At 46.0% G+C, this 72,089-nt stretch overlaps 1 protein-coding gene across 2 annotated transcripts; it reads right to left on the minus strand.

Annotated features, from left to right (window-relative positions):
• Window positions 1–24,592: 24,592 nt before the first annotated feature.
• RPL38 (ribosomal protein L38) lies at window positions 24,593–38,599 on the minus strand. Of its 2 annotated transcripts, none has more exons than XM_078654260.1 (5): window positions 38,535–38,599; window positions 38,289–38,316; window positions 37,206–37,266; window positions 24,874–24,996; window positions 24,593–24,669 (listed from the first exon to the last, which is right to left on the minus strand). In XM_078654260.1, exons 1-5 carry the CDS (start codon window positions 38,573–38,575, stop codon window positions 24,644–24,646), a joined length of 279 nt encoding a protein of 92 aa, XP_078510386.1. In that variant the 5' UTR covers window positions 38,576–38,599; the 3' UTR covers window positions 24,593–24,643. The 2 variants fall into 2 exon arrangements, with proteins under 2 accessions (XP_078510386.1, XP_078510387.1); XM_078654261.1 differs by having other exon boundaries at window positions 38,530–38,569.
• Window positions 38,600–72,089: the final 33,490 nt, after the last annotated feature.

Genomic DNA, 72,089 nt, shown 5'->3' on the forward strand with positions numbered 1-72,089 from the left:
AGCCCTTTAGGAGGCCATCCTTGCAATCCCACCACTGTTACACCCTCGCACCTGTGAATCTCTTCTCTCTGAGGACTGTGCATATTCTGTGTAATATCTTTTTTTGGACAAGCTTGCCTGTGATGACACAGACTGTGCCCAAAGTCACCCCAAGGGCACCTTGTTGGTACAACAGGGAGGGAGCTCAGGTGCCCAGGCCCTGTCAACCATTGTGCAAGTCTGAAAGCATCTGTTCACTTTGATTTTCCCTGACCTTCCTTGCTCACTCCTCTGACTGTAAGACCCACTCTTCTCTGACATGCCCAGCCTCATTCTAAAGCCATGGTGTTAAAACACTTTGACCCATGTTTCCCTCTGCTTTTCTTTCTCCCATCAATCAATCAGGGGTTTGTAAAGCACGCTACTCAAACGTGAGGGTCTCAAGGTGCTGGGGAGGGGGGGCGGGATAGGGGAAAGCAGCTCCAGATCAGTCGAAGAGCCAGGTCTTGAGGTCCTTCCTGAACGTGTGCAGGGTCGGGGGCGTCTGATATTCACAGGGAGCTTGTTCCAGGTCCTGGCTGCGATGTAGGAGAAAGCTCTCCCGCCGGTTCTATTTCTACAGATGCGGGGGACCGCTGCCAGGGCGAGGTCGGCAGAGCGGAGGTTCCTCTTGGGTACGTGGAAGGATACTCTCTCGTTGAGGTGTTTGGGTCCGATGTTGTTGAGGGACTTGTAGGCGTTTGTTGAGGAGTTTGCAGGTGACCCGCTTCTTGATGGGGAGCCAGTGGAGGTCTCATAGGTGTTGGGTCATGTGCTCGTGACGTGGTGTCCCGAGGAAGAGTCTGGCTGCGGCATTCTGAATGGTTTGGAGTTTGTGTAGAAGATAACTGTTGATTCCGGCGTAGAGGGCGTTGCCGTAGTCTGCTGGTTATGAGTGTGTGGGTGACGGTTCTTCTGAAGTCAGGGGGGGAGGGATCCATTTGTAGGTCTTGTAGGTCTTACGGAGGATGCGAAGGTAGTTGAAACTAGTGGAAGCAACGGCGATGATCTAGCGGTTCATGGAGAGGGAGTACTCAAAGATGATGCTGAGGTTCCGAGCGTGGTCAGTAGGGGTGGGTGGTTCCCGAGGGCGGAGGGCCACCAGGTGTTGTCCCAGGCGGAGGTGCAGGGGTCCAAGTATGAGGATTATGCATTCTGCCATTCTTTCTCACTTGCGGCATTCTGAATGGTTTGGAGTTTGTGTAGAAGATAACTGTTGATTCCGGCGTAGAGGGAGTTGCCGTAGTCAAGTCTGCTGGTTATGAGTGCGTGTGTGACGGTTCTTCTGAAGTCGGGGGGGGGGGAGGGATCCATTTGTAGGTCTTACGGAGGATGCGAAGGCAGTTGAAACTAGTGGAAGCAACGGGGGTGATCTAGCGTTTCATGGAGAGGGAGGACTCAAAGATGATGCTGATGTTCCGAGCGTGGTCAGAAGGGGTGGGTGGGTTCCCGAGGGCGAAGGGCCACCAGGTGTTGTCCCAGGCAGAGGTGCAGGGGTCCGAGGATGAGGATTATGCATTCTGCCATTCTTTCTCGCTTGCTGTTTGCCTTCCCTTTTCCTATGGACTCAGCCTTCCATTCTCCCTACCCATTTACAGCATGGATAAGTAGTTATTCTAAGAAGCAACATTCAAAGGTATGTCACTGACATACCACATATTAACACTACACAATTCTGCAACAAACTATTCCAAAACAATGAATCTCTCCTTACACTTCTGCCAACCCTATCAACTGTCGCCCCACACAAATTGCCCTTCTTATCTCTCCCTCACACTGCCACTACCCACTCATCTCGCAATCTCACTGCCCCTCTCATTCCTCCCTCACACTCCATATCTCCTCTCTATATTTCCTGCTCACACTTACTAAGCACAGCTTCTTACCTGTGCCTTTTAAAGGTTCCATCCCTCAAACCCATGATTTCTTACTCTTCTTAGGATGTCTTCTGCGTACACAGGTCCTCCCTCTTTATGCGTCTGTAGCCTGCTCTCCCCTTCTTTCTCTCTCCCAATCTTTCTGCTCCTGTCTTGAGTTTATTCACCACTTCCGGCACAAACTACCTATCCCTCTCTATCGCCCTTTCTATCTATTCTGTGCGGCTCTCACCCCTATCTATTCACCATGCCACATAATTCCACTACATAAATACACTCCACACCACACAATTTCACCCTACTTAATTCCACAACTAACAGTTCTAATATAACACATAATTCCACTCCACACCACATACACTCCAATCCAAAAACACGTAGGCCAGCTCACACATACTAAGCACAGTTTCTTTCCGTGCTTTTTCAGGGTTTCCGTCCCTCAAACCCACACTTTCCTCTTATTCTTAGGGTGTCTTCTGTATACACAGGTACTCACTCTTTACATGTCTGTGGCCTGCTCTCCCCTTCTTGCTCTCTCACAATCTTTCTGCTCCTCTTTTTCAAATGTATTCACTACTTCCTGCACAAACTACCTATCCCACTCTATCTTTCTATCTATTCTGTAAAGCTCTCAACCCCATCTATTCCGCCAAATGATCCACTACACTAATACAGTACTCACAATTCCACCGGACACAATTTCACAACTAACAATTCCAATACAACCCACATAATTCCACTCTACACTACATACATCCACAACACTCCAAACCAAAACACATAGGTAAAAGGTATTGTCATTTACAACACCAATACCTCTAACTCTCCCAAATGCGAGACCTATTGCATTGCACGTTTTTTTTGTTTTCGTTGCTTGGATGTCAAAACACTGTTGTTTTCATTGACAAACACTGAATCAGCATCACTGCCGATCGCAAAAGGACAGCCTACTAAACCTAGGTGAAGGTGCGAGGACACCAATGTGGACCAACAAAGTTTCAGGCCGGATTCCCCACCCCTATATCCGCCTAATATGATTTAACTCCTGTAGAATGGGGATTAACTACGCAGACCTGGTTATTTCGGATGAAGTTCTCACTTCCGTTGCGGGGGTTAACGCTCCCCGGTGTGCGGGCGCCGGTAGGGACGGTATTTCCGTGCCTCACGCTTGCCGACGCCGTAGGAGGGGTAGATAGCTGGTTGGGGGCTCCGTGATCATGGGCCAGCCTGCACTTGCAAGGCCGTATTTAACGATTTAACTCGCCAGATTCGCCAACTGGTAAAAATCAATTATGCTGTGCCCTGGAAAATCCGGGTGTGTTATCACCGGACCGGACCTGACGTGATGTATCGGGGAGGACCGGGAGGTGTCCGTCACACAAAACGATACTGCTTCTCCAGACTCGTAATCAGGGGAAGAGAGATGACAATATTTATTAGTAGGTTAAAGCATTAGTAGATTTACTGTTAGCATACTGTGGTTTAAGTTTTTTTTTTTTTTTTTTTTTTTTAAGATGAAATTGTTATTCTAACCAGCGTAAGCATTAACACAATTTACTCAAGCACAGCAGTTACATTGGGTAATTGACAGGCTCAACTTCATGAAAGTTTTCTCACTTTAAAGTGGATTCAATAAACATTACATGATATAACATCTCTTCTACAGTCATCTTAAAAATTAACCTATGCCACTTTCATATTTAAAACAGATAGTTCTGTTTATTTACGCGTTGAACTTGGCAAGATAGTTTATTTGCCATACAGTTGCACAGTTGGTACCCTTGCTTTATTTTTATTTTGAAGTTTTCTAAAGCGACCGCAACCCTTACGTGCAACAATTTAAGACAACGTCGGCTGTTGTAAAACTTAAACAAGTAACACAAACATGGCGTGCGTTATAAGGGGGCTTTAACCTAAACAGGCGAGTCTTTACCTGACAACAGAAAGGCTCGGGCCAGCCTCAGGTCCCTTAGAAGCTCTACATGATAGTAGCAACTCCTGAAAATGCTTTTTTTTGCATGTGATGTTCGAAACCGAGGGCATTCAAGGTAGATTGGATCCTTACTCTGGAGCCTCATTTGCCACCGGAGAGTTTAAGTAGAAAAGAGGGTGTGCTAAAATATAGGGCCTTGTAGGTGGGACAGTCCAATTTGTACTTTGAACCTGCCTAAATAGGAAGCCAATGTAAAGCAGGGATGATGTGGAAAGCATACTCATTTATTATTCGGATACTGGTCTTGCGGTGGCTACAACACATTTAAATATTCAATTTTTTCTGGCCTAAATTGTTGAAAGAATTGATACCTCTAAATTTTCATGAAGAAGGTAGCTTCAAACAGTTTTTATTCAATCCTTCATCAATCTGAAGACTGATCCTTTTGTAGTATTTTGTGGAGTTATAGTGGTGATGTACTAATTTTCAGAATTAGGGGGCAGTCTGTATTATTACTACATTAAAGTCATAGGGCTTTTGAACAACTATTGGGTTAATGAGTAGAGTCAGCAGTATTTAATTTGTAAAAACGTAAGTGCCAGGGCCTTTCTCAGGAGGCCACTGCAGCCGGCACAACCAATTCCCCCTATTAGCTCTGCCAATGGAAGTATCAACACAACCACCAACCATCGTACTTCTACAAGTGTGACAATGCAGACTATTTTAGACCATCCAAAGCTATAATAATGCCATGAGTGGCAGGTATTATTTTTTTTATGCATATTGACTTGTTAAACACTGCTGCTGGGCTATCTCAAAATTAGACAGTGCTACCGTGTGGTGGACTGTCACTAGAACCAGTGCCAATAAAGTGCTGGTGCCAAGTACCAGAAACCACTTGCTCAAATTAAGCACTGCGGTTGAGGCCTTCAAGGCCTGCAGATGGACAGTGTGAAGTGAATGGGGAACACAGGAGATTGAAGAGCATTAAACACATGGAAACAGCACGAGGCACTTGGTACATGTAGACAGCGGGAGTAGCTAGGGCCTCATGGGGGCAGTGTGTGAGGTGGCTTTGTGTGAAAGGTTTGAGGCACGTGGGTGCATAGTGCAAAGCTTTGAGAGCATGTGAGCCATGGAGAGAGCTTGATGAGGAAATCTTATGCCCCCAATGCTAAAGTTCTCTATAAAGCGGCGCTATTAGCTTCCACGAGAACACGGGTAACGCGATGAAAGAGTACTTTCCCCATCATATGGAGACAGCTGCTAACTCTTCTAGAGACCTGTCTAAAATGATAAATTCTTTCATCTCCCCTGAAGCAGCTAATACTGCCATCATCCCTTCAGCCGAATTCTCAGTCTTCTTTGACTAGAAGATTCTGAATCCTTATGCTATCTCCCCAGAAGCATCTAATTTGGACAAAACTTCCAATCCAGTTGATGTTGGAAACACCCCTCCCCCGCACCACTCCACCCCCAAGCCGTCCATCTCAGAATCTGTTCCTATGTCTGAAGAAGTCTCCCTAATTGAGCTAAAAAAGTGTAAGACAGGCTCTCCTGATGACGCCTGCTCTCCACACATTTTTAGGCTGATGGCTTAGCACTTTAACAGTTTCGCACTTTAACCTTTATCTTAATAAAACCTGGAATGCTGCACTGTTGCCCGATGGTTTTCATATGCATTAGAAACTGGCATCTCTACTGCCACTCCTTAAAAGCCAAACGCAGACCCGGGTGTCTTGAGTAATTATAGGCCCATTTCACTTCTCCCGGTCCCCACTAAATTTCTGGTCAACCACACCAGTCTACTTTGTGGAAACTACTTTCATTCTTCAATCGGGCTTCGCACAGGATATAGGTGACGGAGTTTGTTAGGGAGAATCCTGCTAATAGCACACTTGTCACGGTGCTGCTTCTTGACCTCTGGGTGGCATTCAACACAATGTCCCATTCCATCTTGTAGAACAGACTCAGTTACCTAGGCATTTAGTGTGAGGCCCTATCGTGGGTCAAAGCCTTCCTGGAGGGCAGATTCAAATGTGTGTACCTACACTCTTTTTCTTCATCACCCAAACTACTGTTTTGTGGAGTACCCTGGATCAGCACTGAGCCAGCTCTTGCTCAACCTCTACATTTTCCCCTTGGCGGATCTGATCGAAACATAAGGTAGTGTTGTATGCATTTGACACTCAGTTTTTTTTCCTTTCAAGATAACTGGGAGGCAGCCTTTTACAATTTCAAAGAGTGCCTCAAAGAAGTTGTGACCTGGATGGAGGAAAACGGTACGAAACTATATTCTGGTAAAATGGAGGGTTTGCTTTTCAATCAAAAAGGGCTGCAGCTGTCCACCCTCTAGTGACCTGTTGAACTTAATCCCCCCTCAACACCCAACTACTTCTGCTAGAAACCACAGCATATTTGAATCTACACTCTCCTTTACCACTCTAATCAAACAAATTTGGTCAGTTTGCTTCCTGAAAATAAAAACCTTAAGGAAGTTCCTACATTCGGCTCCCAAAGAGACCAGCAAAACGGTAGTCCACTTGCTGGTATTTGCGCTGCACGCAGTCTCTACCTTGGCTCACCTGCAAACTTGATGTGCAGACTACAGATAATCCAGACTGCAGCAACCAGATTTATATGGAGAGTTCCTTGCTGCCAACGTCTCTCTCCTCCAATATCTCTTTCCCCATCCAAGGCAGAAGCACTAGCTTCCGGTGGCATAGTGCATTAAATTTAGAGCACTGGCTCTGGGCTTTCGAGCCTTCAGCGGAGATGCTACTCACTACCTGATGAATAGTGTCCCCATACACTCAGTATTCTCATGAGAGCATACTTAGGTCTAACAACCACTGCCTGCTGCGGATTCAAAAATATTTGAAGACACTTCGCAGAGGAAGCTCTTTTACAGGTCTTAAAGCTAAACTATGGAACAGCCTGCCATCTAATTTATGCTGGTCTGAGTTACTGAGGTAAAAGGGAACTCAGTCAGACGGTTTGAATTCTTCCTAGTTTTTGTAAGATAACACAGCTAGCTTTCTGTTGTCTGCTTTGAGCGCCGGGACGCTTCTCTTTGAAAAAGCTGTGCACTTTAACGGATGCGGATTGATTGGCTAGATTGAAACACATGCATAGACTGGCGAGATCTAGAAGCACATAGATGGTAGTCTGAAGCCTATGGCACAGTGAGAGAAGCTCAGGCATATGAGGTCCAGTGAGTAGCTTGTGGCACATGGAGCCAGTGTAAAGAGATTAAACACATGGTCCCAGTGTGCACGGCCATTGCCATGCCAGGGGACAGAGTTGTTACTCTGGGTAAGACGTGTACGAAAACCCATAGGATATTCCATTAATTACACAAACGTGTGTGCACAGCTTCCAGGTTTGGCGAATGTGGCTAGTGTGCATTTTCTTCTGCCATGTGAGTTCAGAGCAGAAACAGCTGTGGAGAGATGTCAATCTCTAGAAGTGAGTGTGTTGATGTGCATGAGCCGCAACATATTGATATATAATGCACAATACATCTTTTCAAGTTTGCAAAGTTACATTTTAAACATTGTTTTTTTAAACAATGAAATGTGATAAAGTTTGCGATATATTGGCAACACAGGATTTCAGTTTGGCTTAACATCTTTAAATGCCCGTGATCTTTCCCGCAGAGCATTAGTTAATCTGTCATACATGTTTTAGCATTCATTTAATTTGCTTCAATGGTAACTTTGCAAACTTGAAAAGATGTATTGTGCATTCTATATCAATATGTTGCGCCTTACCTATATTTTATATTAATGAAGAGCAGCAGACTTCGTAAGCATGTTATAGGATGTAAAGGGAATACTTGCATGAGAGTATGTTTTCCATTTTTACTAAATGTGCGAGAGGGAAGGGCTATATAAGATGAGATATGCACTGCCAAACTAGATTGACAAAGGCCTCTTGAAGGCTAAAACGCGTCTCCCCTAGTGCTCGGGATTAAGAGTGACCTTTACTAAGAAATAAATGCAAAATCCAAAGTCACTTTGGTCTCTGCCTGCTTTCCATGGAGATTCTGTGGGGAGTTGGATGTTCTGGTATATATGTGTATGTGGCAGGAACCAGGCTTCGTGGGCCGCCGTCCGCACAAAGTGTGAGAAACGGCAACCAAGACACAGTCGAACCACAATCCCCATAGGGATATGGGGCACTTAGCGCGTGACGTCAGACGCGCAGGTTAGGAGACAAACCCGGAACCCAGCAAGAACAGTGCCGATAATTTTGCCGAGAGCGAGAGCCATCAAGGTGCTGCTTTTTCGAATCTGAAGATACCGTGAGTAGTCTGATGCTCGTGTGGTCGCCGGCTGGTGACACACAGACCCGCGCCCCGCGGAACCAAGGGTGAGCTTGATTTGGATACACACACGGCTGTGTGTGCATCGAGTGAATATTGGACACCTGTGTTTGTTTTCCCCGTTTCGCTGGAGAAAAAGCGGCTGTTTTCTCTTGCGGGGAAAACGGTGCCTTTAACCGACTTTTGAGACTTAATATTTGACATTTATTTCCAATGGTGCAAATTGGAAGTTTTGCCTATGTGTCTTTGGCATAAGACCCCCTGTTTCTACCGAGTGAAGGTATTTCCGATATCTGAATAGTGCAGTGCACGAGCACTAATAAGTCACTAATGTACATTGATAAACTGTGAATGCGGAGTTACAGATGGACTTGAAGGTGACAAACCTTTAACTCATTGCAAGTTCGTTGATTTGAAAACAACCTGTTTGTGCTTTATTTTACGATACAGGAGAGAACAAGGGGGGTACCTAAGTACTATGGAAGAAGTGGCTTACAACCGAGCATTCATACTAGTTGGAGTGGTGTTAGCTTAAACTCTGCATATGACTGTTATACAGTCTCATGTTTATTCTTTTGCTCCTTAGAATCAATTCCAGCCATTGATAGGACCTTGCCTCCCTCTCCTGTACATCAAGACAGTGTATTTTTCTTTACAGGTATGCTAGTGCTTTGTTATGAAGAGCTATGTGAGTAGCGTTAGTTGTTCTAAGTGCTAGGTAACATAGGGAGGGGTGTGATTCTAAACCTCGTGTTCTTATCGTTGCAGATCTCCCTCCCCGCTGTTCCCTTCCTTCCCCGCGCCCACGGGAGCATCCTGTTGGTCTGCGATATTTATTATCGGGCCGCGGGGTGGTCGTGTGGGGGTGGAGTGGGACTTTCAACGCAGCCCCGAGGAGTAACGTGTGGAACCTGGCAGAATTATCGGCCCACGGTTACAGTCCTCCTCTTGGCTGTGTTGATCAATAATGGCTACGCTTGACGATGTTCTGGCAGCCTTGGCTCTGGTACAAACAGAACTGGCTGCCTCCAATAGAGAGGTCGCTGCTTCCAGAACCGAAAATGCTCAACTAAAAGCTCGCATGGACAGGATTCAAGGGAATCCGTTCGATGCTGGAGCTAGTCCCACCGTTCCATCCTCCCTAGTAGTAGAAATGCCCACACAAATCCTGCTGGCACCACCTGAAAGGTTTTATGGGGATAACAAAAAGGTGCAGGTGTTTATGACAAATACTTCTGCACTTCATGTGCAAGCCTAAAATGTTTGCTACAAACCAGGCCCGAGTGGCCTTCTTGATTTCTTATCTGGGTGGGGAGGCAGCTCAATGGGCAGTTCCTGTGGTCAGGAGAGACGATCCTCTACTCTACGATTGGGACGAGTTCAGGGTGGAATTCGAGAAAACCTTTGATAGGAGAGCCGAAACCTTCTCAGCAGACCGTGAGCTGTTGGTGCTCAAACAAGGCAATACTGACTTGGTTTCTTATCTAAACAACTTTCGTCGTCTTATAGCAGAGACGGATTGGCCGGAGGCCAAACAATCGGCGTTGTTCTACCAAGGACTAAATGATGAGATGAAAGACGTGCTGGCGCACATAGACCCTCAGCCACGTACCTGTTCGGCGCTTATTGAACGGCTTGATCACAGAATCAGGGAACGCAAAGGAGAATTACGAAAGAAAGAGCCAATCATTGTGGGTCATGAACGGAGCGGAGGGGGTAACGCGAAGCCTACCTCACAGGACGCCATGGAAATCGGAGCAGTCCGAGCCTCGTTGACATTCAGTGAAAAAGAGCATCGTCGGAAGAACGGGCTATGTTTGTACTGCGGAAAGAAGGGACACTACCTACGGGAGTGTCCGGTGAAGCCAAATACAGGAAGATTCAGGGCTGGGCAAACGGCCACTGGAACAGTTGAGAAGAAGTCGGAAAACTCCAATGCTTGAGAGTAGAAGAAGGGGAACCCTCAAGCCCTATCGTTATCCCTTCAGTCACAGCCTGTTGCGATCAAGAAAAGAACCATGTGTTCCTTTCAATGGTGATGTTGTTGGATTCAGGAGAACAAGATGTAAAGGCAATGGTGGATTCAGGGGCCACTGGTTGTTTTATGGACTATCTTGAATCAGAGAGGCTGGGTATCCAACTCATAGCTAAGAAACAGCCTGAACCAGTGTATGCGGTCGACGGGAGCGAACTAATAGCCGGACCCATAAAATACCACACCCCGGTAATTAGGTGTGTCTGTAAGGGTGTGCATCAAGAAACGATTACATTTAACATCATCCAAGCACCACAATACGGCATCATCTTGGGGCTTCCCTGGCTACAAAAACACGAACCCCACGTCCATTGGACTTCGAAAACAATCCTTTTCAATTCAGAGTATTGCAAAGAACACTGTTTGGTATCTACTGTGAGTCCGTCTCAGGCCTTGGCCAGGGTGTTCAACATAGCCACAGCCGCAGAGAAAGAAGTTGTACTTCCGTCATGTTATGCCGCTTACGCCAAGGTGTTCAGCGAGGAACAAGCCGAGGCTCTCCCGCCTCACAGAGATTTCGATTGTCGTATAGATCTGATTCCCGACGCGGTAATACCGAATGGCAGGTTATACGCCCTTACGGTACCAGAGAATGAATACCTGAGGGCTTATCTGGATAAATATCTGGCTCTGGGATACATTCGTCCTTCGAGGTCACCCGCATCGTCCCCGTTTTTTATACCGAAAGCAAACGGTGAAAAGAGGTGTTGCATCGACTACCGTGCGCTCAACACCGTCACGGTGAAGAACCAATACCCATTACCCCTGATTCCTGTTCTACTGGAGCAAGTTAGAGCAGCCACCATCTACACCAAGCTGGATTTGAGAGGGGCGTACCACCTGGTTCGCATAAGAATGGGTGACGAATGGAAGACGGCCTTCAAGACGCGGTATGGGCTCTTTGAGTATCTAGTGATGCCCTTTGGGCTGTGTAACGCCCCAGCCGCGTTTCAGTATTTTCTGAACGAGGTGTTGCGAGAGTACTTAGACCTCTTTGGGGTCGTCTATATAGACGACATTTTGGTCTATTCCAACACAACGAGAGAACATCAACAACATGTGAGCCAGGTGCTCGAAGCCCTGATGAAACATCATCTCTATTGTAAGATCACGAAATGTGAGTTCCACATGAACACCGTTGAGGTTTTGGGAGTGATGCTTACGCCATCCGGCCAGATCATGGCCGAGAGAACAGTACAAGCTATAAAGAACTGGCCTCGTCCTTGCACGGTCAAGGATATCCAATGCCTGCTGGGATTCGCGAACTTTTATAGGAGGTTCATTGGGGGGTTTTCGGCCATGGTTGCCCCCTTGACACGACTAACACGAAAGAACGTTCCATTCGTTTGGAGTGAAGAAGCACAGCAAGCGTTGGATAGGTTGAAAGAAGCCTTTATCGGTGCTCCTATTCTCAAACATGCAAACCCAGACTTGCCGTTCATAGTAGAGGCTGATGCCTCTGAAGTAGCCTTGGGGGCGGTTCTTTCACAAAGACAAGAACATACAGGCGTCCTGCATCCTATCGCTTTTATGTCCCGAAAACTCAGTCCGGCGGAAATCAATTACACTATCGCCGAAAAGGAGCTGCTGGCGATACGAGATGCCTTTGTGGAGTGGAGGCATTGGCTCTTGGGAGCGGTGCATCAGGTAACGGTCTATACGGATCACCATAATCTACAGGAGCCGCTCAACATCTCACGCCCAGACAATTACGCTGGATGCTCTTCTTCGAGTAATATCGTTTCATAGTGACATACCGCCCCGGAGTGCACAACAAGAAAGCAGATGCCCTAACCCGACAAGAACATCCGGTGTTGCATACCCTGACTCCGACCAGATCCATAATCGACCCAGCGAAAGTCGTGTGTGTCACACAATCCTGTGATTTTATACAATCCTTGCGCTCAGGGATCCAGTCATGCGTCTGGAGAACTTGGCTTCGTCATCATCCTGCATGGAAGATGAGACAAGGAATCGCCATGAAAGGGAAACAAGCGCTTGTGCCTACCAAGGCCTTACAACGTACGGTGTTTCAATGGTGCCACGAAATGCCAAGTGCAGGATATATGGGATATGTGTAAACCTTGGAAAAAGCTTTGAGACAATTTTGGTGGCCCTCCATCCGCATGGATTTGAAGCGTTGGGGAACCCAGTGTGGGCAATGCGCACAAATGAAATCGATCGCCAACAAACCCAGGGATATCTACGACCTTTACCCACTCCAGAAATGCCTTGGGAGAGTGTGTCAGTAGACTTCATTGTCGGGTTGCCAAAAGACCAAGGGAAAACCGCCATCCTAGTGGTGGTGGATTACCTCACGAAAATGGGCCATTTCATCGCATGTGAGAAGGTACCTACAGCGGGTCAGTTGGCACATTTACTACTAACACACATAGTGAGGTTACACGGTCTCCCGAAAGTGATAGTGTCGGACAGGGGGGCTCAATTCACTGCGGGCTTTTGGAAGGTTTGGTGTGCTGAGTTACATATATCTTCGTCCCTATCCACCAGTTATCATCCGCAGTCGGACGGTCAAACAGAGAGACTCAATAAGTCACTAAAACAGTATCTCCGCTGCTATGTTCAGGCTGACTCTGATGCCTGGGTGGATTGGTTGTGGGTGGCGGAGCTGGCATACAATAGCACACAACATTCATCAACAGGTCATGCCCCGTTCTTCAGCACTTATGGACATCATCCTAGAGTAACTCCATTAATCCTTCCCAGAGAAAAGGTCAGGCTGCCAGACGTCAAGGCAAGATTGTTGCGCATTCGTAAGATACTTCTGGCGACGCGCAGGAATCTTGTTCAAGCCAAGGGGAGATATAAAAAGCAGGCTGATAAACATCGAAGACCATGTCCGGTGTACAAGAAAGGGGACCTGGTATGGTTGTCCACCAAGCATATTGCATTCAAGAGATATAGTGTGTTCAACCTCAAATACATAGGTCCTTACCGAGTGGTAAAACTCATCAACCCCGGTGAAGTTGAGGTTGCCTAGCCATTTCAAGATTCACCCTGTGTTTCATGTGTCCCTTTTGAAACCCTCTAGGGCCCCTGTTCATCGCCCCCCGGTGCCTGTGTGGGTTCAGCAGGATGAAGAATACGAGGTGTTGGACTCTAGATGGGTGCGGGGGAGATTGCAATATCTGCTTTCTTGGAAGGGCTACGGACCGGAGGAAAACTCCAGGGAGCCTGCGGGGTCTGTGCATGCACCCAGTCTTGTGTCCTGTTTCCATCGCCGTCATCCGGAGCGACCGGCCCCTGTACGGCATCCCTTGTGAGGGGGGATGTACTGTCAGGAACCGGGCTTCGTGGGCCGCCGTCCTCACAAAGCGTGAGAAACGGCAACCAAGACACAGTCAAACCACAATCCCCATAGGGCTATGGGGCACTTAGCGCGTGACGTCAGACGCGCAGGTTAGGAGACTTAAACCCAGAACCCAGCATGAACAGTGCCGATAATTTTGCCGAGAGCCGTCGAGGTGCTGCTTTTTGGAATCTGAAGATACCGTGAGTAGTCTGGTGCTCGTGTGGTCACCGGCTGGTGACACACGGACCCGCGCCCCACGGAACCAAGGGTGAGCTTGATTTGGATACACACACGGCTGTGTGTGCGCATCGAGTGAATATTGGACACCTGTGTTTGTTTTCCCCGTTTCGCTGGAGAAAAAGCGGCTGTTTTCTCTTGCGGGGAAAACGGTGCCTTTAACCGACTTTTGAGACTTAATATTTGACATTTATTTCCAATGGTGCAAATTGGAAGTTTTGCCTATGTGTCTTTGGCATAAGACCCCCTGGTTCTAACGAGTGAAGGTATTTCCGATATCTGAATAGTGCAGTGCACGAGCACTAATAAGTCACTAATGTACATTGATAAACTGTGAATGCTGAGTTACAGATGGACTTGAAGGTGACTGAAACCTTTAACTCATTGCAAGTTCGTTGATTTGAAAACAACCTGTTTGTGCTTTATTTTACGATACAGGAGAGAACAAGGGGGGTACCCAAGTACTATGGAAGAAGTGGCTTACAACCGAGCATTCATACTAAGTGGTAGGTGTGGAGTGGTGTTAGCTTAAACTCTGCATATGACTGTTATACAGTCTCATGTTTATTCCTTTGCTCCTTAGAATCAATTCCAGCCATTAATAGGACCTCGCCTCCCTCTCCTGTATATCAAGACAGTGTATTTTTCTTTACAGGTATGCTAGTGCTTTGTTATGAAGAGCTATGTGAGTAGCGTTAGTTGTTCTAAGTGCTAGGTAACATAGGGAGGGGTGTGATTCTAAACCTCGTGTTCTTATCGTTGCAGATCTCCCTCCCAGCTGTTCCCTGGGGGTGGTCGTGTGGGGGTGGAGTGGGACTTTCAACGCAGCCCCGAGGAGTAACGTGTGGAACCTGACAGTATGTATACACATACTAGAGTGTCCATGTCCTAAAAGATACATAGGGAGCACCAAATTGCAGGTACGTAGGCAAACTTGGCATCATTTGAGGGCTATCCCACAGCAAGACATTTTAAGAGTTTCCACAAAAGCGATCCTAATTTACTCCTGTATAGTGTAATAGACTGCATACCTTAAACACCTAGAGGGGGAGAAAGGTAGAAAGCACTGCAAAGACTAGAATCCAGATACATCCTCAGGCTAGATACCAAGGAACCCGTCGAGCTGAAAGTTGATGAAGAAATTTACACACATTGTGAAATTCCAATTTTTTTTTACACTCACATTTATTGATTTTCAAACAAACAAATAGACACAACTGTTCATGATAATGGATTACACCCATTTGCCGTCAATCACAACCGCTTTTCTGGGCTGCCAGCCCTTAAAGAAATCTTAGGAACACTTTACAGTTCGGTAGTAAGATCAAGAATGAAGTTCACCGTGCCTCAACCTTTAATTCCAACAATCCCAACCATTTACCCCACATACGTTTGTATTTGGATGGGCAACCCCAAGCCTCATATACAGGTTTTTCTTGTGTGGAACACCAGTCCAGTCCTCTCTGCCATTGAGTAATTGTAGGGGGGGTTTGGGTCTTTCCATCTGGCCGCTATGTCTCTCTTGGCTATCATTGTGGCCATGCTCAGAAATGGTTTGTCCGCCCTAGAGCCCCCAATACCATCCAGGACCCCCAGAAGTAGAACTTGGGGCACGAGCGGAACCCCCAGCCCAAAACCCACCTCAACTCACCCACCCACCAACTCTGCCCAGTATCTTGATATGATCGCACAAGACCAGGTCATGTCAAATGTCTGCGCAGTCTTCCATACATCGTATGTACCTCGAGGTTGGAAAACACCGTGCTCAGTATAGCCTGACTGGTATGCTCAGAGGAGATAGTAGGTTTGGATCAATCTCAGCCGAGCTAGTGATTACTCAGTAAGCCATAAGGGCATCCCCTCAGTCCTCGTCCTCATCCTCCATAGATCCCATCCATTTTTCCCGTCAGAATCTCAGGTTATCTAAGGTGGTTGGAAATTATTAACAAGGGTCCTGTAGATCTGGGAGACCCCTGCCCCACCCATCTCTCCCATAAGGAGTTTGGCCTCCAAGGGACTGAACTCGGTCAGAGTGGTACCCGTGAAAAGGTGAATCAGGAGGGGATGTCAGGGCTGGAGGTACTGATAAAACTGCGTGCTGTTGAGGGAGTGTGTACTTTGCAGGTCCTGGAACGTTCAAAGTTGACCCCCTTTCCATACATCGCCTACTTGAGTGATACCAATGAGGTCCCAATTTTGGAACCCCTTCAGATCGGCCACTTCTTTTAACCATGTGACCTTTACAAGCCCTCTAAAATACAGGTAAATCATGCATGGATTAGTATGGCCTCCAAGTAGCGCCCTTCCACCCTATCAAAGGCCTTTTCAAAGTCAATCGATAAGAGGGCCAGATACAGGGAAAGGACGGTGAGCCAGGGCCACCTGCAGGCTTCTCAGGCAATGTCTCGTACTACAGCGGGGCATGATCCCACACTGGTCAGGGTGTATTAGGGTTGCGAGAATCGTGGAGTAGAATTAGACTTCAGAATTGATCAATGAAAGCAGAGGTTGGAGGGAGGATCTAATTTAGGGATGACCACTATTGTAGCCATGTCTATGTCTCACAGAAAAGTCCCTTCCTCTATTGCCTCAGTGTATAGTGCCTCTAGCTGCGGTACTAGGATCTCCATAAACACCAGGTAGTATTCAGCTGGTTATCCATCAGGACCTGGGGGTCTTACCTATGGCTAGTCCCGATATGGCCTGGTTTAGCTCTTCCAGTGAGAGAAGTTGGTCGAGCACTTGACTCTCTGCTTCAGGTGCTGTGGGAGTGGAACATCTCCTAAGAAGTCAGACCCAGCATCTGAGTCAGGACTCCGTGCTCTGGAATAGAGACAATTGTAGTAAGACGCAATCGCCTCTGATGCACATTGGGTATTTTCGTCCCCATCCACTACTACATGAATTATTCAATTGGCTAAGGGGCGAGATGCTAGCCAATAATGGAGCTTGCCGATTTGGTCACCCCATCCGTAGAAACGGACAGTAGAGGACCTCTACATCTGCCAGGCTGATTCTAAGTATGACAAATTTCTTCACACATTAAGTTGAGCCGACAGATTGTATTACCCCCGTCCTCTGTGTCTGCTCTAGTTGGATTGCGTGGGCTTCCAACAGCGAGAGATGCTCATCCCATGCCTGGTGTGTCCTCCTGAAGTACCCTTTGGCAAAACCTCCGATTGTCGCCTTACCGGTTGCCCATAACGTGCCTGGGGAAATAACCATGCCTTCATTAATTTGGAAATGTCTCAGCTCACCCCCAATTGCCTCTTTACACTATTTATGTTGCAGGAACTAGGCTTTAAATCGCCATTTGGGGCAAAGATCGCCCGTAGGCCCTCCGAGAACCAGAAGCAGGGGCGCGTGGTCTGAGATTCCTAGAACGAGCACTGGGATGTTTGTGGGCAGTCTGGAGCCGGCATGAACAAATAGTCAATGCGCAATCGGATATGATGGGCAGCAGACCTGTGAGTGTATTGGCAGAAATATGGGTTCCATAGTCTTCAGACATCCCATAAGCCCAACTGAGTGGCCCAGTATGCGAGTTTCTTGGCATTCGCGCTCATATGTGGGGAAGGGGTGCCGGTGGCATCCCAGTCAGGTTTTATGACAACATTAAAGTCCCCTCCGAGCACAGTTAGACACTGGGGGGGGGGGGGGGGGGGGGGGGGCGACGACATTATCAAAGTTGCAAGCTCACGCAGGGAGGGCACAAGAACTGCAGGGGGCATGTAGGCCATGATCAGGATAATTGCACGTCCTGCCACAGTCCCGATGAGGTAAAAATCGTCACAGAGTTCTCATAACTAAAAGGAGCAGCAGCAAAAGATTGCTGTCCTTCAAGACCCCCGTGTGAATCCTGTATGATACACACTTTCAAATCCTTGGTGGGCTAGAAATAGGCAGTGGTTATCTAATAGATGATTTTCCTGCAGCATGAGGACAAACAGAGCAGAACGATTTGAGAACTTAAGACTGCAGCACGCTCCACCTTGTCCAGGAGACCATTGACATTCCAGGAGAGGATGCATAGGGGTTCCAGGTCAAATTTACGTGTCGCCATGGGTGCTATCGTTTGGGGAGCTGCATATGACCAGGCCTGTGTGTGAGGAGTCTATGGGCAGGGTGAACTGGAGTATCCCAGAGGCAGCGTCAGCATGAGGGTGGTGAAGGCACATTGAGTAGTGCATCTTTGGAAGGAGTAAAACAAGAACCAGCAAACAAAACCCCCAAATGTCATTCCCTCCCCCCACCTACTTCATTCCCTGAAGCATCTGTTGCGCAAACAGGAACAAGTGCAGTCATTGCACATTGAGTGCAGAGTGATGGACCCCCTCCATGTATCAGGTTTTAAAATTAGATAGATGGCTGGAACAGTTTGTGTCCATCAAGGCCGATGCATTCCCACACTCACCGCCCCAGGGGACTACCAGTCATATTGCAGGGCTGAAGGACAGATCTAAGTCCTCGGTTCCATACATCACCGGGTACGGTGATCGGGTCCGAGGCACCTCTCCACTCAGGTCCCGCTCTTGCGTTAGGGCATGCATTTTCACTGCTAGAGGAGAGCCGGAGACACTTCTTATGTTCACCTCTGGTGAGGTGAATTTCCTCCTTTATGTGTTACGTCCCCTCCAAGACTGTGCAAGTCTTCGCTGTGATTTTGCCGATCTTCCCGCTGCAATATTTAGTGGCAGTCATGTCAGAGAGGATACTACTTTGCTCCCAGCAAGTGGACATGCCTCTGTGGCCCAAGTAAAATTCTAATTTTTCAGTGCAACTTTAAACCATGCTATGTTTTTAAAGATTTTATCCTAGTCACTGCACTATTGATGAACCCTTTTATCACATTTTCGTAGGCGCACAGTCAAGATAAATGGCATAAACGAGAGAATCTGAACGAGTTGCACCCAAGTGGAAAACCACGAGGCAGTCACCTACATGTACAGTACACCACAGTTAAGGTTTAAAAAAACTATAAAGGAAGTTGCCCTAACAAAATAAAAATCACTGCCTGGAGGGCTAGTTTCCTTTTGTTCAAACTGGAGATCTTGGCAGATTACATACTGGCAGTCGTCAGTAGGTAGTTCTATCTAGGACTAGTTTTCCAAAGGAAAAGCGTTTTGACTAGTCTGCATCTTTGGCACAGTTTGACGAATTTTAACAAAAAATTGCCTAAAAAGTGTGCTGTCATTCTGGCTGTGCATGGAACGCTTCAAGGCTGTCAATCAGGGGGGTGGGAATAGAAATAAGTGTTTTTCCCCATGATCACTTCCATAGAGATGTTAGACACTACTACAGCACAAACGTCTGGCCAGAATAACACCAAATTTGGCAGAAAGGTAGCTTTTGGTACAGAAAGATCCTTTTTATTTGGTGTAAATCCATTTAGTAGGTGGAGATATTAAAAGAAATCCGAATTTGGATATCTCGAGACACAGATCCTTCAAGGATCCAACAATATCCGTGGTGAAATCAATTTGGCTGCCAACTCTTCAACCAGGAAGGGTTGGCAGCCATCTTGGGACTCTGCTTCTGCAGAGTCTCACAAAAGCGGTTTTAACCAAAAATATGGGGGCAGGGTAGAAATACCCTATCCCCTTAGCTCTGGTCCTAGGTACCAGATGGACCCTGCCAGGGCAATAAAGCATTTAAATATAAAAAAATATATATATGTTTGCAGCGGAAACGCGATGGAGCAGCTAATTTGCGGCACTACAAAAGAAAAAAGGCACAGGCTCTCGCACTGGTTTTGAATAGTGCCCACTGGTGGGCCAGATGCATTTTTATTATAACTCATTGAGCCATGGGAACCACCACATCACCAGGGCTTGCTTTTAAATAATGGAGGGATCACACATACCACCCCAGCCGTGGCTTTTGAAAAGCATAGGGAACACTACCTCCCTAGGATAATAAAATGAAGTGGAAGGGGGCTGCATGGGTCACCAGACCCTGAGGACCACCACCTCCCCAGGGCCTAAGAAATAATGGGAGGGGACCACGAGGACCCACTCCCAGGTCGACACAGTATCCTCCTTTTGAGACGACAAAGTCAAAGTTATATACAGATCCTTCCCTTTAGATATCGTCAACACTGACTTTCACCCAGTTGTGAATAGTCATCCCATGTTGCCTCTGCTGGAAGAATTTGAAACTGACTTGTGCACAAATATCAGAAGCCATAGCAAAGATCAAGTCAGGCTCTCCAGTAGATCCTCTCCCACACCGCTTTTTCATGCAATTAGCACCCCTGTTAATAACAAATCTAAGATTTTTATTATGTCATTAGACTAAGCTATGGTGTTGACCAGATGGAAAAAAAACTCAAGTTAGATCCATCCTGAAAAAGCCAACTTTAGATCCCAGAGAACCAGGCAACTAGCATCCCATCTCGCTGCTGCCTTATTTCAGGAAGGTGCTCGAATCCTTGGTAAACAAACAACTTACTGGCCATCTGGAAAATCACGGACTTCTGGATTCATCACAATCAGGATTTCAGTCGGCACACAGTACCGAAACGGCAGTAGTAGAGATGGTCGATAACATCAGGAGTGCCCTGGATCAAAGAGAATTAGCTATGCTGGTTCTTTAGGACCTGTCAGCCACATGAAACGCCATCTCCCATGACATTTTAGAACATCGGCTTAGGGAGGTGGTAGTCAGAGGGGAAAGCCCAGGAATGGTTTAAACACCAAAAGGATTGCTCCACTAATGTACACATGGATACCCTGGTATCACGGAGCAGACCAGTAAGCATAGGAGTTCCCTGGGGATTAATCCTGAGCCCTATGCTTTTTAATCTCGATGTAACACCGTTCGCCAGGATAATAAGGTCCCTTGGGTTTGAGGTTGTGTCATACACTGATGACTCAGCTGTTAAATCACGTTCGCTCCTGACCTTACAGACACAATGATCCGGTTTAAAAACTGTATGATCCACATTAAGTGGATGGGCAATAAACTACAGCTCAACACCAGCAAGATCATTCTGTTTGGCAGGGCCGAAAAGTACTGGTCCCACAGCTGGTGGCCTCAGGCATTGGGCCCAAGCCCATCCCCTAACAAGGGGTCTGTAACCTTGAAATGATGAACAAGCTAGCTATGAAAAATCATGCCAACCTCATGTTGGGCACTTTTTACAGGATCTTGCGGAAGCTACGCAAAATCTATAATTAGCTACTTAAAGCCAGGAAACCTCTGGTCCAGGGTTTAATCGCAAGTCGTTTGGTCTATAGGAATGCCTTATTAGCTTCCCTAAATGAAGACCTCTTTTCTAAATTGCAGATCCTGCAGAACACTGCTGCCAGACTGGTCCTAAATCTTCCACCGAGATCCCCCTCAGTCCCAACTCTGAGGTCCCTCCACTGGCTTCCAGTAAGAAAGAGGCCATTTTAAAATACTATGCCTTACCCATAAAACCATATATGGCACTGGGCCTGGATATCTAGCAAAAAAGCTTAAAAAGGTACCAGCCAGAAAGAACGTTAAGGTCCAGTTCAAAGGGGAGGATCCTTTTCTTGCCCCCATATCTGGAACAAGCTTCCATTTCATCTTCCCTATCACAGACAATCAGTACTTTCGCAAATAATTAAAAACATAGCTGTGACCAGAAATAACGCAATCTGGATATGACCATCAGCATACTGGAGTCTGCCATGAGACCTACCTGGTGATGTGTGCTCAATAAGATTTTCCGACTTTACTATATACACACCAGGGAGCACAACTTTCCCAGGGCAGCCTGAGCTCAGAGAATAGGGACCACAACCCCCTCCCGGAGCCAATTATGGCCTTGGGGACAACTACCCCACAGACTACTGCTGTGCTGCCCACCCCCGGGACATGCTTGGCAGGAGCCACCAGCTAGCTCGCACCAAGTGATAGCAAACACTTCGGTACAAGTCTGCAGGAGCTGTCAGAGTGATCCCGCAGGAAGCTGCATTTCTACCAGCTCCGCGAGTGTAGCAGCAATGCAGTCTACTGCAGGAGGTGGGGACCACCTCCGCTGTCCCATAGTGCACACTGGGTGCCTTGGCCAGGAGCAAACACAAGGAGATGGGTGAAGCACAATTTTTCCAGACACTCACACCCAGTAACAGATCTGGGTTAAATCCATCATAATTCTTTATCTCACTTAGCCACCTCAGTTCAGACCCAGCTAGATGAAAATCAGTCTTGACCCTGTGCCTCATGTGAACAGTTCAGTTTAATCTACCAAGCCAGGTCTTCCCTGAATCAGAAACAAGCATCTTGGGACGGTTTTGGACCCAGGGGATGGGGGCACGTAAGCTCTCCTCCCCTTTTCAATATATATGTTGTGGCCAAGCCCCGTTGAGTGGGGTTCACAGGGCCGAAAAAAACAGTCGGGAGGTGTGTCAAAGGCCCCCCCCCCCACTCAATTATGGCCAGATATGGAGTCCCTGGTGTCACAGCCCTCCTTATTGGTGGGCTACCTCACTCCCACCTTAGTAGTATGCATAGGTCTTTCCACCCTTTGAGCAACATGGACAGCTTACAAAAAGGGCCCCAGTTTACCACTATTTGGGTGACTAAGAATAGGAGGAAATGTCCATCGAACAAAGTACTTCATGTATCTGAGAGAAAGGATCCTCGATTGATACAGATTTACCTCTTTGTAGTTATTGTCCTCAGATTTCTGGATAAAGATGCAAAAGGAATAATCAGTTTCGAAATGCACACAGGGTCCTTGGAGACATTTCCTTGTGGTCCATTACACACATTTAGAGTAGGAAACGCACTGGACATATACCCAACGAGGTAGCAGTTACTAATTAACCAAAAGAAAGTACCCAACTTCAGTAGATAAGGACTCTTGTTGGATAAAGGGGCAAGTGTAGTTCTGTTGTGGCCCAGTCACTGACCGCTACCGACAACCCATAGACACTTAAGCAACCCGCTCAGGCACACACATCCACTGACAGACCCTGATACATTGACTCAAAGAACCATTCAGATATTCACACAAGTACTCACACACCAACTGAGACACGCATGCATACCCTCAGGTACGTACACCACTCACAGAACCATCCCTACTCAGACTCACGCACCGACTCACTTACTGACACTCATGGAGACACTTGCAGAAACACACACACACTCACCGACCTAGACAGCCACACAAAAGGTTAGTTAATAGAATTTTAAAAAGCCTTTGAAATTCACAAAAAAACCCACAAAGGTTACAGGGACGTACTAGCTCACATTTCACTTGTGCCAAACCACAGAAATTCAGCATTTATAGTTACTTGAGCTTACGCCCCGAAATGCACTGCTGATCTCACATATTACATCACTCATGACATGTTCAGTTACTCTATTGATGATACCTCAAATTACATCCAGCAAGTGTAAATAGGTTATAAAAAATTGAGTTAACGATATATACTAGGCCACTGCATACATTTAACTACTTTTCTTTTTGTACTACTGAATGATACGGTTTCTAATGTCATCTGAGTGGCACTGACTATCAGTGGGCACTTTGACTGTCAGTGTGGGAGTGGGTTTCTGAGTGGCTGTATCAGTATGAGTGACTGTAGGGGTGAATACGTGGGTGTGCGAGTAGTTGTATGGGTGATTAGCAGTGTGGGTGGGTGGCTGTGTGTGTGACTATGGGGGGGATGAGTGCATGCAAGTGGCTGAGCGAATGGGTCTATGGGTGAGTGGCTGGGTGCCCAACTAGAACTTCCCAGTAAACTTTTTTTTATTCTATTTCTTAAATATATTGCCCCTCCAACCTGTTTTCTACAGTGAATTTCAATGTGTTTTAAACTGTATTTCCTAACTGTAACCTACATTTTGGTTCTTTCTGCCCACAGATGTGGCAGAGCACCTGAATTTGGAGCACAGGGCTCACGGTTCGATCCCTGGCACCGGCAGCAGCTCTGCATCACGAGACTCTGGGCATTAGCTCACTTAATCTTCCCGACTGCCCACAGCACCTTGATACCCTTACGTTTTACATGATCTGGTCTCTGAATGTTGGACCTTAATCTTGCCTCATTCTGATTTTAATTCTGACACTCTCTCTCACCGAATCCCCCCCCCCCCCCCCCCGCCCCGCTGCCTTCTCTCGTCATGGGCCAGGTTCCTAATCAAAACAAGCACAATGCATATAAAAAATAAAAAAAGGAAATCAGACCAAAGAGCAAATAGCAATCAAGACATTCCATCTTTATAACATTTACAACATTGTCAAAGTAAATTCTACCTGCTTTCTTTTTAATTTTCTTACATTGAAAAGGTCAGTAAGTGTATGGTGCATTCTGCCCAATTTGTTATCTAGTAAATTCAACAAATCATTGCAATTTAAGGGACTTGCTCCTTAAAAGTTCTAAAAGCCCATCAAGACTTGATCCTGTGTCCTTCAGAACGCTAAGTGCCGCATCAACCACATCCTGAATTTTTCTTGCTTAGGATTACCAACTACCACTGTCCAGCAGACTGAAAGCCTTCCAAGCTGTAACTATAAAAGGCTCAGACCATCAGTTTCTGCAACAGATTTGTACATGCCAGTGAATCCAGGACAAGAAAACATGATCTTGATTTGGTTTTGTGATGGAGATACAAGCCAAGGATCGTCTGCTACAATCTCAAGCCCTTTCTATTGAGAGAGTATTGCAGTTCGTGTTTGGCAATTTCTATTCAGAGAATAATGGTACAGCTCCGATTCATTTGATCATGAGTGGTTGCAATGGTCTTCCTGAAGGTTAGGGATTCCCTTTATTTGTGATCTGGAGCTCACTGTTGCGGTGCAAGACTGCATACTGAGAGGCCATTCAATTACGTGACTAGATCGAAGAAAAAAAAAACCAAGACACCAGAATTTAGGATTTTGTGGTTTATTTTAACAACTGGATTTCTTTACACGTCCGGATTACTTCAACTCCTTTACTGCCAAACCTGAGTAAAAAAATAAAATTAAATAGGACTGAAACTTTCACATAAATTCATTACAGCTGTTCCAAATTCACAATAATTTACATCTAGGCTATTGTTGCTTTTTACAAGCAAATTCACACAAAAAAACCCACAAATGCGTCATTTATATGACGCCCATTTCTGTTGTAGTCTATATTCAACAAAGGGCTTTTTCAGGACACTCACCGGGAGGCAGGGACTGCTTCAGCTTTTCTGCCTTTTCCTTGTCTGTGATGACCAATGTGTACAAGTACTTGCTGCAGCGCACCTTGAACTTGACATTGTCCTTGTTCTTCTTGATTTTCACAGCTGAAATAGGAGGTAACCACTGGTTATAGAATTTCAAAATTAAGAGCTAGTTTTGTGGCACAAGTTTACAACAGAGTTTAGAAATATTTTGGTCAAGGCAAACAGTGCTATTGGTTAAGAGTTGGCAATTCACATCAAGACTGGAAGAAAACATCAGCCTATTACTAAAAGTTACAACATTGAAATCAACATTTACTGGGCAATCTTCTGCCCATGAACTACTTTCAAAGCTCTATCTCAGCAAACTTCCCACCTCTATAAAGGATTTTAGTGCATTCATGTTCGAGACTCCTTGACTATGCCCAAATAGTGGTGTAGCAACACTCCATTACAAGTGTACTCACCGGTATAGTACTATTGTTTTTTTTTTTAGGAAAAAAAAAAATCTTAGAACATGTGCATTTTGAGACCCTTGCCTACTAGATCGCTAATTGGGCCTACCAACCATCTTGTTTCAAATGGATGTCTCCCCTCTGCACATTTCACGGTTAGTTATTTGGCAGAAGAGTCAAGCGGAGTCCTGTTTATTTCCACTGGAATGATTTTTGAAGCAAACTCCGCAGCTTGGTCACAAAACTAAATTATTCCGAGGTTCTTTTGTTAACTCACTGTACACTATTCTTTAATAGTTTGCTGTTGCACATGTATCTACTTTGTTTCACCATCTCTGGATGGCATTAGCATAGAGTGAGCAGAACCAATATTCTTGTAGCAGGTTAGAGCTTAGGTGCTATAGCAATATGACGGATGTGATCCTTTTGCTTATATTTTTGATTTTGCACTGCTTAATGGTCTATTTACAGATAATGTCCTTGGCGTTTTTCTGTTCTGCATATTTTGAATTCTGTAATAAAACCCTTAAGTTTATTCCGCTGATTCAGAACTCGATTATGGAGGGGGCCCTTTACTTAATTGACTAGATTACTTAGATTATGATGTGTTACGAGGTGCCTTACCCCAGGGACATACCTCATGCAATCGAGGTTTGACACAGTCACAGATTCAATCAATCCTTGGGTCTTCTGTGGAGGTTAAGTTTTGAGGGAGCACAAATTGGGGGACCCCACACAAACAAGCTTTCCTACTCCGCCTGCCACCTTCCATACTAGTTTCTGCCTTAATCTCCAGAGAGTTTGTTTACAACCCAAACCTCAAACTCTGCCTCAATTCTAAAATGATTAGGCCAGTCACCTGTCATCAGCAACTTCTTCCACTGACAGAAGCAAAGAGGTCAAGATAACATAACATGTGTGCAAATAAAGCAGAACAATTCAGGGATTGAGAATATACAGTGTCCGTAGCCCAGCGAGACATTGGCATAGCCAAAAGGTCTCGCCTTTGAGACCTTACAAGTGAACAGCCATGCAGCACATTATCCGGTGTGCTGAGCCACCAGAGAATAAACAGCTAATTACTGCACACTGGGTCATGCAGTCTGATTCAATAATACATGCTTGCCTAAACAAGACGCTTCTTCCTGGGCAGCATTTGGGAATTAAAAGCAACAGGATGGTGGGGGTGAATTGAAAGCAACTATAGTACGGTGGAGATTAAACAAAGGGAGGGTGGGAAGTTTTAAAAACATGGTTCCCAGAACTTCTGTCTCCAGCCTGCAGCAGATCAGACTCAGCAGGGCAATACCGCATTGGCAATTCAGCGAGTATAATTTATCAAAGATGACTCTTCCATTATACTGCCTTGAGCCGCTGGGCTCGTGGTGTAACAGAAGGTGTCTATACAACTGTAACCACAAACAGTAGCATTGTCCAGCACTCAACACCCATATCAAACACCAAGCAACAATTCCGACAAGAGCGCTACTGCTAGGCTACTCATAATGCCTGGTCCTCCCACTTTACTCAAGTAGCAATTAAACTTATTACGTTTTTAGATGCTTTGGTATAACAGATAAAAGTTAACCGCACACAGATCCCACTCACAAGTGTGCTGAAGTCACGCTTCATGGGTATGTACTGTCTAGTGATTCATCTTCAGAGATTGAAGCCAGTAGTTTAGGACTAAAAAATTGCCACATTCTCGTTTCAGCACATGTAAGGTTTTGGTCATTAGGAGTACTCGGCACATGGCTAACAATTAGAACCTGCCATCAGGGCCACTGGAAGTATGCGTTTGCGCGGAACCAAATTATGCACACGGATTATATAATGTGGCAAGAAAAGGCCAATTATGTGGCGTAATGTAGCACATTTCCTGCTAGTATTTTTTCAGCATTTGTATTCGTGTCAACACTGTTGGGGCAAATGTTTCACCTCATTAGTACCAGTGTGACACTAAAACACAGTAAGCAACTGAGAAGTGATCAGCCAACCTTTGTGAAGTACCTTCTACTGCGCACACGTGTTGCTGTGCTTTTTTTTGTAACTTTGTATCCGTTTGAGCTAGAAGCAAATGGTAGTTAAAACCTGCAGATTATGCAATCAATGGATGATTATGTGGCAACTCCATCATGATCTGAAAACACAACGGCGCAACACTGCTCAGTTCCAATGGCCCTGCCTGCAGTTGATTTAGATAGATGTAAACAAATATATTGCAGAGAAAACGTTCTGTAATTATTAACAGCAGTTACACCATCATTTATTTTGGTCATGGGAAGGAGAACGGATGTTGCCTGGAGTAACCAAACCCTGCATGGATGCTTGTCTGTGAAAGCTTTATTCTTTGCTATGAAGTTTTAAAACTTACTTAACCAAATCAAAGATGGAAATGTATTACAAACGGAGTCGCTACTAAGTCAAACGCCCTGAAATTGCTGTGAGGCTTGCAATGGGTTGGCAAACACTCTCTAAATGCCAATACTACACGTAATCAGCAACAAAGAGCTCCAGTGCGGGATTTATATTTATCAGTGTGAAGAAGCGTGGGAGCGCAATCAGTGTGAAGAAGCCTGGGAGCGCTAGTCCAGGATCACCATAATCAGAACAAGTAACGAGGCAGGAGGCATTAGGATGGGAGTACCTAGCACAAGGAGTGGGAGGGGCACGCAGTAATATGGGAGGAGGAAGGAGGGTTGAATGCTGCATTAAAATGCATGCAACTATGGAGCGGAAGCTGAACAGTAACAGGAAACCTAGAAAAAAAACATTTAGTCTAATAAACCTACAGTACTGGTTCCCTGCTCTGTGGGAGGGAACGGAAGACAAAGGAGGGACAAAGGAAAGATTTACCGCTGGCAAGCAAGCATTTAGGAATGACAATCCAAGTAACATTAAAAAGCCAGGAAACCCAAAAAACGTATACCACAGGTCTGAGGCTCGACCTAAGAAAAGGGGTTGCAGAAAGCCAGGAGGTAAATGAGCCAGACATCAATCATGTACCAGGCAGATTGAAGATATCTATATAGCACCATCTTTCAAAGAAGTGAAAAGACTGGCCACCCATCTCAGCCAGTAGAATAGAATCTTTAAAAAAATTTAAACTTGCCAGTTACGATAGGTTTCCCCCCTCATCAGCACACAAAACACTAGTTAACTGCATGCAACACCTACTCAAACAGCAAAACAAAGAAGACTGGAAAGCCTGCTCTAGAAGGTCCATCTTTACAGAAACGTTACATCTGCGCTTTCTGCTGCATTTGGTTTCCTCCAGGTCTTCGATTCTTATGTACTTAGTTTCGTAGGCTACATTAGAAGGAGGTATTTGGTTAAGCTTTGGATTTTAACTTAAAGTTACTCCATTCTTTAGCAACGTGGCATAAAAAGTGAGCATTTTTGCATTCTGTTCATCAGGTGATGCACCTGCTCACATGGCCAGACACATCAATGTATGTCCCTACACTGGTTTAAACGTGCTGCATCCTCCTAGCCCCAGCTGAGCTTGAGAGGAACATGAAGTTTGCGACAGTAACTCCCACATTTGCATGAGGGAGAAGCATCACACTGACCAAATCAAAAATGTGTCCGCCTGTAACGCAACTGGTGCTCATCTAAAGCTCTCAGATACCGTTGGTCTAGATCGATATATATAATATCTATATCTATATCTATATCTATATCTATATCTATATAATATAATATCTATAGATATAGGGTCTTAAGAGAGGCGGAATCCACAGCTGAGTGACATTATCCTGTGGAAGCTTCAGGCGCTGAAGACGGCACAACAACAGCCAGAAATGCATCCGCCTTAACCTGCAATAAAGCTTCCAAACGTTTCCCCTGGGTCTCTGCTCTCTCTTTTCCAGGAAGGAGAACATACCGCACATTTTCAAGCGTCAGCCTGAGACGCCACCGCAGAGTTCCCCGCCTCACCTTGGGTTAGGACATCACAGGCATTGCTGTTCTCAGCTTTTCGTCGAACCAAAGATATTTGGATGGTCCGTCACCCACCCCTGGATGCAGAAAGAATAACGGCAGTTGCGGGGTTATTCCAGCCTCGCTCCGGGCTTCAGGCACTGCCCTCGTCGCCCCTGTCTAATGGATTTCCGCATTTGGTGGCTGAAGCGTCATAGGGGAGCTGAGGAAGCTTCACTGTGGACATATAAGCTGCCTAACAAAACACCACATTTTCGTTTTGTTTCATGGTCTCACTCTGCTTTCATCCGCACTCAAGCACAAGGGAATCCACGGTTTTTTCCACCCCCACCACACCAATCTCATCAGCCCACCAACAAGGGACTCTGGGACATGTAGTCTTTCCCACCACGCGGGATGCTGCACAGGTGTGCTGTTACCATCGCAATTGGGGGAGGTGCAGACCCGCAACTCCGGGTCTTAAGAGAGGCGGAATCCACAGCTGAGTGACATTATCCTGTGGAAGCTTCAGGCGCTGAAGACGGCACAACAACAGCCAGAAATGCATCCGCCTTAACCTGCAATAAAGCTTCCAAACGTTTCCCCTGGGTCTCTGCTCTCTCTTTTCCAGGAAGGAGAACATACCGCACATCTATATATATATCTATCTATATCTATCTATATCTATATATCTATATACACACACACACACACACACATATATACACACACAAAATTAAAAAAGCTTGATTTTAATATTTTATCAAGACAGTCCAATTTTTCTGCCTGCTACTGGCTTAGGGCGCAGATGGGATATTTTGGGAGATAGGATTGAGGTGAGCAGCACAATTTTTTTAATGAATGTAGTCTGGGTGTAAGGGGGGTCTGTAGACACTGCCAATGTAGAATCGATTGATGACTGAAATTTCAATGCTCAGGTTTGTGTAGATAAGGGAGGAGATTTATTTAATTATCTCATTGAAGAGGGTTCAGGCTCCATCTCTAGATCTTCAGCCATTCGACTTGGCTAGTAGTGGGTCTCCTGGAGGTGACCAGCTTTTAGCAGATGCTGGAAACCTTCAAGGTGAGCAGGGCTAAGATGGAATGTGGGTTTAGCATGATAACGCACTACAATAACCAATAGTGTTTGGTGTATAGTTAGCAAGTCTAATTAATTCAGTTGGCGTTTTAGCTGCAAAGGCATGGACATCTTTGGTGTGGAAGGTGGCCATATTTTGGTAGCGAGTAGTGCCCCAGGTATAAACGGATATCGGTGCCCGGTATCTATTGCGCGCAGTACTTCCATGCATTGAGCACTAGGTGAGGACAGCAGTATTGTTGTGAGGAAGATACTATTAAAAGGAGGTTTTGTAGTTTGTGAAATGTGGGTTAAAAGCAGGTATGAGAAAATTACAGTTTGCTATAGATACAAGCCAGGATTCCATTCTAACTCTTAATAAATTTTATGACCAAACAGAAGCTGTCGAAGTAAGGTTAACTTCTTCCCTTTGGCACGCACCACCATTTGAGTACTGCTGTTAATAGGTAAATGGAGAGGCTGTAGGTGCTCCAGCAGCAATCGAAGACTAATTACAGTATCTCTCAAACAAAGGGGAGAAGAAAAAGAAAACAACTTCCCTTAAACTAAAAATGTGTCCTAAGTGTTGCAGATAAGCCTTATAGTATCATAATCTAGCAACAAATAATCAGCACATGTGGACTTCACTGACCGAGATCAGCAGAACCAATTTTATAAAGAAGACCACTTCTATATATAATAGCACCAATTAGTCAAAGTAGTGGGCAATAGGGTATGCATCATCAATAATACCAATTGTCTTACAACACCTTCCATCCCCTTAAGGGCCATGTTATCTCGATTTCTCGGAGAAGGAAAATATAAATCCTATAGGGTTGCTTTAAGGATGCTACTTAGCAGTACCAAGTGGCCATCATGAAAACAAACGTTAAGGCAATTTTTTTAAAATAAGCAATAAGTATTTAGTGCTCACAATGCAACAATCCTTTTGAGGTTACTTCTATTAGAAGAATGCTGACTACACGCTGCCTAGTGCAGCATACTTACTAAATTGTCAGGCTTTGCGGTGCCTCAGTTTTAGCAACTGCTTAGTACAGATCTCATTAACTGATGCTTGACAGGCCAACTCACATTGTGCTTATGGGGGCAGTGTGCTAGCCCAACTTCAGTAGACTGAAAAGTAGGCTCCACATTTAATTTAACAGCTTTTTGTTATCGTGTTCATTTATGTATGAATGTAGCCTCATTCGCCATAGTCGTTTGTTTTCTTCATTTAAAATCGAAAGCTCTAACTCATTCCTCGCTGTGCAAACTTTACATGAAACTTAACTCATTTTGGAAAACCACGCGAATACCCACTCACCAATTACCATGCGCAGGTGCAGGCCAAACCATTGAGCAACTTGGCACCCTAGAGACCGCAAACACCTTATCTGCATCACACACACACAAAAAAGACTAAATTAGGATGAGCTCAGACTACTTAGGTCCTTGTACTCAACAAGCACACAACCCACCCTATCACCTAAACTAAGTGCTAACCCAACAAATGGAGAGGGAAAAAAAAAATAAAAAAAAAAAAAAAAAAAAAAAAATCGGAAATACTCAAGACAATCAAGCTCTGAATAAACCCCTTGCCTACAATCCCACACACTAGAGATGAATGCTGCCAACCTCTTCAGTGGGGGGCGAAATACTGAATATCCAACAGCACATCAATAACAGCAACACTACTGCTAACACCCATAGTCACCCATCAAACCCACTCTCAAACCTTGTTGACAAACTCAAGACCCGCAAAGCCACCCATAACAGTGGAGATCTTAGTTTCTTCTATCAAAACAAAATGCTCACCACTGCTCATTGTCTACATCTTTAACTTAAATCTTCTTAAATGTTTTAAAATAAATAAAGCGCTCAAGAGGCTAAATCCTCTCCTGAAGAAACAGACATCAGACTGGTGATCACCACACCAATAATCGCTCACATACCCGTCGCAAGCAAGATCTAAGCAGCGGTCTGCACAACTACAAGATCACATGAATGCCAATCTTCATGATACATGCAGATCTAGATAAAGCTGCAGCAGTCAAATTACATATAAATAAAAAAAGGACGCCCTCCTGACCAAAAGATTCTGATAGTGTTTGATCTATAATCCACATTTGACACCATTGCACCTTAATGAACAGTCTGACATTTTGAACTGACAGTCAGCGTGCTTCACTCATTCACCGACTACCTATCTAACCAACACAGTTTGTTTACATGGGCATGTCTGGGTTCCCACATTAGAGAGGGGTTGGAGAGGGAGAGGCAAAAGCAGACGAACCAACCAACCAAGTATCCTGGCAGACAGACGACCCAGTCGGCAACCACACCAGGAGCAAGACACCACAAGCAGGAACGAGCAACCACCAAGTCTAATCACCAATCTTTCGGATCTACAACTGACAAGCACTGAACAACAAGTCCTTGAGAAAGGACTGGGCTTCGTGCCATCAGCCCGCCCAGATAAATTCAGGCTCCATTGCGAATTAACTGACTTTTTTCGGAAATTGAAACTAAAGGCCTTCTTTGAAGGAAAGGAAGACCCCAATGCAGACCTTCGCAAGGGTGATACGGGTCTCAGACTGAAATCTACATTTACACCCCCCCCCCCCCCACAGTACCAGCAGCTATCACAGCATTTGAACAAGCAGTGTTCCTTGATTTGGAAACCTGTCAAAATCCTGAGGTATATGGGAATTTCAAGGCTGAAGAGCATCAAGCACTTGAGACACTGAAGAACAACACTAAAATTACCATAAAACCCGCCGATAAGGGCGGGGGAATCGTCATCCAGAATACCGTTGACTATGAGAAAGTATGTGAAGGTTTGCTTAATGATACCAACAATTACGTTCCTCTCACTCATGACCCTTCGGCTGATCTCCAAAATCGAGTTTTCACCCACGCCCATTGAAGGAAAACGTGCCCTACGGTCAATATCTTCGGATTCGGCGGAACTGCAGTAGCACATATGATTTCAAACAACAATCAACTGAATTGACTGAAAAATTACAACAAAGAGGTTACCCTGACCATATCCTGAATAAAGGATTCAAACGGGCATGGAATCAGCCCCGTGAAGTCCTTTTGGAACCACAAATGAGAACTGTGGAGGAACCTCCCCCCACATGTGTTACTACTTACAGTACCTTGTCTAACCTGATGAAAAAATCTATTAATAAAAACTGGAAAATTATTTCCAGTACCAGGAAGGACTGGCAGAAACCCCTTTTCTCATTCAGAAACGGTCTGAGTTTAAGAGACTCCTTGGTGCACACTAGACCAAAAGAACCAACTTCCTTGCCAACACGCAGTATCACTGATGCATGGAATCTACCAAGGGTCACCGGACACTATCCATGCTCCAATTGCTCCGTGTGCCATCTGACAACGGCCACTAAATCGTTGTCCTTGGAACCGGACAAAACCTGGTGGCAAAGATCGCACACCAATTGTAACTCAGCCAACGTTGTCTACCTCATCACATGCCCCTTTTCACACCGATACGTGGGCATGACCACGAGGAAGGTTAAGTAGAGGGTATGTGAACATAGGAGTAATACAAGATGCAAGAAGACCACCACCAAGATGAGCGATCATTTCTTACAAGTTAATCATACCACCAACGATCTAAGATGGACTGTCATTGAACAGCTTACTGAAGGCCCAAATATTGCTGAAAGACACAGCGATGGGTGCATCGGCTTGGCACCCACCTCAATGGTCTGAATGATGACATTCCATGGGGGGCTATCAGAAAATAAACCTTCTCGTGTGATTGAACTCCGACTATTGGTTTGCTGGTCATTAGATTACACCAGGCCTCCATGTTTTGTATCATTTTCAATAGACGACCTCTCTTACATTCCCTAATGTAGGGGTCTAGCCTAGCTTCGCCTAGCTTCATAAAGTATATCTCTAACACCTTTAACTGGAACTTGTGAGCTCACCTTCAAAAGAACCCTTATTGTGACCCCGTTGCTATTCTAGCTTCAATATCGTTATTCCCCGCGATTATAATTAATATGGGAACACCCCCTTCCCAAATTCACAACAACCGCGATAGGTCACGTAGTTGTTGTATTAAATGAGGCATTCCCCGACTTTACAGTCTACAAGAGAACCCTATCCCATTATACTTTCTCTTGTTGTTTGTTATAATATAAACCATCCCTCCCGTTCCAGTCGTTATCTCAGACAATACGAGAGAAGTTGAGACGTTCCAGTCTCTCTATGTCTATGACTGGGTGTTTACTTTGACCGCTTTTCCTCATTGGTCGACCGCACGTAAACGCGCCTTTGGCCACGCCCATTCCCGGAAGAGCGCGCGCTGGTGACAGAGCCCCGGCTTTATATACAACTTAACCCTACCGGCTCTTGATCGTCGAGACGCGGTCTTGAGGGCTGGTCAGGTTTACACACGGGTGCCTGGCGTCGTGGGCGAGAGTGTGGTTTCGGCTCTCTTCTTCTTTCTTCGTCTTGAGCTAAGTACCTTCGAGGCTTCCCTACTAAGTTCGTCTCGTGTTTGTTTGTCTTTCTAAATTTTACAGGATGTGCCAAATACGCCGTCACCCCCCTCCCGCAGTCTATGGGGTGATATTTTCTCTCCTTTCAAGTGAGAACCATTAAACGAGCATTTCGTTTTTCTGGGGATATTGGTCACTGGCCTTTGGCCCATTTGATCGTTTAGTTCTTACCAAAGAACGCGTTATAGACTGGGATCCTTATTGTAACGCCCATCCCCCACAATACCACGCAGTGTCTACGCGCCGCATGAAATGACACACGCTCACTGGTGGGCATGAATTCAGTTCGCCCATCAACACTGGCACTACGTGATAATGATATTACACTGATAATGCTATCATGTAGTATGATAATATATAGCCACAAGGCAGAACCACACACCTCTGCGAATTAGTCGTGTTGTGCACTTGCCTGTACATATGAGCACAAGTCACCACTGTGTGTCCGTCAGCCTGCAGAACAATAACTAATTGTGTATTTGTTTGTTTATGTCTGTACCCTTTTATCTTTACAGGTGCATCTAATTTTTGAGTCTCTGATTCTGAGACCAGCAGGGTTGTGCCTCCCGTTTTTTTGATCGGTGAAGCCACCTTTTCAGTGCACTTCGACAGATATTTTTACTTTCACGTCCCTTGGTAGGGTGGGCCTTGGCGTGCCCATACCGCCGGGGTTTAATCTCTCTAGGTCCTGACGAATGCCAGGTTAACTACACCAACATTGGCCGAAACATGTTGACCGCTCACGTAATGTTATTGGAAACAGGCCATCCGATTTAGTTGACCTTGTTTACCAACACATTTTTTAATATGCCCTTGGTGATCAACCATTAAATCAATTTTTGATACACACAAGCCATTTTTAAGTCACCACATCACTCTATCCACGTAAATCTATCACTTAGCCTTCACACCTACATTACCCGCTCCGCAGTAAATCTGGCGTTGAAGCACACTGGGGTGACATTCGGTCACACCCAGTGGGGCCCGATGATGAAGCATGTCACCGACTAGGTCGGTGAGTGAGGGCTTTCTAAACACACCAAATTGGTGTTGTTGACTTCTTGTGCTCAGCTACCTTTTTGTTTTCCATCAAGTAGCACTCTTTTGTTGTTATTTTTCTGGGTTCCCACACATTGTCATCTTCAAACTCTACATTCAACCACCTGACCGACAAATTCACTAATATACCCATGACAACTACTTAAAGTCTCTTCAGCTCCAAGCACCCAAAGCCTTACACACTCATCCAGACCCAGACATCTAGCAACTAACTGAAGATCAAAATTACTGAAACAATGAAACAAAAGTCCTATTAAAAATAAGCCACTAGTCCAACTCACAACATTAACGTTACATATTCCAACCCCAACTATCACCGAACGCCAGTCACTTGGATTCACACAGGACACAAGCTCAACCTCAAAACTTTTCTGAAGAAAACCAAGGCTGCCAGTACCAGCTATCAATACTGAACACAAAGCCTTTCGTCCCAGAAAAACCTTTAAACTGCTTTTCAAGCGCTTATACATTTGCATCTGGACTGCGGAACACCCTGTTCCATGGACTCCTACACTACTCTCTCCCCCAACCCTCACGCCTGTAAGCAACACCCACAGCACATATCATCTAGTCTAGAGCCTTAAGAAAATGCCATTCCCCCCACCCCCTTGATGAACTTACTGGTTCCCACTAGCAGCCCCTATCATCTTCGGAACCAGCAGCAACATATACCAAGCATCATTAACGGAAGACACAACTATCTGGCTGACAAGCTGCCCTCATTGGTTATGCTTGGCATTCCCGCAGTTTGAACACCTTTATGAGACAAAGAAAAGCAAAAAATACAAGTTAACATCTGTTCACTATCTTTGCTCTCAGGATCTACTCCACTATGACTGCTCCAATTTATGAAAGAACGTAAGATGTTTTTAAATTATTCTGTATCACTACGAAATAACAGTCCACTTCCACTCTCAAAATGCTGCTATCACTCGATTATATCAACACTTTTTACCCTGTGCAGTGCCCTGCAGTTTTTTGGCTAGGTTTGTGTTAAACAAACATCATATATGAATGTAGCTCTGTGACAGGCAAAAAAACAATGTGCCGAGTAGGTGAGAAAACAGGCAGTCGTGGGGGTAGTCTAGTGTGTATGTTTTAGACAATTCCTTATGCCATGCACCCTACAAGCCAATAATTATAAAGTATCAAAAATTGCGTAATAGTGTATGCACTCATGTCTCCCCTTTCTAAAGGGAACACACGTGTCACTAAACATTTTCATTACCAACATTTAGTACAACACTATTTTCGGTGGCCCACCCTGAATGGTATGCTTACATTTAGCGTCCTTTCTCCTGGCGGTCAGCAGGAAGTCTTTGATCTCTTCGATTTTACGAGGCTGAAAGAGTGAAAATAATAAGCTTCCTGAACGAATGTCAACTTTTCATGCCCAGGTACATACCCCCAAATAACTGAAATCAGCAAAGCTTGAGAGTAGATCTAATCAAGTCATAGAGGGTCTTGAGGAATACCAAGCTAAAAACATTTGAATAAATCAATTGGACTTTAACCATTTAGAAGATTGTTTAATTAAGATAGTTTTTACGTCGCAAACAAATCTAAACGATCAAAATATTTACTTTAACACCAAATGCCAATAATATCAAATCAGCATCTAATGGCCTTAACTTTCAGTAGACTTCCAACCATAACACGCAAACGTATACAGTATACCATTCCGCAAATAAACCCCATCCTACCACCACCACCCTCAAATGCATTTCCTTGAGATATTTCCATTATAAACCGGACAACTGGAATTGTAATGCTGCAGAACTGCGCATATTTGCATGTTAACTTATCACTGGAATTGTAATGCTGCAGAACTGCGCATATTTGCATATGTTAACCTATCACCTTTGTTATTTATTGCGATTTGCATATGTTAAATGTGTACTTGAGAGTTGCAGCACTGCCCATGATTAAACAGTTGAAATACAAAAACAAGCACTGCCCGTTTATGCGGCTCTACGCTGCATTGCAGGTATATCGTGACATAATTCGAAAATGCTGTAGTTATAATGACCCCGATAATAGACTAATAAACCTATACATATAAATAGTCTGACATACCCACACGCCAGGACAATACAGAGTTGGCTTCCACACAGGAAGCCTCACAAAGATCTATATGTTCACTCACAACAATATAATAAATTTCCTTACAAATATTAGTCGAAAACACAACCAGTCCCAAGCTGGGTGTAAAATAAACCTTCCCCGAAAAATACTAATCCTAAATACACCTACAACGGTAAACTAAGCTCCATTAGTTGCCGCTACACAGACATTGAATCTAAGAACAAGTTAAGAACAGCCCCAGAGACTAAACTATACACACATAAGTTACTAAATACTCACCATGGCTGGAGTTAGTGCTGACCGGGAACTACGGGAAAAGAGAAACAGAAAACATGGAGTTAAAAAGCGCGGAAGGCGCGCGTCCGATTTTTACACTCAATCATTACATTCCGCCACTCCATACTGGCAGCCGCGGGTCCGGGCTCTACGACAAGAGCGTAAACAGCGACCCCGAATAAATGCGGACTCCCCATATCAAGGATGGAATACGATCGTTTCACAAGGCCACGAGAACACTCACCGTACCTGCCAGCGATCCAGAGAGGAAAAGATCGGCACTTCCGCATCCGGTGCCTTAAACCAACCAAAAGCAACCAACTACGGTTGCTTCAGAGGGACAAAAGTAATGCATGACAGAAACGCGATCAGTGGTTAAAGATACAGTACCACGGAAACGGCAGATTAGTCCTGTAATGTTAGTGGATTTGTTATGCACATTATTACTGCCGCAACTCCATCCTTTCGATGACGGCGGTTCTAACCTCAAATAAGCTTTTGACACTGCAACTCTGAGCATTATTTGAAGAGAAATGACTTTAAACACGGTTAGGTTACTTTTTTTAATAGCGCAGCAGTAGTCGGTATTATAGCCTTTCGGAGCCGTTGGGTGTCACAGACTAATGTTCAATGATTGAATGTTATCCTGCTATTAACGCAAACCACAATGTGTCACTTGGACACCTAATTTTTCATTGAGGAAAGCATGGCATTCTGGGAGTTTTAGTTTCCTTTCAGCTCAATCACATAAATTGAACTAACATACTTGAATACAATGATTTGTGTACAGTGCTTTAAAAGGAAATACAGAAGTACTGGTACTCATTATTTAGAGTACCTCTTTCCTCTTTATAGGAACCACTCGTACAATGAACGTTTTTTTTGCAGATTTTATTGCGCAAACTCGACCTGAAGGTATTGTATTGTAATTGCTTTTATATAGCGCTTACTACCCCTGACGAGGTGTCAAAGCGCTTTTTTGGCAAGTAGCACGCTGCTCCGGGACCCATAGAGAATTAATGTTGAATTAGTATAGTGAAACATGCAAGTACATTTTAAGTGGTGGATAGGTTAATCAGTTATTTGGATTTGGAATGATAGCAGAAGGATAGAGGAGGAAAAAGATTTGTATTTATATAGCGCTTGTTACCCCTGATGGGGTGTTGACGCACACTATTCAGAAAGCCCATAAAGGATTAGTTGTGAATTAATATGGTGAAATATGAAGTAATTTCAGTGGTGGATATTAGTCAGTTATTTGGAGCGAGAAGGATAGCGGAGTGATAAAAGGAGAAGAAAGGTTTGGTTCATACAGCACGTGTTACCCCTGATGGATGTTGAAGCGCTTTTCTGGCGAGTAGCACGCCACTCCGAAACCCATAAAGGATTAGTGGTGAATTAGTATAGTTGAATATGGAATTTGAGAAGTGAACATGTTAGTCTGTTAATTTTGATTGAAAATGATAGTGGAGGGACAAAAATGTGAAAGGTGTTTTTTTTTTATTTTAGCAGTAGGTTGAGGGTTTTGGATGAGTAAAAAGGAGTTTTGGAGGGGAGGAGTCAGAGGGAACAGTTTAGAAAGGTTTATTTTAGGGGATCGGTATAGTAAAAGGTGTCAGATGATGCAAGGAGGGGTAGAGTAGGAGAGAGTCTAGAAAGGGTTATTTTGGGGAACATAGTAGGGGTATGGGGTTTGGGATAAATGACAAAGTGGGTGTAGAGGATATAATGATAGATGTATAAGGTGAGAGATAGGGTAGTGCATTGGAAAGAGTAGTAGAAAAAAGTTTGAGATGAGTCAGAAAGTTGGGCTAGAAGGTATATTATTACACAAAACAGGGAGTGGAGGGTCAAAGGGAAAAAGAGATTAGAGACCCACTACAAGTTCATTTCCCCAACGCTATATTATGAAAAACACACGAGAACTTGTGAGGTCTATCAGCCAAATATATTGGCCCAACTGGCATGTGGTGCACTATGTCAGTAGGTGCTACAGTCACCTTAAAGAAAAATTCCTGAGCCAGAAAGAAGAGAGCATGAGTCACATGTGTAAGGAATGCACATTCAATAATCTATCATCATAAACTGGTCTATAAGATCCAGAACAGCTTCTTATGGATAACCATCAAACAAACCAAGTGATCCGTCATATCATCTGGCCGTCCATACTGTGACCAGGCCGGTCCTTAGATCATCAAGACCCTTTGCCTTACAGTGATACTGGATAGGGTCCACAGTACGCTATGAACCACCAATTGTTGGCCAGTTAATGATGGTTAGAAGTGGTGAAAGACTGTCGCATAAGGGCCCTTATGCGACAGTCATTCTTTCCATACTGTCGATTGCACTGTTCCTATTCTTTTAATGTGCCTTGTTTTCATTAAAGAGTTGTTCAGACATATCACCCTATTTTAGACTCACCACATTGTTTGACATTTTTTGTCATGTTGCACTGTGTTTTCACCACTTCTAACCATCATTAACTGGCCAACAATTGGTGGTTCATAGTGTACTGTGGACCCTATCCAGTATCACTGTAAGGCACTGGGTCTTGATGATCTAAGGACCGGCCTGGTCACAGTATGGACGGCCAGATGATATGACGGATCACTTGGTTTGTTTGATGGTTATCCATAAGAAGCTGTTCTGGGTCTTGTTGACCAGTTTATGATTATAGATTATTGAATGTGCATTCCTTACACATGTGACTCATGCTCTCTTCTTTCTGGCTCAGGAATTTTTCTTTAAGGTGACTGTAGCACCTACTGACATAGTGCACCACATGCTAGAAGGTATATTGAAAGAAGTATAGGCTGAGGAATAGGGTAGTGCATTGGAAATTCTAAATTAGAAGAAAGTGATAAATATATAGATCCATAATTACTATAAGTTTGTGGATGCGGATGGTGTGGGCTGGGTATTGCTAAATGGGTTAATGGGCAGCATTTCTGGCCCTGGCCAGTCTCGAACAGGCAAATGCCCTTGTCCTCTCCGCCCTTAACAGGCTCAAACAGGCAAATGCCCTTGTCCTCTCCACCCTTAACAGGCTCAAACAGGCAAATGCCCTTATGCTCTCCGCCCTTAGCCTCAACGCCCGGGCTAAGATGCCCTAACCCTGGCCTTTTTTAGCCCTAGGAATCAGGTGACCCCTTCAGCCAATAGGATCCCTAGCACTATCCAATCTCAACACTAGCCCTAAAATCTAGAACCAATAGGAGACCAGGACATTACAGCCAATCTCAGCAATAGTCCAAGGACCCAATCAGTTCAAAAGCCCTGATCTCTACGTTCAATAGGGGCCCTAGTCCTACCAGTAGTCGCAACCCAAGTAACCAATGGCACAGGAAGCCCTAGTCCCTACTTCCAATGGAAAGGCTAACCCTACTCTTAATCCCACAACTAATCCAGCAACCAATCACACCAGAAGCCCTAATCGCTACTTCCAATTAAAGGTCTAACCGTATCCCTAGTCCCACCCTATTCCCAACAACCAATAACATAGGAAGCCCTAGTCCCTACTTCCAAAAGAAATCCTAACCCTAGCCCAAGTCCCAACCCTACATTGATTGAATCACAGACCTAGAAACCAATCAGAACCCTCAAATACCCAACCAATGAGGACACTAACCCTAATCCAATAGAAACACCAGATACAACCACCAATCTGTGTACACATGTACCAACCACTAGCAGACTATATAAGGTCCTAGCGACCTCATACAAGGTTTGCTGACCAGGGAGTTGGAAGCTGCTTCTCCTGTTCAGAATCTCCTAGGAGACAGACAGGCTCAATCCACACTTTGGATTTCTGCAGGTAAAGGCCTCACTAACTTGAAATCTAACAATACTGTTTGAATAAAACTTTACTCTGTCTCCTGGCCAAAAAATGAAGTGCACAGTCCCTAGTAAAGACAGTTTAAACAGCTCACAGAAACACACTCTGATGTAGAATATCCCTGTGGGGATGGGGGGGGGGGGGGAGAGGGGCCGGCAAGGGGCTGGTTTCACTGGCTTTTGAACACAAAATGGTGGCTGGGGGTGCACTGTTTTAACATAGAGGTCTTAGCATAGAACAAAGGAGAAGTTTGGAGGGAAAACTGAATCATCACCAGGAATGAGAGGGATAAACTACAGAGTTTGGACTGCAAATCCCACAATTCAAAAAGTTACATGGAAGCAATCATGGGCAGGGAAAACCACAAGTTTAAAACACAAAACAGGTGATAAAATATGCAATCACAGGTAGGTTAAAACTAAAATTTTAAACTGTAACAACCACAGGCAAAGACAGTAATCACAGAAAGGGAAAATCGTTTTTTTAACAACTTTTGTTTTGGGGAAGAGACAGCACTAGTCTGTCTCCTTACCAAGCTGTGGACTCTGCTCACTGCAATCTGGGGCACAGGTAGGCTTCAACTCACAAGATGGAGGGGAATGACGTGGGGTGTGTTAGATTTGGGGGTCTCTAGTTGGCACAGGTAGGTACTTGTGACAAATAGGGACCCTTGCCTCTAGTCAGGATAAGGGGATTACACTCCTAAAATAACCCCTGCTCACCCCCTTGGTAGCTTGGCACGAGCAGACAGGCTTATCTGAGAGGCAGTGTGTAAAGCATTTGTGACCACATACAATAACCTAGTGTTAGCACTACAAATGGACACCACATAGGTTTTATATAAAAAATAAGTATACTTTCCCTAGAGTTACCACAAGATCATAAACGACAAAAATACACAATACTGTTACTTTAAGATGGTAGATTTAGCTTAGTTCAGTTCTTAAGATGCAACACTTTGCGTCAATGTACCTTAGGTTGCGTTGTGCTTCCACGACAAGCAATGTCGCAGCGAGGGAAATGCGTCAAAGTTCAGGTGCAAAGAAATAAAGACTTGACGATCTTCCAGATGCGGCACGCTTCTCCGGGGATGCAAGAAGTTCTCGGTTCGATGTGTGGACAGCAGCGGCGACACCCTTGTTCCACGATGCGACAACAGCAGCTCCACTTGTGACACTCTTCTCCCACGATGCGCGAAGCGTCCGCACGATGTGACAACTACAGCGGCGAAATTCATGATGCGACGGCAGCAGCTCCGACAGCAGCACGCTTCTCGGGGATGCAGTGGTACAAAAGGCGGTGGTGATGGACGGAGCATCTGGACCAATCAAACACTCACACCCAGTCAACAGATCTGGGTTTAATCCATCACCGTTCTTTAGCCCACTCTGCCACCCCAGTTCAGAGATGGCCATATGCAAATCAGTCTGACCCTGTCCCTCATGGGAACAATCCAGCTCGAACTGCCAAGCCATGCCTTCCCTGGACCGGAAACAAGCTTCTGAGGACCGGTTTCTGGCATTTCAGCCGTCTTCAGCCCGGCTTGCTTGAATCCAGTGGCAAAGTGAGCAAGGGACTCATGTCTGAGCATACCCTGCCAACTTATGGCGAACAAAGTGGTACAAAAGGGGGTGGTGATGGACGGAGCATCTGAACCAATCAAACACTCACACCCAGTCAACAGATCTGGGTTTAATCCATCACCGTTCTTTAGCCCACTCTGCCACCCCAGTTCAGAGATGGCCATATGCAAATCAGTCTGACCCTGTCCCTCATGGGAACAATCCAGCCCGAACTGCCAAGCAATGACTTCCCTGGACCGGAAACAAGCTTCCGAGGACCGGTTTCTGGCATTTCAGCCGTCTTCAGCCTGGCTTGCTTGAATCCAGTGGCAAAGTGAGCAAGGGACTCTCGTCTGAGCATACCCTGCCAACTTATGGCGAACAAAGTGGTACAAAAGGCGGTGGTGATGGACGGAGCATCTGACCCAATCAAACACTCACACCCAGTCAACAGATCTGGGTTTAATCCATCACCGTTCTTTAGCCCTCTCTGCCACCCCAGTTCAGACATGGCTTGGCAGTCGGGCTGGACTGTTCCCATGAGGCACAGGGTCAGACTGATTTGCATATGGCCATGTCTGAACTGGGGTGGCAGAGTGGGCTAAAGAACGGTGATGGATTAAACCCAGATCTGTTGACTGGGTGTGAGTGTTTGATTGGTTCAGATGCTCCGTCCATCACCACCCCCTTTTGTACCACTTTGTTCGCCATAAGTTGGCAGGGTATGCTCAGACATGAGTCCCTTGCTCACTTTGCCACTGGATTCAAGCAAGCCGGGCTGAAGACGGCTGAAATGCCAGAAACCGGTCCTCGGAAGCTTGTTTCCGGTCCAGGGAAGGCATGGCTTGGCAGTTCTGGCTGGACTGTTCCCATGAGGCACAGGGTCAGACTGATTTGCATATAGCCATGTCTGAACTGGGGTGGCAGAGTGGGCTAAAGAACGGTGATGGATTAAACCCAGATCTGTTGACTGGGTGTGAGTGTTTGATTGGTTCAGATGCTCCGTCCATCACCACCGCCTTTTGTACCACTGCATCCCCGAGAAGCGCGCTGCTGTCGGAGCTGCTGCCGTCGCATTATGAATTTCGCCGCTGTAGTTGTCACATCGTGCGGACGCTTCACGCATCGTGGGAGAAGAGTGCCCTCTGTTGTCCACACAGAACCGGAGTTCGAGTGTGGCACCCGGTGCTGGAGCCTTCGGGACCAAGACCACTGGGCTGGCCTAAGGACTGCTATATGACTCAATCACCCCTAGCGCAAGCATCTTTAGGACCTCCTCTTTGATGCAAGCCCTCAACCTGTCAGTTACCCTGTAAGTTTTATGCTTCATAGGTAAGCTGTCTCCTGTGTCCACATAATGGACGCATCAATCTGTGACACCAGGAACCAGGGGGAACAGATCAGAAAACTGTCCCAGCAGCTGGCGGCAGTCATTCTGTTGCTCATGGGTCAGGGTGGAAGAGAGGTTAACACCATGCACTGACCCATCTTGCTCTGAGGCTGACAGAAGGTCAGGAAGAGGCTCAGTCTCCTCCTCCATACAAGCATCTGTTGCCAAGAGCATGCCCACTTCAGACCTCTCCAAGTGGGGCTTAAGGCGGTTGACATGTAGGACCCTCAAGGGTTTCCTAGGAGACCGCAAGTCCACCAAGTAGGTAACTGGACTCTTGCGCTCCACAACCTCAAATGGTCCGATCCACTTATCCTGGAGTGCGCAAGGCTCCACGGGGGCCATGACCCACACTTTCTGGCCAGGTTGAAGCTCTACCAGAGAGGAATTCTGGTCATACCAGCGCTTCATCTCCTCCTGGCTGGCTTCCAGATTCGCCTCAGCGAGTTGCCTGAAAAGCCTAGTCTGGTTCTTGAAGGCCAGCATGTAGCTCTACACATCCTGGGGAGGTTTCCTGGGAGATTGCTCCCAGCCTTCTTTGACCAGACTCAGAGCTCCTCAGGCTGGGTGTCCATAGAGAAGCTCAAAGGGACTGAACCGTAGAGATTTATGTGGCACCTCACGGTATGCAACCAACAGACATGGTAAGAGGACGTCCCACTTACGCCTCATAGGTTCCTCAAGACCCATAATCATGCCCTTTAGGATTGGGTTGAACCTTTCAACCAACCCATTTCCTTGGGGGTGGTAAGGAGTGGGAAACTTGTAAGTCACACCACACTCCTGCCACATGGACTTCATATACTTGGAAATTAAGTTGTTTCCCCGGTCAGACACTACCTCACAAGGGAATCCTACTTGTGAGAAAATTCCCATCAGTGCTTGTCCCACCACGGGGGCCGTCACTATCCTCAGAGGTATGGCTTCCAGGTACCGGGTGGCATGGTCCACCAAGATCAGGATGAACCTGTTACCCATGGCTGTCTTAGAGTCCAGTGGCCCCACAATGTCAATCCCCACCCGCTCAAAGGGGGTATTAACCACAGGGAATGGCTGGAGAGGAGCCTTGGGCTTCCTCCCACTCTTTCCACTTGCCTGGTAAGTATGACAAGTTCTGCAATGAGTATCTGAACTCTTGCGCATTTGGGGCCAATGAAAGTGGGTAATAAGCCTTTCAAAGGTCTTGTTCTGCCCCAAATGTCCTGCTAATGGCACATCATGAGCCAGCCCCAGTAGGAAGGCTCTTAACCTCTGGGGTACCACCACCACATGGGCTGACCCAGGCTCACTATACAGGAGACCATTCTCCCAGTAAATTAAGTGTGATCCTGACTGATCACCTGCTGCCTGGCTTGCATCCTGTTGCCGCAAGCCCACAAGAGAAGGGCACTCTCTCTGCTCCTTGCAGAATTCTTCCCTGGAGGGGCCTCCCTCTTGCTGCCAATGGGTCAGCTCAGGCATGTCCCCCAGTTCAGCTACTTGCTCCCCTGTAGGCTCTGGGCATCCCCCTCAGGGTCTACCTCCTCCTGGGATGTGGGAAATTCGGGGGCCGCTTTCCCGTGCCCCGCCACTTCTCTCTAAGGCAGGTTCCTGGGCCTCCCTCTCAGGCTCCAGGTCCTCTTGAGAAGCCCCACTGGCTGACATTGACCTGGTGGTCAGGCACGCCCAGTCTGCTAGTCCAATCATCTTCAAGTGAGTAGTCTTCTCCACCTTTTCCCAAGGGCAGCTCTCCAAATCCTTCCCCAACAAACAGTCAACAGGCATGGTGGGCCTCACAGCTACCTGAAGAATACCAGAGACCCCCCCACTCAAAGGGAACCTGAGCCATTGGACAATGACTCTCTGTATTGTCGGTGGCAACAACTCGGCAGAATGCATGCAGGATAATCTGCTCTTGAGACACCAGGTGACACCTGACAGCTGTCACACTGGCTCCTGTATCTCTAAGAGCCTCCACCTTTTGGCCATTGATGGTCAATCGCTGCCCATATTTCTTAGTGCTCCTGGGCAGCTGAGCTTCTGAGACCATCTCACAGTCCCCTAAAGAGACTAAGGTCATCTGTGCAGGACCCCACCCACCTTGGACATCAATTTCCCCCCTTGCCCCCCACTCTTCCGCTGGGGACCCTGCCCACCTTTGGCTGAGTCTCCCACGTGACCCTTGTGGACCCGGGTGCTCACCCAGCGGTCCGCCTCCTCAGCAAGCTTCCTAGTGTTAGTCAGCTTGCTATCTATCAGATGGTAGCGCAGCACTGGAAAACAATTATCAGACAAGTGCTCCCATGCAATCAATTCAAAGAGACCTTGAAAATCATTAACCTTGCTGCCCTTTACCCAACCATCCAATGCTCTGCAAAAGAAAGTGACATATTCAACCCAAGTACTGTTTTCTAACTTTTTGCATTTCCTGAACCTCTGCCTATAGAGCTCAGGTGTCAAACCATATCTAGACATCAATGCATCTTTCATGTGGCTGTATGAATTGTGGACTTCAGAAGGCAAGTCTAACAGTGTGTCCCGCCCCTCACTAAGGAACCTTCCCCACAACCTCGCTCCCCAATCTCTCTCAAGGACCCGGTGAGAAGACATGGCTACCTCATAGGCTCTGAACCACTGACCAATATCATCATTCTTGTAAAACTCTTTCACCACATCTTTGGGACTATACACTCTACTTTCTGTATGTACTAACGGTACGCTGCCACCAGAGGGAGTAATCTCCAAACTTTTGGTTTTAAACTCCAACTCCCTCAAAACTTTTTCATGCTCAAACTGCATTTTCTTTTCCTCTACATCTAATCTTCTATTTTCTAATTCCAGCTGCCTATTCCACTTGAACTTGGTCATCTCCAATTCATACCTTCTTGATCTCTCTCTGTCCTCCAACTCCTCTGGAGACAGATTTTTGCCAGAACCAATGCTACCTGCGGGGGAAGGTACTCTCCTTCCTCGTGAGCCCACTGGCCCTTCCTGTTGCACAATTGCCAGGTCGTCCTTCTCAATCTCAGGAGTTTTCCTTGCCTCTACCCAGGCCCTCAGCACCTTGTAGAATTCTTCCTTCACTCTGAACCCAGAGGTGGAAACATTGAACTTTTTGCAGAAGTACTTCAGGTGTGCAACTTTGTTGCTTTCCAATTTCTCTTCTTCCCATTCAAGATCAACAGAGGCTACAGATTCTGCTCTCTCTACTACAACTGAATTAGGCATCTTTCAAAAATAGAACAAAAAATCCAAAAAGGGATCTACCAAAAAGTATGTGGTTGCGTTATGGCCTGCACTCACTAAGTTGTGTTCACCAATCACTGTACATGAGTCACAAATGCAAGTCCAGAATCCTCACCGCTGACCACCAAAGTTAGATTTGGCGGTCTCTAGTTGGCACAGGTAGGTACTTGTGACAAATAGGAACCCTTGCCTCTAGTCAGGATAAGGGAATTACACTCCTAAAATAACCCCTGCTCACCCCCTTGGTAGCTTGGCACGAGCAGACAGGCTTATCTCAGTGGCAGTGTGTAAATCATTTGTGACCACATACAGGAACCAAGTGACAACACTACAAATGGACACCACACAAGTTTTTTTTTAATATAAAATAAGTATACTTTACCTAGAGTTACCACAGGACTATAATCAACAAAAATACATAATACTGTTACTTTAAGATGGTAGATTTAGCTTAGTTCAGTTCAGTTCTTAAGATGCGACACTTTGCGTCAATGTACCGTAGTTTTTGTTGCGCATCCAAGACAAGCAATGTCGCAGCGAGGGAAATGCGGCAAAGTTCAGGTGCAAAGAAATAAAGATGTGAAGATCTTCCAGATGCGGCACGCTTCTCCTGAGATGCGAGAAGTTCTCGGTTCGATGCGCGGACTGCAGCGGCGACACCCTTGTTCCGTGATGCGACAACAGCAGCTCCAACGGCGGCGCGCTTCTCGGGGATGCGAGGCACTTCTCTTCGATGCAGTGCAGTACAACAGTTGCAGCGGCGACACCCTCCTTCGGTGTTGCGACGGCAGCAGCAGCGACGGCGACATGCTTCCTCTTCGTTGTGGCACACTTCTCTCCGATGTGGTGCAGTGCGACAGTTCCAGCGGCGACACCCTCCTTCGAAGTTGTGACGGCAAGCACATCGAAGGCGACACGCTTCTTCTCGATGAGTCCCGCTTCCAGGTCCTTGCGACACGCAGTTCCGCAGAACAGCAGCAGGCACTTCTAAAAGAACTCTGGGGAGGTGGGGGGTTGAAGTCTGTTGTCCCTGAGACTTCAGTAGGAGGCAAGCTCTTTTCCAAGCCCTTGGAGATCCTTCACAAGTTGAAAGAAAAGTACACAAAGTTCCTTTCTCCTTCCTTTGGCAGTAAGGCAACCACTGCAGTCCAATCCCCCAAGCAGCACTTCAGCTTGGGAATAGTCTCTCCTCAGTTTCTTCAGGTTCCTTTCCTCAGTAAAGGTTTCTTCTTGTAGTCCAAAAGTGATCTAATTTCATGGGATCAGGGTCCCAATATTTATACCCCCAAATCCTTTGTTCTCTGAGGGGAGAGGGGCCTTTGCCCAGTCCAAACCAGTTCTGAAGCAGTCTGTTTACCAGACTTCTCCTTTCCTTTCACAGTGCAGGGCAGGCACATCAGACGCCCCGCGGGAGGTGGAGCCAGCATTGTGGAAGGCAAGTACAGTCCTGGAGCACTTTGTTTACAGGATTCCGTAGCTTCTTTCAGTGTGCAGGGCAGAGACATCAGCCGCTCCCCAGGAGGTGGAGCCAGCTTTGTGGAAGGCAGGCACAGCCCTATTCAAGGTTCAGGTGCAACTCCCCCGTCCCATCTAGTTGCAGATCTCTCTATTCACCACTGGGCTGACTCATCCTGTCTCTTGGAATCCCCCTGCCCTGTCACTCACAAAACCAGACAAAGGAATACACAACCTAGCAGAGGCAGGCTTGAAAGGCTAGACAAGCAAATACATACTTTCTAAAAGTGGTATTTGCAAACAGAGAATGTTAACACCAACTTCAATAAAATATGTATTTTATCATCCTGAGTTCAGGCATACTAAACTCAAATGTCCACCATGCTCTCTGAGACAGTTAGGATTATAAAATGTAATAATTCTAACAGCCCATTCTGGCCTATGGAGAACAGGTAGCCTTGCAATAATGAAAAATGAAAATGGCTGTAATTCACTATTAGGACATGCCACACACATCAGGGCTTGTCCTACCTTATACTTACAATGCACCCTGCCCTTGGGCCTACTGTAGGGGTGTCTGTTATGAAGAAAAGTGAAGGTTTAGGGACTGGCGAGTGGGTGCACTTGCCCAGTCAGCATGACAGTACTAGACTGCACGGGGGCTCTGCAATGGCAGACCTTGGACACATTTTACAAGGCTGCTTCTGTGGGTGGTACAACCAGTGCTGCAAGCCCACCAGCAGCATTTGGATTTACACACCCTGGTCACACTCAGTGCACTAGACTAGGGTCTGACAAGTAAACCAAATAGCCAAACATGGAACCACTGAATAATCTATCAATTTACAATAGGTAGCACTTGCACTGTGGCACTGGATAGCAGTGACACAGGGCCCAAAGCATCTAACACCAGCAAAAATACATGAGGCAACAGCAAAAATGGAAGGGAGACCCACGCCAATGGTGCCAGGTCTAACAGGGTACACCCAGCAAAGCCTTACTTTAGGTTTGGGGAAGAGACAGCTCTAGTCTGTCTCCTTACCACTTCCTGGACTCTGCTCACTGCAATCTGGGGCACATGTAGGCTGCAACTCACAATATGGAGGGACATGATTTGGGGTGCACCCAGCAAAGCCTTAAGGGGACTGGGCAATTGTGAGGGGAGGGGATGGCTCAGAGTTGCCTGGTAGCTGAATAGCCAATAGTCTGCTGGCCTGGGAGTGGGGGCTGGGGAGCTGCTTCTCCTGTTCAGAATCTCATAAGAGACAGACAGGCTCAATCCACACTTTGGACTTCTGCCGGTAAAGGCATCACTAACTTGAAATCTAACAACACTGTTTGAATAAAACTTTACTAATAAACAGGCAATAAAATATGCAATCACAGGCAGGTTAAAACTACTATTTTAAACAGTGACAACCACAGGCAAAGACAATAATCACAGAAAGGGAAAATCGTTTTTTTAACAACTTTTGTTTTGGGGAAGAGACAGCACTAGTCTGTCTCCTTACCACTCCCTGGACTCTGCTCACTGCAATCTGGGGCACAGGTAGGCTGCAACTCACAAGATGGGCTCCGGTTACGGTACACAAGGAAACATTCATTTTTTTGGTAGGCACAGGGAGATTAAGTGATTTGCCCAGAACCACAGGATGTGGAGTTGATCCGAGGCTTGAACCTTGGTTTCCCAGTTCGAAAGTTGACAGTCTAGCCGTGAGACCACATCCTCTTGGAGAGCAAGCTGGTAGCAACCTCTTACCACCAGTAACTGCTCTAACTGCAGCCCTGCCAAGTACCACACGTCAGGCATTAGACTAACATATTTCAGTGTGGGGGTCTGCATCACCGCACTTAAATGCATTGTCACACATTTATAGCGCCTCAGCAGTCTGCTTGAGCGCTGCTATTTAGCACCTCCAGACTGCACCAAGCTTAGCTGGCAGCGCGTGGTCCTTGCTGTGGTCTTGGGGGCTGGCTCAACTTGCAGCCGACTACAATGTTTTCTCGACACAGCGTACATTTCACTGACATCAGGAGAGTGTCACGAAAGTCTCAGCTCTCATGTTTTCACTTGCCCAATCACCAGCGGCATAGGCGGGCCTACGTGTTTTAAGCCACGCCCTTATTTATATTGACCATGCCCCTTTGAGAGACCCCCCCCCAGTTTTTTTATCTCACTAAAAGCCCTGCTTGTAGGCGAAGGGGAGAAAATGTGTGCAGGACCAATAATATTGCTGCTGTTTTGCTCTGCTGCTCTAGTGCTCGCCGCCGAAGAGGCAGAGCTGCTGCAGGCAGGTAACGGAGACTATGTGACAAGGAGCCATCAAAGGCTGCCACATCAGCAGAGTGATTCCACAACCAGACCGGACCCTACCGGTGCCAGCAGCTGATACAGTGTGTCCAGGGCCCATCTGAGTCAGAAATGAGAATCATTGCCACAGGATAGTGGTTCACGGAATGAGTCACTGCGGTCAGGGGGCCCTCCAATTACCACGGTGCCGGCTCGCCTCGAAGGTAAGTAAGTGTGTTGGCCTGAGCCTGAGGCACCAGTATGTAATAGTTCTGCTAACTTACTATGACTGCTATAAATAAATAAAATTAATGCTTCAATCATTTTGAGCTGCCTGCGCCCTGGCCTGTAGTGTACTGAATCTGAGAACTGTGCAGTCACACAGTGTCTCACTCTGCTCTTCTTAGTTTTCAGCTGCCTGCCATTACGCACTTTAGTTCAGTGACTTCGTTTCTCTTTGCTCTACTGGATGTAATTTCGGATATTTTTTCCCCTCGTCTTCATTGCTTAATTTTGCTTGCGAGAAAATGTCACTCATAATTACACTGCACTTATGAAAATGTCACACACAGCAATTTGAAACTTTGGCAGCTATATAACTGCCACTTTCTGCTCCCTTCCATCCTACCACGTTCCAGAACCTGTGGCATCCTGTTACCTTGGCACAGGTAACTAGGATAACATATCTCCCTTCTTTACATAACTAACAAGACTTAAAAGTTATATAATAAACTCTAAGTAACCTAGAACCAATAATTATTATTGTGGTGTAGAGTTTAAAAAAATGTCTTTACTGATTTTAAGTATAGTTTACAATACTTGAAAATAACCAATATCACGTAACATGTCAATAGAGCAAATTGACCATACATATAGTATCCAACTGTCCTGAGCATTGTGTGTTAGTTGAGCTAGGCCGCTCGGACATGACCATCTTAAGTTCTGTCTGCACTACCCCGTTAGGTCCCCTGTGACTCAAAACATCCGCCTTGTGTGATCCCCGTCAGCTGTCTGGTCGAAGCTCTGTAGCTGCGTCATCAGTGGTGGCTTGCTGCAAGAGATATGACTGGAGGGGAGTCCAAATGTCACGGGCGGGAAGAGGGTGGTAGGAGTTCAGCATATGTGTGCAATTGGTCTTGGCAATATATGAGGTCGTTCAGCCAGTCTTTGAATTTGGGTGCCCTCCCTCTGCCCCATCTAAAGGCCACACGCCACTTAGCGAGCAAAAGTGCCAGGGAAGTGTATTTCCGCAGTGAAGCGGTCAGTGCTTTGTTGTATCCCAGTAGCGTGACAAGGGGGTCCTCAGGGTCGTGCAGTCCGGTCATTTTATCAAGCGCCCCAACACCTCCAGCCAGTAACTCCGAATGGGAGGATAGTCCCAGGCTAAGTGTCTGAAGTCCGCTCCCTCCCTCCCACATCGGTCACAGCGGTCAGTGTCGTGGAGGTGAAGGCGTATGAGGCGTGTAGGGGTGTAATAGAGAGGGTGTAAGTATTTATAGTAGATAATGCGCAACCTGCCGCTAGCAGATATTTTCGTGGTCTGTTGACAGCAGAATGTCCACTGATCATCAGTGATGGGGGAGTCGAGGTCTTCTTCCCAGCGAGACCTAGCTGAAGGGGGGTCGTGGGTGCAGTTTCTTTGGGCGGTGCAGTAGAGCAGTGAAATGACATGTGAGGGATAGTTTTCTGCAGGAGGTTATGCAGCGGAGACAGTGTAGGGGGCTTTTCTGGGAAGCACGAGGTGAGGGCCTTGACATCTTGCCTCAGCCGGATATAGTAAAAGCGCTGCAGGGGGGTAGGTAAGGTACTACCGAAGAATTCTTCACTGGCACTAAATATACCATTTATATAAAGCTGACACCATGTCTGGATTGAAAGCTTTTGGAGGAGTTGACAGCAGCCACCCTCCTGCACGTCCCGTAGGTCAAGCCGGCCCTGGAGAGGCAGCAAGGGGGGAGTATAACGTGGTGATGTGGAGGCAACTGGCCAGATCATGCCAAGCTCTGGTAGTGCAGTCTACTCTGGAGGTGGTGAGGCATTGCAGGATAGCAGGTGCACTTAAATATGCAGAACAGGTGGTGAGGGACATGTATCTGTCCTCGATTGCAAGTGCGGCATATATGGGGTGGGTCCATCCAATACGCCGCAAAGTTGGCTTGAGCACAACTGAAATACAGTTCCCCTGCACTAAAGGGCCGTACTAGAGTGTCCCAGTGAAATCTAGCCTGTTTCCCTCCCCAGGTAAGATGGATGAGTTGAGTTTTTAGGGCTTGAAAGAAATGTCTGCTGGGGGTATAGAGGATGTTGATGAAAAGGTGGAGCAGCTTGGGCAGGATTACCATCTTTATAAGCTGGCAATCCACCTGGTTATTTTGTCAGTGAGAAGGTCTAGGACACGCCCATAGTTCGCTGCCATCAAGGCATTCTGGTTTCGAGTAATGACTATCCCTAGATACTTGATTGAGTCTTCACACCATGTGAGGGGGTAGTCTTGGATGAACCGCAGGGTTGCTTCTGTAAGAGGGAAGATTTGGGGTTTCCCTCAGTCCATGTTGACCCCTGAGAGATGTCCATAGAGGATGAGCAGCCTTAAAATGAGGTTGAGGCTGTCTTCTGGATTTCACAGATAGAGGGTGAGGTCATCAGTACATAGGGAAATCAGGATCTGCCGTTTGAGGTAAATGAGGGCATGCTCTCGAAAATGCTGGCGAGCCTTGGCGGCCAGGGGCTCAATTGCAAGGGCGAAGAGGAGGGGGGACAAAGGACACCCCTGCCTGGTGCCTCTGGTTATGGTGAAGGGGGAGGATCTAGTACCATTGATTAGTACACTAGCCTGCAGTCCTCTGTAGAGCAAGTTAATCCATGCCAAGAAAGAAGCGGGAAAGCCCCTGCGCTCAATAACAAACACTAGATAGTCCCATTCTAGGGAATCAAAAGCCTTGGTTGCGTCTAGGAAGACAGCCACCGCATTTGCTTAAGGATCGATGTCCTGTAGGACAGCAAATAGGGTACAAAGATTATGAGATGTACCTCTGCTGGGCACAAACCCCAATTGATCAGGGAGGAACAGGGCAGTCATGAGGGGGCGGATACGGGTCGCAATCAGTTTTGCTAATATTTTAGCATCTACCTTGATGAGGGAGAGGGGCCTATATGAATCGCACTGCACAGCCAGTTTCCCCGGCTTCGGTAAGGATATTATGAGCGCCTCTCGCATTGTCTGGGGGAGTATACCTATTTCTCTAGCCTCCTCGTAAACATGTTGCAGGATGGGAATAAGTATATTATGGAAAGTTTTATAAAATTTGGCCGGGAGGCCATCAGGGCCAGGGACCTTGTCAGACTGCAGCTGCATTATGGCGGTAATGATCTTGTCGTCCTCATGATTTGCAAGGAGGAAATCCCTTTGGGTATCATCGAGCCAGGCCATCGCAGTATCTTCAAAGAAAGGGGTGAAATCGGCAGGGTGTGTCCTGTGTGAGATGTACAGGGGGTTGTAAAAGCACTTAAAGATGGCGGTAATTTCAGCAGTGTCTTTGTGTGTGTGCGACCCTCCTCATCAGTGATTTCTAGTATAGTGTTGGAGAATCTAGGGGGACGAATAAGAGCCGCTTGCGCTTTACCTGGTCGCTCACCCTCCCCATAATGGCGGCCCTGATGATATTTCCCTCTAAACTTACTCTCTCTTTCGGCTGTATCTTGATAGCCTGTGAGTAGTTTTCGTAGGTACATTTGTGACTCAGGGGTACGTGTGGCTTGCAACTGGGCTTCAGTGAGTTTAAGTTCTTCCTCAAATTTGCTGAGTGTAGAACGAATGTCCCTCAGAATCCCCCCACCTTTTGCAATGCAGATTCTGCGCATGGTAACTTTGAAGGACTCCCATACTGAGGAGTATTGTTCGACTGAGTGCTCGTTTCGGGGGGAAAAATCCACGATTTCTTGTTCGAGTTCATCTTTAAATACTGGGTCTAGCAGGGCCTGTGCGGGTAATCAGCAGGACAAGTATGGGGCCTCTTCATGGGGGGGCATGAGCGTGAGAAGAACCAGAGAGTGATCAGAGTATGTGCGCGGCAAATGGGAAGAATGGGACAGCCACTGGGTTAAACCCCTGGAGATGATCCAGCTGTCCATCCGAGACCAGGAGAAATGGGCAGTGGAGAAGCAGGAGTACTCTTTGTCTCGTGGGTGAAGGCTGTGCCAAGCATACACTAGGCCGTGGTCAGCGACGATGTGGTTAAGGGTATGATGTGCGTTGGAGTAGTGATAGGGTTGCGGGTGCGAGCAATCTAGCAGTGGATCAAGAGTGACATTAAAGTCTCCACCCCATACCACATGCATGGAGCTGGAGTCCAGAATTCTGCCCCAGAGGACCCGGAAAAATTTGGGGTGGTCAGGGTTCGTTCCGTAGCAGGAGACAAGTGTAATTGATTGAGCAGCCAGTCTGCCCCATAGAATACTGTATCTGCCCTGCGGTTCACCGTAAGCCCAGACTGGGGTATAAGGAAGTGTGCGCTTGATTAAAAAGACCGTGCCTTGTGCTTAGGTGGAGTATGAGGAGAAACATCGTCAGGTTCCCCATCGGGATGCAAATGAGGTTGGGGTTGTGGGGCTAAGATGTGTCTCCTGGAGCATAGCTCAATGTATGTTGTGTCTGTCCAGGTAAGAAAGGATGTGACGGCGTTTGCAAGGGTCACCAAGGCCTCTCACATTCTATGTCAAGAAGTTGTATTTAGGAGGGCTAGGACGGTTCTCCATGGTGACATGTCAAGAGTGCTATAGTGTGTGTCAGGTATTTGTCGAGCAGGTCAGTTGCGTTGGTTGCGCCTAAGCGTGTCAGGTTCACAGTAATTGGCAGTAAGCAAATTATTCCCCTCCTCCCCACCCACATTAGCAGCCGCAAATGAGTCTTCTTTCCAGAAAACCAGCACGTTGGAAAACAGCAGCTGCTACAAGATGATGCACTGCCCTCGGGGTTTCCTCAATAAAGAGCACACATTCTCAGCTGCGGTCTTCCTTTATAGTCTAAGACCACACCCAACATGACGGGGATTCTTCTGTACTCTTCTGGACCCCTTCAGAATATGCATACACTGACTGCATTAAAAACAAAGGAAACAATAATACATAAGAAAAAATACAGTATGTGACAAAAATTATTGAACGTGCAAGTATAGCATGTTTAAAGTAAGAAATAGTCACACAGTCCCTTTACATATCTATTGTTTGTAGTACGTAGCAAAAGTCGTGGTGCATGGATAGCATAATGAGGTTCTCAAGAGTCATGTTCTGGACCGAATCTTTTTCATGCGACTAGATATCAAAGCACGCCTTTCCATCTTTTGATGTCTTTAATTGTTTGTATTTCGTATTCCTCTTGCCCATTCACTAAAATTGGAGGAGGTGCTCGTGAATGAATCGATGAATGGGCAGGTTTTAGGTGGGGAATATTGGATGAACTTTCATTGTCTGTTGTAAATCCAATTTAAAGGCGACGGGATTGATATCGCTGGTGATGCTTAAGTCTGAAGTTTTTGTAGACAACCACACTCGATCTCCTGGATGATACAAAGGTACAGGTTATTGTTTTTTATGTGCAAATTTTTTATATATTATTTTGGCTTGTATAACATTACGACGAAGTCTCAGGGCCATAGTGGATAGTTTTTGTAACTTAATTGCTACAGCAGGGACCTTGTCACTAGGTAATGGATGAAGCAAAGGTAAATAATGAGGATGCTGATCATAATTTGCATAAAATGGGGACATATGTGTGGTAGAATGTTGTACATTGTTGTAAGCAAATTCAGCTTCCCAAAGAAGGTTCACCCATGAATCGGATGTATTTGCCAAATAACTACGTACATATTGTTCTATCACTTGATTAACTCTTTCAGTTTGACCGTCACTTTCAGGATGAAAACTTGTGGATGTATGACTTTTAATCTTGAGCACAGTACACCAAGCTTTCCAAAAGCGGCAGGTGAATTGCGAGACTCGATCGGAAACAATAGTTTTTGGTAATCCATGTAGTCGTACCACTTGCTGTAACAAATGAGTACCCACCTCTGCTGCAGTTGGCAGTCCTGTGCAAGCAGTAAATTGGGCCATTTTAGATAGACGGTCAACAATCACCATAATAGTATCTTTTCCTTGGTCTTTCGGTAAATGTGTTATAAAGTTCACTGACATGTCTTCCCATGTTTTTGCAGGACTAGGAAGAGGTTGCAACAATCCTCTCTTTTTTGATCTGTCAACCGCAGTTCTACTGCAAATTTCACAGTGTTTTACATACGTTTTGACATCTGCTCTCCAAGCCGGCTACCAAAAATGACGACTAATTCTTCTGTCTTGATATGTCCTGGGTGTCCAGCTAATGGATGATCATAACACCATTGTAGAATTTGTTTTTGCAGCTTCTTTGTATGAGCATATAAACATGTCTCTTGAAATGGTAAATTATCTACTACTTGTCTCTTTTTTCTCTCTAAACAACACCATTGTAATACTTTAGGTAATGGCAAGGCCTTTCAAATTTGTTGAAAAAACTCTGTTGTCAAAGTTACCATTGCTCCAATAATATGGTCTTGGGGATTCATGGGAACAGGTTCTTTTTTGCAGGTTACTGTATTGGTAGTTGAGCGAGAAAGAGCATCCGCTTTATTATTCGTACTGCCAGGACGGAAGGTTATTTGAAAATTAAATTCTGCTAAGAACAATGTCCACCCTGGCTGTTTGTTTGTTAGTGCTTTTGCATAACAAAAAAATTGCAAGTTTCAGTGATCGGTATAGACTATAACAGGGAACTTTGCACCTAACAGATAATTACGCCATTTTTTAAAAAGTGAATCGAATTGCCAACAGTTCTTTTTCTGCAAAGGTATAATTGTGCTCTGCTGCTTGTAATGTTTTTGAAAGGAAGGCCACTGGATGCAACTGATCTGTACTACAATCTCTTTGAGATAAAATAGCTCCTATAGCAATTTCAGAAGCGTCTGCTTGCACGATGAATGGCTGTTCTGTATTTGAATGTTTTAGAATTGGAGCTGACGTAAATGCCTTTTTTAATCCTAAAAATGCTTCTTCCATTACTTGTGACTAGTGACTATGTACCCCTTTTTGAAGTAATCTAATAGAAGGCTTCACCTTTGTAGAAAAATGAGCGATAAACTTTCTATAGAAGTTTGCGAAAACTAGAAATCTTTGTATATCTTTCACATTTTGTGGTACAGGCCAGTCTGTGATTGCTTGAATTTTTCATTCTGCCATGGTAACACCATGAGGAGACAAAATTAATCCTAAAAATTCTACTTCAGTACTGTGAAAGGTACACTTAGATAACTTATAATACAAATTGTTATTTCGCACTGCAGTCAAAACAATTGTGACATTGTTGATATGTTCTTCCACTGTAGACGCGCTTGTACTATAGACTCTCACCGCCACTTGATACTTTGTTGCCAGGTGCCCTTAGGACTTTGGAGACCGCAGCGTGGGACATACTTGAACTATAGACTCCTACCTCCACTTGATACTTTGTTGCCAGGTGCCCTTAGGACTTTAGAGACCCCAGCGAGGGACACGCTTGAACTATAGACTCTCACCACCACTCGATACTTTGTTGCCAGGTGCCCGGAGGAGTACAAAGACCATGGTACTTAGCGACTGGACCCGCAAGTGTTGTTTTTTTCCCGCCAGCCGGCCTTCATAATCAGGGTCAGGCTTCCGTAGCGCGGGACACGCTTGAATTGTAGACTCTCACCGCAACTTGATACTATGTTGCCAGGTGCCCAGAGGACTTCGGAGACTGCAGCGCGGGAATCGCTAGAACTATAGACTCTCACCGCCACTTGATACTTTGTTGCCAGGTGCCCGAAGTACCTTAGAGACCGCAGCGTGGGACGCGCTTGAACTATAGATTCTCACCACTACCCGATACTTTGTTGCTAGGTGCCCGAAGGACTACAAAGACCATCGCACTTAGCAGCAGGACCCGCGAGTGTTGGTTTTTTCCCACCAGCCGGCCTTAATAATCAGGTGGGGGCTTCCGCAGAGCGGGATGTGAGCGGGCGTGCCCGTCCGTGACTGGACAAGGCTGGCTGGGCCAGGTTATTGACACTTCAAGACCCGTGTGACAGTGTTTGGTATAGTATTTTGTGTTGTGTGACTAAAGTACCAGGATATAACGTTTGTTTTTGCGGCACTTTATACATTGCATAAGAGGAGGTCGGTAGAATGAGCAGACGTAAATCGCTAACAGGACCGTGGGTCGTGGGAACGCTAGATGCAATCTTAATTAGGGCCGAGTCTGCATTCATGCATGAAATTGCCCTAACTGAACGTAGACTATCGCTAGAGCCCCTAACACAACCGACTCACTTGCCAGTGACTGCCCCTGAAGTTACACTATACATCTAGTCGATCCCCATGTTCTCACCACGCCACATTTATCAGCAACTGACCCTGAAACTGCTGACTTACCAGAGGTTCAGCAGCCGCCTAATAGAATAATTAGATCAAATGTAACTACTAGTGGGCAAAAAGTGAAAAATAGTCATCTGAGGAATACTGCCCCTCCACCTAAGAAGAGGAAGGGTCAGGGTACTAACAAGCAATCTCATCCTTTGCATGAGATAGGGGGATGTGTATCCGTGTCCAGGGGCAGTGAGTAAAATCAGTAACATGCTCTGCCCCATAACGTAGGGCAGTAACTAGCGGTTCTTCAGCAGTGGATCCTGGCGACTTTTGTGAAAAGATGGAGCAAACTGTTTCAGCTCTCTTGAAGCCACTAATAACTAGGTTAACCAATATGGAGGGGAGGTTAATCAATTTGGAAAGGCATATTAATTGCTTTCCCTTAGTTCCACCTAATCTTCCTTTAAGCAGAACAACAGTCGCACCTCCTAGCAGTATAGGGGATTGCATATCAAACTATTCTCATGTTAATTTCATGAATGGAGTTTCCTGCCAATCACAATTACAAACAACCAACTCCCAAAATGTATCCAACAATTTGGCTCAGCCTAGGTCTAGCATGTTGGGCGCAACAGTAGTGTAACATTTAGTAAGTGAAAATCAGGCTCCTCATGCCACCCAGAGTAGACTTATAGGGCAAGATACCATGAGTCGCGATCCTAAGCGGGTTGTATCAAGCAGGGAATGCCTTACATCAGACCCTGGGGATTATATCCAAGGTAGTCTAGGACTTTAAAGAATGGCTCGGGGAAACCAATCGTAACCAAGGCAGTTGCATCTCCCCCTGGAAGTAACACCGTATACCGTGGTTCTGGCTAATGGTCCCTTATTGCCAATAGGAGAGGTAGAGCATTGGTCTGTCTTAGGAAATAAATCATTGCACTTCCTAAGCGCGAAGACCGGAATAACCCATAAGTTATTTACCGAATTTAAGATGGCGAGGCAAATTGGCTGGGTTGGCTGCCCTGAAAAGTCATTGCCCGGAGACTGCGTAGTGTTATTATTATTATTATTACATTTGTACAGCGCACAGCTACCCAGAGGTTTCCCGGTGCTAGAGAATACAGAAGGATGAAAGGCTAGGCAACAAAAGTGGAAGGGGGGCTACTGATTGAAAAGTCAGGTTTTTAAATCTTTACGGAATTTGAGATAGTGTTGTTCAAAGCGTAAGTGATTGGGGAGAGAGTTCCAGAGTGAGGGAGCTAGATAGGAAATGGAGCGTCCACCCATTCTGGCTTGTCTGATCCTAGGGACTTGGAATTTGTGTTGATTGGAGGATCGAAGAAGGTGGGGGGCGATAATGGTGCAATAAGGCCCTTAGGTAATGGGGTGCTACACCGGAGTTGATTTTATGCATATAGCATAGGGCTTTAAATTTGGCACGACTGTCAATTCGGAGCCAGTGAAGATCACATAGTGAGGCTGAGATAGCAGTTTTATTGGGAAGTTTGCAGAGTAATCTCGCAGCCGAGTTCTGTACAACCTGTAGCTTGCGTAGCACTTCCTTGCTTGCGCCCAAGTACAGAACATTACCGTAGTCCAAACTGGATGTTATCACGGCTTGGACTACAGTTTTTTGGGTGGACAGAGGGAGCATCCAGATGATTTTCCTAAGCCATTTAAGAATGGCAAAGCAAGTGGAGGCTACTTTGACCACTTGTTGCTTCATTGTCAGTTGATCATCGACAATGACACCAAGATTGCGGGCAGAATGGGATGGGAGCGGGGGTGAGCCCATCTGTGACGGCCAATGGTGGGGGCCCCAGAGGGTTTTATTGTTACCGAAAAGGAGAAGTTTGTTTTTTCCACCATTAAGTTTTAATTTGTTGGCATGCATCCACTCAGCAATGTTTGTTAGTCCAGATCGGAGCACTGATTTGTGGAATTTGGGGTAGAAGAGAGTGAGAAGATGAGCTGAGTGTCATCTGCGTAGGAGTATATTGTGAGCCCAGCTTGCTCAGCTATCGTAGCCAGAGGGCTAACGTATATGTTAAAGAGCAAGGGGCTCAGTATGGAGCCTTGGGGGACTCCATACTGTGATCCTTGAGTTTTGGAATTGGCAGTAGGGGAGAAAACATGGAAGGTCCTGTTCGATAGGAAGCTGGATAGCCACTTGAGTGCTAGGCCAGTGATACCACATGAATGGAGGGTGTTTAGGAGGATAGTATGGGAAACAGTGTCGAACGCCGCACTTAGATCTAGTAAAATAAGTGCCAGGGTTTCTCCTTTGTCGACCTGTTGACAGATATTTTCAGTGACACCCAACAGTGTTGATTCCGTACAGAATCCTGCCCTGAAACCGGACTGGGACGTGTGAAGGAAATTTTGTAACTCCGTGAAATTTGTGAGCTGGACATTTATATGTTTCTCCAGAATTTTGGAAAAGACTGGGAGAAGGGAGATGGGGCGAAAGTTAGATGGTACCTCTGGATCGGAGTTAGCTTTTTTCAACAGGGGCACAATCATGGCATGCTTCCAAGTTGCAGGGACCCTTGCTTCAAGTAAAGAAGTGTTAAGTAGTTCCATGATTAGATTGAGTGTAGGGTGGTCCAATGTTTGGAGTACCCGGGGGGGAAGTGGATGCTTAGGGGACCCTGATTTAATACTGCTAAGAATATTGTGGAACGTGGAGATGTCAAGTGGAGTCCATTTATCTAAACAGGTGTCGCTGTTGGCTGGATTAATTTCCTGGGGAAGATGTTGTTTTGGGAGATTATCAGATTCTGAGTTTATTACGTAGTTGTCTGTTTATCAAAGTCAGCATAGATATTAGCAATTTTGTCGACAAAGAAATCAGCTAAAACATCACATTGCTTAGAGTCAAGGCATGGGGGTTTAGGCTGAAAGGTGGCACCCGAGAGTTCCTTGACAACTTTGAAAAGTGCTTTTGGGCAGTTTTGTGCGTGTAAAACGGTTAGATTGGCGTGCTCTGCCCAAGCGATGTTGCATAATGAATGATATTTGCTTAGGGCTGATTTGTATAGTGACTTAGTTCTAGGATCGTAGTATTTGCGCCAACGTCTCTCTAAGTTTTTGCATTTTGTTTTTTCTTGTTTGAGTTTTTCAGTGAACCAAGGGGCGGGTGGGTAGTGGTGGTTATATTTCTTATTGGTCGGAGGTAGACATGCGTCAGTAGCTCAACTAAGCCATTGAAGAATGAATGCATCATCATCCAAATTGGTGATGGAGGCTACCGGCCTGGTGTTTTCTGAAAAAAAGGTTACATTTGTTCTGGTCCAGATCTTTCCAATTTCTGCCGTTCCTAGGCCCTGATGGGTATACGGGGTTCTTAGAATGTAGCTCATGTTTAATTTGGAATTCGAACAGTAAATGATCGGACCAAAGGATGGGGATGGCAGGTAGTGTTGTCCTTTAGGTCTCCAATTTTGGTTCAAACCATTTTGGACAAGGATGGGCAACTGGCCAGTCAGAAGAAAGGGGATAAGTGTTGTTCCCCTGGGTTTCTTTTACCAACCAAATAGACTCCCGCAGTATTCTTTGGAGGAGGAAAGGTCTATGGGAACAACAAGTTATAGATACGCTGTCCCAGTCAATAATTACTTCGATGCTCTCAACAATCTGGAAGTTACTGACTGACTGACACCCTTTGCCCCGCCTTTAAATAGGAATGGCAGGCTGGCCAATTGCAATGTAGTGGGTCCCAAAGATTAGTTTAGCTGTCAAGATCAAACTATTACAGCGGAAAGGTTATCCTCGCCGCAATCCATTAAATAACCAATCAAGAGGGGAGGTAGCACCAAGATGTCGACTGCTCTGCTACAGCATTGAGAGGGCCCTATTAATTTAATTGTCCCACCCTGTATCGATCATCCTGTTCTAGCCCCCAGACCACCCCTGCACGTCCCGCTTGCAACATAATTTCATGGAATCTCTCGGGGCTTCGCCCCAAGATCTATAAACCTGTTTGGGGAGAGTTCATCTTAAATACCGATATCCTCTGTTTGCAGGAAACCTTGGTTATAGAACCAATCCACATCAATGGCTATAAGACCTTTTTTACTGAGGCTGTGAAGGGTCTAGGGGGAAGACCAAAGGGTGGACTGTGCACGTATATTTCCAACCAGCTGAGGATAGATAAAATAGATTTTCTACTTGGGGGATCGTTATTATCATATAATTGTATTATCCTTAAGTGCTACCTACCGTATTGTTTTGGTTAATTTCTATAACAATGCTCCATCTGGTAAACTCCGTATGGTGGTAAAGAACTTAGGGGGGGCTTTGAATGACATCTATAATGCTGGATCAAAAGGTTCTATGAATTTTTTGTCAAATATGTTTATTAGCATTTTAGAGATTTTATGAAATAGCAAGGACTTCAACTGTTACATCTCAGCTGCTTGGGCAGCGCAATCGAATATTCGTGTACATTATATCATCACAATTGAGGGGCACAGTGTCACATTTACAAGCATTTCAATAGCAAAGTAAAATCGCCCAAGGCTGGCAAGAGCGTGGAATGCTTGAGCGGGCTACCTCCAGATTTGTCCATGACTGTCCACACGTTGAGCCTCGTGCATTAGCAGGATTTTTAGGGTGGATCCCCCCCAACGTGGACCTGTGCACAAAAATGACTTTTCTATAACAACTATAAGTAAACAAAAACAACAGCGGCAAATCCATGGACACATATGCACGTTAATCCCTTTCTCACCACCCCTCCCCCCCTTCCAAAGCCCACCCACCCCCGCGCGCGCACGCACCCCAGCCACAGCTGGGCCTACACCTGACACCTGCACGGCCTCAGCGAGTCGGCAATAGCACCTAACAGAGTATCCAGACAGAAGAACAGCCCACGGCACACTCCAGCCCCCAAGAGCACCTACTGTACCTCTTCAGTACCCACACCATTAACCCCACCCGGCAATTGCAAGGAATTAAGCATGTGTTCCCAGCGCTCCGCTATAGGTTCCTTGCGGAGCCCCAACGTTTTGTCTCTACGTATGGCTGTCCACTCCGCCCGGGCCCATGCTGGCCTGTACCCCTGGTGGGTCATGCACCTTCCAGCGCCTCGTAAGGAGGTGCTTTGCCACCACCATCCCCAGATCTAATGAACGGGATGACACCTTGTCTTTGGGTGGTCTCCTGAAGTGGTGCAAAATGTATTCCGGCCAATCATAGGGTATAGTACGGCCAGTGCATTTTCTAAGTAGCTCACTGATCACACTCCAGTAAGTGCCCAGCCCAGGACAACTCCACAATAGATGAAGGAGTCCCGCATCCAACTCACCACACCTGGGGCAGGACGCATCTGTGCGATGGAAGTACTTATTGATTAGCTCAGGCGTGAGGTAGGCTCTATGCACAACATAAAGTTGTATCTGGCGAAAGTGCATGTTCCTGGGGATGCGCACCAGACTTTTAAGGATTCTCTCCCACTCCTTATCAGAGAGTGACCGTCCCATATCACGCTCCCATTTACCCCTAAGTGGAGCCAGGCTGGTCCCCGTGTGGTTCCGAAGCGATGCAGCAAACCAGCAGACCAGGCGTTTACCCCTCCCCATGAGATGGTGGTACTGCGTGGTTAAGTGCTGTTCAGGTTCCGTCGCCACGTCTCCCCACTTGGCCGTCAGCTTCGCCACGAGGGAGCGATGGAGCAAGAACCCCCCAGAGGGGAGTCCATCCTCAGTAACCAAGGTCTCATATGCCACTAACGCTCCATCCCGGTAGAGGTCACCCAGTGTCTGGATATCTGGCTCCCTCCACTGCTCCAGCATGGGGCGTGTAAGGACCCCCGCGCCTCCCGGAGAACCCTCCAGAGGAATAGCAGGCGTGTACGGGAGCATCTTTCGTGTGAGGAACAGGGCTCTACGAAAACATTTGTATGCCACTGCCAGCAGCAGTGGAGTGGACCTCGTAGGCGGCACCAGAGGATGGCAGAGTCTGGTTACACGCTCCAGAGAGTACGGTGGCTCATCTGTAGCGGTATCGCCTCTACCCCTATCTGCCATCGGGCGATCCATTGGAGCTGCGCAGCCAGGTAATAATGTTCGAAGCAAGGGGCGGCCATCCCTCCCCTAGTCCGTTGGCAAAAATAACTTCACCAGCGCCAGTCGGTGCCGAGAGGCGCCCCAGATAAAGTCCCGCAGGACCACATTAAGCGACGAAAAGAAATACGCCAGGATAAATAGAGGTAGATTAAGAAAATTGTACAGGAGTCGGGGAAGCATGACCATTTTGGCAAGAGCCACTCTGCCAGTAGTGGTCAGCGGGAGTGTGGACCAAAAGCTTATCTGGGATCTAAGCACCGTCACTGCCCATCCAAGGTTGCCATCAAAGAGGTCAGCCGGCTGACGGTAGATCTGGATCCCCAGATACTTAACCCCTTCGCTGCTAGGCCTTTTCCCCTCCTGTGCTAAGGCTTTTTTTGGCGTTTTGGAGTAGTGCGCGCTTAGCTTGTAACTTTTTGACCACATAAGGTATCCGCGCCAAATTTGCTTCCTTTTCTTCCAACATCATGTGGATTCTAAAGGCGCCCAGGGTTTGTGGATTCCCTTGGAGGGGTCCCAGAAATTAACCAAAATATAGTGATTTTTTTGGTTTTTTCAGAAAAATGGGAAAAACGGGCTGCAAATGAAAGCCTCTGGGTTTTTCCCTGAAAATGGTATCACAAAAGGGTTTGTGGGGCTGAAATCTCCATTTTCTCAGCTTTCAGGGAATGACAGTCTTTTGTCAGAGAACCGAAATTTTTCACTCAGTTTTGGCATTTTTCTGGGACATAGCCTATTTTTGCTATTTTTAGAGCTTTCCACCTCCTTCCAGTTAATGGTAGAAATGCAATAATGGATCCTGGAAAGCTTTACATTTTCGAAAAGTAGACAAAATTCTGAATTCAGAAAGGGGTCATTTGTCTAAATCCATGAAGGTTTCGTTATAGAAACTAACAGTTAGATATTGGAATATTTGAAAATTTGTTGAAAAAAACAGCCTTTTGTCTCAACGTTTTCACCTATAACTTTTTCTAATTTTGACAGCTCTTGGAAAGCAATATACCGTTACATTTGTTAGACCTTCCTGGTTGTGGGGATATATAGGACTTGTAGTTTCACCAAGAACCCGACGAACCCAGATCTAAAAACTGAGCAGCACCTTGCAATGGTATTTTTTCATTTACTGGGTATAGTGCACTTTGTCTTGGAAAATGTATACATGGAATAATCTGTATGAAAGACACCTATGTATTTCTGAATTGGGTACTAATTATAGAGTTCAGAAACAGTATATAATTGGACATTTTCAAAGTTGGGAATACTCATACTAGCATGAGAATTATTGTTCATTTTTCATAAAGATTTTTTTTTACACAATGTCTTTCATTCAAAGGGAGAAATGCATGAAAGCTCAATTGGTAATAACAGTTGATTTACAAATCTGAATTACCCCAAGTGTCCCGATAAAAACGGTACCTCACTTGTGTGGGTCGGCCTTGTGCCTGCGACAGGAAACGGCGCAAAATGCAACGTGGTCACACCTAAATTTTGCAGTTACAAATTGACCCTTTTTTGGCAAAGTGCCTACCTGTAGTTTTTGCACCCTAGCTCTGCCGGCACCTAGGGAAACCTAGCAAACGTATACATTTTTGAAAAGTAGACACCCAGGGGAATTCAGGATGGGGTGACTCGACTGCCTACCACCAGGTTTTGTTACCCAGAATCCCTTGCAAAGCTAAGATTTTGACAAAAAACCACATTTTCCTCACATTTCTGTGGTGGAAAGTTCTGGAATCTGCGTGGATCAACGAATTTCCACCCACCCAGCGTTCCCCCAGGTCTCCCAATAAAAACGGTACCTCACTTGTGTGGGTCGGCCTTGTGCCTACGACAGGGAAACGGCACAAAATGCAACGTGGTCGCACCTCAATTTCCCAGTGAAATCTTAAGCTCTTTGGACAAAGAGACTACCTTTTGTTTTTGAGCCGTAGCTCAGCCAGCACCTAGGGAAACCTAGCAAACCTATACATTTTTGAAAAGTAGACACCCAGGGGAATTCAGGATAGGGTGACTCGTCTGCCTACCCCCAGGTTTTGTTACCCAGAATCCCTTGCAAACCTAAAAAGTTGACCAAAAAAACACATTTTCCTCACATTTCTGTGGTGGAAAGTTCTGGAATCTGCGTGGATCAACAAATTTCCACCCACCCAGCGTGCCCCCAGGTCTCCCGAAAAAAATGGTACCTCACTTGCGTGGGTAGGCATAGTGGCTGCGACATGAAACAGCTCAAAACGCAGCATGGTCGCACCTCAATTTCCCAGTGAAATTTAGCACGTTTTGGACAAAAAGACTACCTTTTGTTTTTGCGCCGTAGCTCTGCCAGCACCTAGGGAAACCTAGCAAACCTATACATTTTTGAAAACTAGACACCCAGGGGAATTTAGGATGGGGTGACTCGTCTGCCTACCTCCAGGTTTTGTTACCCAGAATCCCTTGCAAACATAAAAATTTGCCAAAAAAACACATTTTCCTCACATTTCTGTGGTGGAAAGTGCTGGAATCTGTGTGGATCAACACATTTCTACCCACCCAGCGTGCCCCCAGGTCTCCCCAAAAAAATGGTACCTCACTTGCGTGGGTAGGCATAGTGGCTGCGACATAAAACAGTGCAAAACGCAGCATGGTCGCACCTCAATTTCCCAGTGAAATTTAGCACGCTTTGGACAAAAAGACTACCTTTTCTTTTTGCGCCGAAGCTCTGCCAGCACCTAGGGAAACCTAGCAAACCTATACATTTTTGAAAACTAGACACCCAGGGGAATTTAGGATGGGGTGACTCGTCTGCCTATCCCCAGGTTTTGTTACCCAGAATCCCTTGCAAACATAAAAATTTGACAAAAAAACACATTTTCCTCACATTTCTGTGGTGGAAAGTTCTGGAATCTGCGTGGATCAACAAATTTCCACCCACACAGCGTGCCCCCAGGTCTCCCGAAAAAATGGTACCTCACTTGCGTGGGTAGGCATAGTGGCTGCGACATGAAACAGTGCAAAACGCAGCATGGTCGCACCTCAATTTCCCAGTGAAATTTAGCACGTTTTGGACAAAAAGACTACCTTTTGTTTTTGCGCCGTAGCTCTGCCAGCACCTAGGGAAACCTAGCAAACCTATACATTTCTGAAAACTAGACACCCAGGGGAATTCAGGATGGGGTGACTCGTCTGCCTACCCCCAGGTTTTGTTACCCAGAATCCCTTGCAAACATAAAAATTTGACAAAAAAACACATTTTCCTCACATTTCTGTGGTGGAAAGTTCTGGAATCTGCGTGGATCCACAAAACTCCACCCACCCAGCGTGCCCCCAGGTCTCCTGAAAAAAATGGTACCTCACTTGCGTGGATGGACATAGTGGCTGCAACAGGAAACGGTTCAAATCGTACGGTGGTGAATTTACATTATCTTATTGCAAAACTACCTTGATTTTGGGGGGGGGCATCTGAGTTTGTGGCCCGGGGCTCGGTGGTATTCTTTGCAAAGTAGCAAACCCAAACAGTTCTGAAAACTAGACACCCGGGGGAGTCCAGGGAGGTATGGCATGCGTGCCCCAAAGCAGAACACGCCAAAAATGAATTTTGAAAAAAGTAGTTTTTAGTCATATTTAAGTTTTACAAATTAAGCCCCCCAGCCTGAGTCACATGCCTTTGGCCCACCCTCACAAAGGTCTACTTTTCAGAAATGTGTGGGTTTGGTAGGTTTCCCTAGATGGCTGTCTCGCACGGGGCCAAAAACCCAGGAAACCCCTCTTGCAAAAGCTGGTGAACTTAACATTTTCACCATTGTTAAATTCACCAGCTTTTGCAAGAGGGGTTACCTGGGTTTCTGGCCCCATGCGAGACAGCCATCTATGGAAACCTACCAAACCCACACATTTCTGAAAAGTAGACACCCGGGGGCTTCCAAGGAGGTATGGCTTGCGTGGATCCTCCAACGTTCCTTTACCCAGAATCCCTTGCAAACCTCAATTTTAGCAGAAAAAAATCAATTTTTTCACACTTTGTAGTCTGGGAAAGCGTGGCATCACTGGGCTCATACAAATTACCTCCCACCCAGCGTTCCCCCAGGTCTCCCAAAAAAACGGTACCTCACTTGCGTGGGTAGCCATAGTGGCTGCAACAGGAAAAGGTCCAAATCGTACGGTGGTGAATTTAAAATACCCTGAAGCAATATAACTTTGATTTGGGGGGGGGGCACCTGAGTATTTGGCCCGGGGCTGGGTGGTATTCTTTGGAAAGTAGCAAACCCAAACAGTTCTGAAAACTAAACACCCGGGAGAGTCCAGGGAGGTATGGCATGCGTGGGTCCCCCAATGTTTTCCTACCCAGAACTCCTTGCAAACCTTAAAATTAGGTAAAAATAGCACTTTTCCAAACTTTTTGGCGTGGGATCGCCGTGCCGGCAAAAACTGTCCTACCACCCTGCGTTCCCCTTGTTCTCCCGAGTAAAAGGATACCACACCTTAACAGAGTTACTCAAAAGTCAAACATTCAAGCACGGCTATCTATTCCTCAAAGACACACACATACAGGTTGGATTTGGCACGAGGGCGAGTGATGGTGCAGTACATAAAATTTTATTAACAAGATATTTCAAAAAAATGAAATGCTCTGTCAATAAATAAATGCATAAAAACTGAACCAGTGACTCGCAACTCGTGAGCTGTAAAGCCACGACAAGGCACCAACCGTTTTACAGGCCATTCACGCACCTTTCATACCTGATACAAACCAGACCATTGACACCATCCGAATGGAAAAGCAACACATAACAACAATCACAATAAGGGACAAGGTACACCCTACTGCAGAAAGAGAAAAAAAACAATTATTACTGCACACCCATCTAATCCGCAAGCACACACACATACTGGTTGGATTTGGCACGAGGGTGAGTGATGATTCAGTACATACAATTGTATACGCAAGTAATTTCACAAAAATGAAATACACGGTGTATAATTGAAAGTATGATAAACTGAACCACTGACTCACAGCTGGTGAGCTGTAAAGCCACGTCAAGGCACCAACCTCTTTACAGGCCATTCATACACCTTTCGTACGCGTGACACATACAAAACATTCACACCGCCAGCCGCGGACCCATCACATTCCAACACTCACACCAGCAAACAGCGCCATTCAAGGGCCCATCACTTTCACACGCCCACATTTCTGACACTGCAACTACACAAAATGATGGACTGTGTGGAGTGTCACTCAACTAGCAGTGTGTGTAGTGACCAACAGAAAGTAACTACTCACACACCGCCTGCCGAGCGCCAGTCCACCCACACCACCATCCAAGCACCAGACCATGCACACCGCCAGCCAAACACCACTCAGCGCACACCGACAGCCAAGTACCACTCCACACACACCACCAGCCAAGCATCACTCCACGCACACCACCAGCCAAGCGCCACTCCACAAACACAACACCAGCCAAGCACCACTCCGTGCACAGACAGCCAAGTACCACTCCACGCACACCGTCCAGCCAAGCGCCACTCCACACACACCGCCAGCCAAGCACCACTCCACACACACCGCCAGCCAAGCACCACTC

The sequence above is a fragment of the Lissotriton helveticus genome, chromosome 7 (assembly GCF_964261635.1).
Source record: "Lissotriton helveticus chromosome 7, aLisHel1.1, whole genome shotgun sequence".
In the NCBI taxonomy this organism is placed as follows: domain Eukaryota; kingdom Metazoa; phylum Chordata; class Amphibia; order Caudata; family Salamandridae; genus Lissotriton; species Lissotriton helveticus.

What these genes read in the sequence shown, in the direction of transcription:
- RPL38 (XM_078654260.1), bottom strand. Translation starts at nt 38,575, where the DNA reads ATGCGGAAGTGCCGATCTTTTCCTCTCTGGATCGCTGGCAG. An exon ending in CAGCACTAACTCCAGCCATG is followed by an intron (nt 37,267 to 38,288) that starts GTGAGTATTTAG and finishes TCACTCTTTCAG; the next exon opens with CCTCGTAAAATCGAAGAGAT. An exon ending in GAAGCAGTCCCTGCCTCCCG is followed by an intron (nt 24,670 to 24,873) that starts GTGAGTGTCCTG and finishes TTTTTTACTCAG; the next exon opens with GTTTGGCAGTAAAGGAGTTG.